This window comes from Coregonus clupeaformis, chromosome 32 (genome assembly GCF_020615455.1).
Source record: "Coregonus clupeaformis isolate EN_2021a chromosome 32, ASM2061545v1, whole genome shotgun sequence".
Lineage (NCBI taxonomy): Eukaryota > Metazoa > Chordata > Actinopteri > Salmoniformes > Salmonidae > Coregonus > Coregonus clupeaformis.
In genome coordinates this window covers 6,424,895-6,496,983 of record NC_059223.1, presented here as the reverse complement: position 1 = coordinate 6,496,983, position 72,089 = coordinate 6,424,895, and the positions used below count along the sequence as shown (strand labels likewise).

At 43.5% G+C, this 72,089-nt stretch overlaps 1 protein-coding gene and 1 long non-coding RNA gene across 2 annotated transcripts in view; one reads left to right on the top strand and one right to left on the bottom strand.

Annotated features, from left to right (window-relative positions):
• The window catches only part of LOC123482431, a 2,050-nt gene extending 1,645 nt beyond the window's left edge, over positions 1-405 (bottom strand). The window contains exon 1 of the long non-coding RNA XR_006657709.1: positions 1-405. This exon is cut by the window's left edge and continues 359 nt beyond it. This is a non-coding gene — a long non-coding RNA (uncharacterized LOC123482431).
• A 35,095-nt stretch (positions 406-35,500) lies between these two features.
• On the top strand, positions 35,501-68,702 carry minar1 (membrane integral NOTCH2 associated receptor 1). Its single transcript, XM_041859781.2, has 5 exons — positions 35,501-35,820; positions 36,444-37,451; positions 38,629-40,116; positions 57,842-58,108; positions 66,179-68,702. The coding sequence occupies exons 2-5, from the start codon at positions 36,591-36,593 to the stop codon at positions 66,374-66,376; spliced, it is 2,814 nt and encodes a 937-aa protein (XP_041715715.2). The 5' UTR covers positions 35,501-35,820; positions 36,444-36,590; the 3' UTR covers positions 66,377-68,702.
• Positions 68,703-72,089: the final 3,387 nt, after the last annotated feature.

Genomic DNA, 72,089 nt, shown 5'->3' with positions numbered 1-72,089 from the left:
TGCGTAATTGTTACAACCTGCTTCAACTGCTATGTTACTGATATAGTGCAAATATGCTTAAATATTCCTGTACTGTACGTTATTGTAGTTGCACATATGTTTGGTACATAAATTGCCACTACAAGTATTTTATGGTGCTGATTAAAATAAGTTTTGAACTGTTAATACTTAAATAAATGTGTTGTTTTACAGGGATTTAACCATTTTAGTTATTTTTGTTACTGTGCCTTATAGTCAGCCTATACTTGTACTGTTATACAGTGATACTCCAAGATTCACAGACAAATACAACCTTAACAGAAATCTGAGTACAAATCTGAATGATTGGAAATATATATATTTTTCAAGTCTACTGTAAGTTGATTCGTTTTATTTTTTACATAATAAAATGTGATTTTACATGGAGACTAATATGATGTTATGTTTCTGAAAATTATTTTCTTATCCTCTTTTCTTGTGTTGTTAAAACATCTGACTTTAGAAACAGTTAAAATGGGTTCATGCAGAACCAACATCGGACAGAAAAAGCTTCTGCAGAATTCTAGGCATGAAAGCTTCCGCAGAATTCAATGAGAGAGCGTTGGCTGAAGTCTTGAATGAGAAAGCTTCAGCAGAATTCTATGAGAGAACGTTGGCAGAAGTCTTTAATAAGAAAGGCAGCTTTAGCAGAATTCTATGAGAGAACTTTGGCTGAAGTCTTAAATGAGAAAGCTTCAGCAGAATTGTAGAACGAGAAAGCGTCAATCGAATTCTAGACATAAAATCTTCAGCAGAATCTATGAGAGAACATTGGAAGAATTCTTAAATGAGAAAGCTTCAACAGAATTCTAGATATGAAAGCTTCAGCAGAATTTGACTAGAATTATACGAGACAATGTTGGCAGAATTCCATAATGAGAAAGCTTCAACAGAATTGTAGACTTAAAAAGTTCAGCAAAATTCTGAGAGAACATTGGCAAAAAAATTTAACAAGAGAGCTTCAGCAGAATTGTAGAATGGGTACGCTTTAGCAGTAATCTACAATGAGAAACCATTGGCAGAATTGTAGAATGAAAAAGCAACAGCAGAGTTCTAAAACAAATAAGTTTTGGGAAAGGCACACCAGCAGACTTGTAGTATGTTCATGCCTTGGTGAGTCTGTTTTCATAGTCAGTATATTCAGATATTCACTCTGACAGTCATACATATCTACTGCTCACTTCAGCATCACCATGAATATATTCAGTAATAGTCAGCAGAACGGACAGAAAAAAATGGCTCTAAAATCCAAGGTATTTATCATAATCCAAAATGGCGTCACTATACAATCTGTCATTACATTGTGTAGAACACCGTGATATCTGATAGATGATGTGATGAGCAACAAATTGGGCTAACCATTTGTATTCCAAATTATACACCCAATATGTCTGCCAGTCCACCCAACACAGTTCATGTATAGCACTAAATGACAATGTCTGTTCTACTCATTCTAACTCTATACCAGGGCCACTTGCTGGGTTAGAGGATGACGAATGGCCATCTGGCTCGCTCTCGTTAACGGCTCCGAGTTGGTGGGAGAGGATAAAAGGGAAGGTTGCGTTCTCTCTCTCTTTCTCCCCCTCTCTGTGATGAGTGTGAGGTGCAATGTGATGATACATCTCAGGACACAGTAAAGGTTGAAGCGTGTTCCAGCCGCTTCCTGTGCACTTTGACCCCTCCCTCCATGAGGACCTGCTCCGCGGTTTTCAGATATTTTATCGTTCACTGGCTCATTCCACAGCCTCTCTCTATCTCTCTCTCTGTCAAGCAGGTTGAAAAGTGGTGATAAATGTTCTGCCTGTCAGACTTGGTCCCTCTCAGGAGTGGCTTTTCCAGAGGCTCAAGGATATGTCTGCTGTTTCAGAGAGACTCTCCTCGTTGGCAGATCGTACTGTTATTAACCATTACAGTAATCAGAGGCAGTTAGTTGTTAAAACATGGTGCTGTGGCCACAAATGGGTAGTTAAAAGAGGCAGTACGTGTGTGTGTGTGTGTGTGTGTTTGTTTCAGAGTGATCTGAGTGTGGTAGGCTGGTGGTAGTCTTGTGTGGTTATGAGGTGTAGATAGTATGGGAGGATAATAATAATAATATGCCGTTTAGCAGACGCTTTTATCCAAAGCGACTTACAGTCATGTGCGCATACATGTTTACGTATGGGTGGTCCTGGGGATCGAACCCACTACCTTGGCATTACAAGCGCCGTGCTCTACCAGCTGAGCTACAGAGGACCAGGATGGAAGGAGGGAGAGAGAGAGGGAGAACTGATGTGAAAGATGAGTGGGGCTGATTTGTCAGTTAAAAGACTGTATGATATACCAGTTCTGAAGGATCATGTCATGCAAAATCTCCTCAATTACCCTCTGGACACGCCCCCTCTCCTTCCAGCTCACCACACCTGAACTCACTCTGCTAATCTCAAGTCCTCTCCCATTCCTCTGGTAGAAAGCAGCTTGTGTTCTCCTTAGTGTTTGTGGTGGCATGGAGCGGCCCGAGTCCTTATTCCGGTTTCTTTGTTGTGTGTACCCGACTCCAAAATAAGTACCTTTTCTGTGTAGGGAGAATTGTATGTTTATTACCAATTAGACCATTTACACTGTCTACAAAACATTAGGAACTGCTCTTTCCATGACATAGACTACCAAGGTGAATCCAGGTGAAAGCTATGATCCCTTATTGATGTCACTTGTTAAACCCACTTCAATCAGTGTAGATGAAGGGGAGGAGACAGGTTAAAGAAGGATGTTTAAACCTTGAGACAATTGAGACATGGATTGTGTATGTGCCATTCAAAGGGTGAATGGGCAAGACAAAATAATTGAACAGGGTATGGTAGTAGGTGCAAGGCGCACCGGTTTGAGTGTGCCAAGAACTGCAACGCTGCTGGGTTTTTCACGCTCAACAGTTTCCCGTGTGTATCAAGAATGGTCCACCACCCAAAGGACATCCAGCCAACTTGACAACTGTGGGAAGCATTGGATTCAATGTGGGCCAGCTTCCCTGTGGAACGATTTCTATATCTTATAGAGTCCATGCCCCGATGAATTGAGGCTGTTCTGAGGGCAAAAGGGGGATTCAACACAATATTAGGAAGGTGTTCTTAATGTTTTGTACACTCAGTGTATATGATACTTAGAATACTTCCTTTGTTGTCTGAAATATCTATATCTCTATATACAGTGGGGAGAACAAGTATTTGATACAATGCCGATTTTGCAGGTTTTCCTACTTACAAAGCAGGTCTGTAATTTTTATCATAGGTACACTTCAACTGTGAGAGACGGAATCTAAAACAAAAATCCAGAAAATCACATTGTACGATTTTTAAGTAATTAATTTGCATTTTATTGCATGACATAATTATTTGATACATCAGAAAAGCAGAACTTAATATTTGGTACAGAAACCTTTGTTTGCAATTAGAGAGATCATATGTTTCCTGTAGGTCTTGACCAGGTTTGCACACACTGCAGTAGGGATTTTGGCCCACTCCTCCATACAGACCTTCTCCAGATCCTTCAGGTTTCGGGGCTGTCGCTGGGCAATACGGACTTTCAGCTCCCTCCAAAGATTTTCTATTGGGTTCAGGTCTGGAGACTGGCTAGGCCACTCCAGGACCTTGAGATGCTTCTTACGGAGCCACTCCTTAGTTGCCCTGGCTGTGTGTTTCGGGTCATTGTCATGCTGGAAGACCCAGCCACGACCCATCTTCAATGCTCTTACTGAGGGAAGGAGGTTGTTGGCCAAGATCTCACTATACATGGCCCCATCCATCCTCCCCTCAATACGGTGCAGTCGTCCTGTCCCCTTTGCAGAAAAGCATCCCCAAAGAATGATGTTTCCACCTCCATGCTTCACGGTTGGGATGGTGTTCTTGGGGTTTAGACCAAAAAGCTCTATTTTTGTCTCATCAGACCACATGACCTTCTCATTGACCAGGTCCTGCCGTGTAGTTCTGGGCTGATCCCTCACCTTCCTCATGATCATTGATGCCCCACGAGGTGAGATCTTGCATGGAGCCCCAGACCGAGGGTGATTGACCGTCATCTTGAACTTCTTCCATTTTCTAATAATTGCGCCAACAGTTGTTGCCTTCTCACCAAGCTGCTTGCCTATTGTCCTGTAGCCCATCCCAGCCTTGTGCAGGTCTACAATTTTATCCCTGATGTCCTTACACAGCTCTCTGGTCTTGGCCATTGTGGAGAGGTTGGAGTCTGTTTGATTGAGTGTGTGGACAGGTGTCTTTTATACAGATAACGAGTTCAAACAGGTGCAGTTAATACAGGTAATGAGTGGAGAACAGGAGGGCTTCTTAAAGAATAACTAACAGGTCTGTGAGAGCCGGAATTCTTACTGGTTGGTAGGTGATCAAATACTTATGTCATGCAATAAAACGCTAATTCATTACTTAAAAATCATACAATGTGATTTTCTGGATTTATGTTTTAGATTCCGTCTCTCACAGTTGAAGTGTACCTATGATAAAAAATTACAGACCTCTACATGCTTTGTAAGTAGGAAAACCTGCAAAATCGGCAGTGTATCAAATACTTGTTCTCCCCACTGTATATATATCTATCTCCTGAGTTCCATAGATATTGGTAATGTCCTTGTTTGGTTAGCATGTTTGTTATGCTTTATGTTTCTCCTTAGTTATGGCACTTTGTCTTGTATACTAATGTGTTGTAGCTATCTCCCCTTTGTATTTCCTTCAGACCACAACTTGTATCACAACCTTACCTGCCGGCCTTGTGAGCCATCAAATCTCCCTCCTATTCCCCATCAAGTCTCCCTCCTATTCCCCATCAAATCTCCATCAGATTCCCCATCAAATCTCCATCCTATTCACCATGTGCTCCTGTGTCCTAGTGTTGTGTCTTGTTCGTTTAGTACTAAAATAACCAAAACTGGAAACCTTGTCTTCAACCATAATTCATGCTTAAATAATAGTGGCAACATATAGTGGCAACATCACTCCTCAACCTAGCCTAAGATACAGTTCACCCTGGTCCATTCTTTATGGTCCTTTGAGATGGATTTGATGGCTGTTATGTGTCCGGAAGAAGACAATCTGGTCTATGGCTCACACAAGGAACAAAGAGTATGTGGACAGCTCCAACAGCTCATAGAACTGCTAGGCGCAACCCATCTGACTTCAGCATCCTGATGCACCTGGTTCAGCAGAAACCCCCTTCCAGAACCAGCAGTCCCTCCAAACCTTCTTACCGGCGCCCCCTCAACCTCCTACTGCCCAAGCAACGGCACCAGCCATCCGTGCCTCCACAGCAAACGACCTGAACAACTCCAAGGAGCCACCCTGGCTTCGCATCAAGGGGCCACCCTGGCTTCGCGTCCAGGGGCTAATCTGGATTCGCATCCAGGGGCCAATCTGGCTCCGCGTCCAGGGGCGAATCCGGCTCCGCAACCAGGAGCTGAGCCGGCTCCGATCCCTTCAAACCCCCTTCCTGTGGTTAACGTGCCAACCACTCCTCAACCCAGCCTAAGAAACAGTCTACCCTAGTCCTTTCTTTAACAGGCATTATGGGTTACACACACACACACACACACACACACACACACACACACACACACACACACACACACACACACACACACACACACACACACACACTCACACTCACACAGGGAGGATGGTAGCTATTCGTTTCTACAGTATATATCCCCAGTGGAGTAGATCTGTTAATGGACTCTTTCAGTTCTGTAACTGTTCTCCCAAGGGGCCCGACTGTGTCTGTGGCTGGTGGATGGAGATATCTGAGGAAGGGTTCTTTGTAATGTCTGGTATGGAATAAATGGAACGGTATCAAACACATAGAAATCCTGTTTCATACCTTTCCATCCATTCCAGCGATTACGATGAGCCTGTGCTCCTTGTGGACACAGTTAGCCTGGGTTCCCATGTGTTTCTGCTTTAAGGGCAGATCTGAAAATGTTGTTCCAGCAGCATTGTTTGCAACCGCTGTATCGGTGGTGTACCACAGAGGAAGCGCACTGCATTGATTTAAAACTAGATTCATTTATTGGAACTTTGAAATGTATTTTCATCATCAGCAGCATCATATTTATCTTAATATATACACTTTAGCAGAAGTTTTTATCCAAAGCTAGTGACAGTCATGCATGCATACATTTTCATATGGGTTTCCCCAGCGGGAATCAAACCCACAATCTTTGCTGAAGAATTTGAAACAAATGTGCAGAATCGGGGGAAATAAATAGTAAAGCAAAAAGTGACAGTGATTTAGTTATTCTAGAATGTCAATGTCTGCGTCGCAAATGGCACTCTACACAATTTTTTCACCAGAGGCCTATGGACCCTGCTCAAAAGTGGGGCACTATATATGGAATAGGGCGCCATTTCGGGTGCAGGCAATGGCTCCTGGTGGTGGTCTGTCTAATATAACTGGACAAGTATTGTAATAATGCTTGGTGGTATTGATAATCTCTCCATGTAGGTGGTGCTGATCAAAACTGTGGCTAGGGACTGGGGTGAGTTCCTGTCGCTCTCTACAGACTACTATGTGTATGCATGCGTGCCTGTTTGTGACAGATAGAAGCTGAATTGTATTCAGCATGGTGGAACTCTCCTGTCTACTTCCATTAATGTCCCTATCAGATTTAGATGCCCCCTTAACCCTTTCCTCACGACTGTTCCTGTTATTTTTTCACCAGTCTGGGGTGCAGTGCCTAGGTGCATATCTAGGATCAGCTTCCCCTCCACCAATCCTCACCTTAACCATTAAGAGGGGGAAATGCAAAACTGACCCAAGATCAAGTGTCTAGGGGCAACTTCACCCTACTCTTTTCTTCACCAGCATATTGTTCATAGTCCTCCTTCCTGAGTATCAGAATCCACCTAACTGTGTCTGGCTGAGTTTAAACAGGCAGCCCAATTCAGATCTTTTGCCAATTATTTGCATGTCTAATACCTACAGTACCAGTCAAAAGTTTGGACACACCTACTCATTCCAAGGTTTTTCTTTATTTTTTACTATTTTCTACATTGTAGAATAATAGTGAAGACATCAAAACTATGAAATAACACAGATGGAATCATGTAGTAACCAAAAAAGTGTTAAACAAATCGTAGCTGTCTATTTACCACCACAAACCGATGCTGGCATTAAGACCGCACTCAATGAACTGTGTACGGCCATTAGCAAACAGGAAAACGCTCATCCAGATGCCCAGTGATACGAGCCTACCAGACGAGCTAAACTACTTCTATGCTCGCTTCGAGGCAAGCAACACTGAAACAATCATGAGAACATCAGCTGTTCCGGACGACTGTGTGATCACGCTCTCCGTAGCCGATGTGAGTAAGACCTTTAAACAGGTCAACATTCACAAGGCCGCAGGGCCAGACGGATTACCAGGACGTGTACTCCGAGCATGCGCTGACCAACTGGCAAGTGTCTTCACTGACATTTTCATCCTCCCCCTGTCTGAGTCTGTAATACCAACATGTTTCAAGCAGACCACCATAATCCCTGTGCCCAAGAACACTAAGGTAACCTCCCTAAATGACTACCGACCCGTAGCACTCACGCCTGTAGCCATGAAGTGCTTTGAAAGGCTGGTCATGGCTCACATCAACACCATTATCCCAGAAACCCTAGACCCACTCCAATTTGCATACCGCCCCAACAGATCCACAGATGATACAATCTCTATTGCGCTCCACACTGCCCTTTCACACCTGGACAAAAGGAACACCAGTGTGAGAATGCTATTCATTGACTACAGCTCAGTGTTCAACACCATAGTGCCCTCAAAGCTCATCACTAAGCTAAGGACCCTGGGACTAAACACCTCCCTCTGCAACTGGATCCTGGACTTCCTGACGGGCCGCCCCCAGGTGGTAAGGGTAGGTAACAACACATCCGCCATGCTGATCCTCAACACGGGGGCCCCTCAGGGGTGCGTGCTCAGTCCCCTCCTGTACTCCCTGTTCACTCATGACTGCATGGCCAGGCACGACTCCAACACCATCATTAAGTTTGCCGATGACACAACAGTGGTAGGCCTGATCACCGACAACGATGACACAGCCTATAGGGAGGAGGTCAAAGACCTGGCCGTGTGGTGCCAGGACAACAACCTCTCCCTCAACGTGATCAAGACAAAGGAGATGATTGTGGACTACAGGAAAAATAAGAGGACCGAGCACACCCCCATTCTCATCGACGGGGCTGTAGTGGAACAGGTTGAGAGCTTCAAGGTCCTTGGTGTCCACATCACCAACAAACTAACATGGTCCAAGCATACCAAGACAGTTGTGAAGAGGGGACGACAAAACCTATTCCCCCTAAGGAGACTGAAAAGATTTGGCATGGGTCCTCAGATCCTCAAAAGGTTCTACAGCTGCACCATGGAGAGCATCCTGACTGGTTGCATCACTGCCTGGTATGGCAACTGCTTGGCTTCCGACCGCAAGGCACTACAGAGGGTAGTGTGTACGGCCCAGTACATCACTGGGGCCAAGCTTCCTGCCATTCAGGACCTCTATACCAGGAGGTGTCAGAGGAAGGCCCTGAAAATTGTTAAAGACTCCAGCCACCCTAGTCATAAACTGTTCTCTCTGCTACCGCACGGCAAGCGGTACCGGAGCGCCAAGTCTTGGTCCAAGAGGCTTCTAAACAGCTTCTACCCCCAAGTCATAAGATTCCTGAACATTTTTATTTTTACTGCTGCTCTTTAATTATTTGTTACTTTTATTTCGTATTATTTGATATTGTATTTTTTTGTGATTTTTTTTGGTATTCTTTCTTAAAACTGCATTGTTGGTTAAGGGATTGTAAGTAAGAATTTCACTGTAAGGTCTACACCTGTTGTATTCGGCGCATGTGACAAATAAAATTTGATTTGAAAATATATTTTATATTTGAGATTCTTCAAAATAGCCACCCTTTGCCTTGATGACAGCTTTGCACACTCTTTGCATTCTCTGAATCAGCTTCGTGAGGTAGTCACCTGGAATCCATTTCAATTAACAGGTGTGCCTTGTTAAAAGTTAATTTGTGGAATTTTTTTCCTTCTTAATGTGTTTGAACCAATCAGTTGTGTTGTGACAAGGTAGGGGGGTATACAGAAGATAGCCCTATTTGGTAAAAGACCAAGTCCATATTATGGCAAGAACAGCTCAAATAAGCAAAGTGAAACAGCAGTCCATCATTACTTTAAGAAATAAAGGTCAGTCAATAAGGAACATTTGTTTTGCTCAGAATTTTTAATTTTTTTTGGCACGATCTGCCATTGCCATGACAACCACCCCAAGTTAAGGAACAGTAAAAGTAAATGAGCATTGCATCTTTGTGCTACTTCAGAGGCTACATCAGTGTGAATGCGTACATCTGATATGGGTCACATGTAAAACTGTGTGTGTACAGTCAGAAAAAAAAGATCAGATTTGGGTCTCTGTCTGTGTCTGAAGGTGGGATAAAAGGTAAGGGAACTATTTTCCCACAGCTGCGAGGAGACATTTACCAACTAGCCCCTACACACACTGGTGAGGACACACACACACACAGGTCCTGGCAGGCAGCTTGGGATGGTCATATGCCATCATAATAAGTGTGGAAATTGGCCCTACATTAGTGAAGCTGACAGAGTTGCTGACACAGAGGGCGAGAAGAGAGACGCTGACGCACAAGGTCACTTAACTGGAATCCGCCTCACACAGCAGTGTGTGTGCGTGTGTGTGTGAGAGAGATTGGTAGTGTTTGTGTGTGAGAGAGATTGGAATTCTGTGTGTGTGTTTATTTATTTGTATTTTTAGTTTCTACATGTTCATTGCTTCTGCAGTGCTTGGTTTCCGGGGTTTAGGCCAGATATTTGTAACTACTGATTTTAAATACATTTGATTTTATCTATCTTTTCAAGCCTCTGAGCTAACTGACATTCTATCATTGAGCGGATTAATGAATCCATATATATTATTGTAACTGTAATACTGAGGTTCACATGCAACATCCCCTAAGCATAGGATTCATTATGTGCTTGTTGGTATGATGGACAGACAGACTGATGAAGGCTGATAGACAGACAGACAAAGGCTGACAGACTGACAGACAGACGCCATTCATTTACAGTACGCTGCTCTCTCACACACACACACACACACACACACACTTGTGTGCGTCAGCTGTCTTTTGATGTGTGAAGGAGGACGCGAGGGAGTCTAGGGTTTGGTGGCTTTTCAGAGAAGGTTGACAGTGAGCAGCAGGGGTTTCTCTCTCTCCCTCTCTCTCTATCTCTGTGTCTCTCTCTCTGTGTCTCTCTCTCTCTGCTCTCTCTCTCTCTCTCTCTCTCTCTCTCTCTCTCTCTCTCTCTCTCTCTCTCTCTCTCTCTCTCTCCACCCTCTCTCCCTCTCCCTTGTCATGTGTGCTTCATTTTCATGTCTCCACAATGTATGCTGTGCCGGCATGCCTGGCTCTGCTTAGTCTTACTTTAAAGTTGTATGTTAGACCTGACTGATTTCAAATAGAAATGTGGGTTCTTTCTCATTGAAAGCAGATCTGATAATCAGTAGATCATTTTTATGGGAGCCATTTTCCTGTTGCAAAGACACCTGCACTGTGTGCTAACATACTGTAGGTGAATTTATCATCTGTAGCACGATTTATGTAGTAACAAACAATTTCCATACATTTGGGAATTGTAGAATGTTAGAAACCATAGGAGGTTGTCAGTTAAGCACTGCACTGCCCTGTTCTGGCTGGACAGTCCTGTAACAGTATGTCATAGCTTCACTCCGTATAGCAATTAACACCTCCATTCTGTGGGGAGAGGGAGGAGGGAGGGAGGCATGGGCTGGTTGAGGGATGTGTTCCTTCTGTCCCTCCGCCTGCCTATCTGTGTGTGTATTTCAACATGAGGACACTAGCTGTACAGGAATGTCCACGCAGTACAGTGATATTGCAACTAACTGGGTGACTTTAATTCCTCCAATCCCACGCTGGTAATGAGGACCAGGTGCCCTGTGGAGGAGAGGAGATCGAAACCCAGCCAGCCGTGACTGTCAAAACACTCTGAGTGATGATATCACACACACACACACACACAGCCTGCAGATCTATTGCACCTCTTTCCACTCTCCTGACACGCCACTCAAATGACAAATAGCCCTTCAGACAGCTCTCTCTCTCTCACACACACACACACACACACACACACACACACACACACACACACACACACACACACACACACACACACACCCCTCAGGTGACAGACTGATGAATTAGCCCTCTCCTTCCCATGACAGAATCAGTTTTTTCTTTTCAGTGTTCATATACTGTAGAGGCAGATTCAAAGTTGAGATTCACGCACTTAAGACCCACCAGTTTGGAGAGGCTTTTAAAGTGAATACCTAAATCATGGCACGCTGCTGTACATGTCTGACCTGACTGTTGTCTTACCTGACTTATCTTACCTGACTGATGTACTTGTCTTACCTGACTGCTGTACTTATCTTACCTGACTGCTGTACTTATCTTACCTGACTGCTATACTTGTCTTACCTGACTGCTATACTTGTCTTACCTGACTGCTGTACATGTCTTACCTGACTGCTGTACATGTCTTACCTGACTGATGTACCTGTCTTACCTGACTGCTGTACATGTCTTACCTGACTGCTATACATGTCTTACCTGACTGATGTACCTGTCTTACCTGACTGCTTTACTTGTCTTACCTGACTGCTGTACATGTCTTACCTGACTGCTGTACATGTCTTACCTGACTGATGTACCTGTCTTACCTGACTGCTGTACTTGTCTTACCTGACTGCTGTACATGTCTTACCTGACTGCTGTACTTGTCTTACCTGACTGCTGTACATGTCTTACCTGACTGCTGTACATGTCTTACCTGACTGCTGTACATGTCTTACCTGACTGTGGTACTTGTCTTACCTGACTGCTGTACTTGTCTTACCTGACTGCTGTACATGTCTTAACTGACTGCTGTACTTGTCTTACCTGACTGTGGTACTTGTCTTACCTGACTGCTGTACTTGTCTTACCTGACTGTGGTACTTGTCTTACCTGACTGTGGTACTTGTCTTACCTGACTGCTGTACTTCTCTTACCTGACTGTGGTACGTGTCTTACCTGACTGTGGTACTTGTCTTACCTGACTGTGGTACTAGTCTTACTTGACTGCTGTACATGTCTTCGTAGACCTATGTCTTTATGTGTTTGTATTGATTTGATCTGAGGTTTGTGTCTGAGTTGTTTGTGGGTCGGAACAACACTAATACTGTGTTGTGTATGTGTGCTACTTCATCAGTTCCTCTTGGTTTGGCTGAACCTCTATTTATAATACACAGTTGTGACAGGCAGAGCAGGGGTAATGAATTGTTCCTTTTTCTTGATGCAGAAAATTGAAAGTGGAGTGTTCTCTAAGGGTGGGCACTATAAAGGGAATAGTGTGCCATTTGGGATGCAGCCTAAAAAAGTTTAATCAAAATATGACTAATAGTGTATTTGATGGAATCATTAGTTGTAAATCAGCAGTGTTTTACCCTCTCTTTCGACCAGCCCAGACCAGATATCCCACCGTCAACAATAAATATGTATTCCAACCGCAGTAGATTTATTATTTGCTTACTGAGGCCTCTGTAGGAGTGTTTGCAGAGCTTAATGATACCAGCGGGAATAGAAGAAAATAGCATGCTTCAAATATCCGGTAAGATAAATCTGTCTTACACACATTAACACACATTTTATTATTATATATCAGCATTTTGTGTTTTCTGAAGATGCAATCAGAAACTGGTATTTGTGCATGCTGTGTGGACAACTTTGTGGTTGTTTTTAAGTATGACCTTCCAGAGACCTTCCATTGTACATTTCCATTTCAGACAGTTGTTCAGCAGACCCCCTTGCCTAAAGAGACTTACTAAAGAGCATTAAAAATGGACGATGACTCAACCACATAATAACAAAGCCAATTAAGTGTTAGTAAAAATCACTAGAATAAAATAGACTTTGTTTATAGCTTGGGATTATGTCATGCAAACAGACTCATATAATATGTGTCTGGGTTGTTTGAAATGATGAGACAGAGCAGAATCAGATATTCTCATCAAAACACAAATCAGACTATTCTCATCAAAACACAATCAGATATTCTCATCAAAACACAATCAGACTATTCTCATCAAAACAGAAACAGACTATTATCAAAACAGAATCAGACTGTTATCATCAAAGCAGAATCAGACTATTATCATCAAAGCAGAATCGGACTATTATCATCAAAACAGAAGCAGATTATTATCATCATCAAAACAGAATCAGACTATTATCATCAAAGCATAATCAGACTATTATCATCAAAACAGAATCAGACTATTATCATCAAAACAGAATCAGACTATTATCATCAAAGCATAATCAGACTATTATCATCAAAGCATAATCAGACTATTATCATCAAAACAGAATCAGACTATTATCATCAAAACAGAATCGGACTATTATCATCATCAAAACAGAATCAGAGAGTCAGATGAAAACAAAGTGATATTCTAACCGACATATGATGAGTGAAAAAGAAAATCACCATGGTTACATCTCAAATGGCACCCTATTCCCTACATAGTGCACTACTTTTGACCAAAGCCATATGGTCAAAAGAAGTGCACTAAATAGGGAATAGGGTGGAATTTGGGACGTAGCCCATGTCTGTAGCCAGAACACAAACCAGAACAATAGTCATCAGTTCTCATCATTTACGTCTTACATCTATTTCAACCTCACAACAAAAATGTGCAAATGAACTGCACTACATGGGGAATATGTTGCCATGTGGGACACAGACAGATATAGATCAATAGAATAGAAGTGTGCTGTTTAGATAGCTGTTAGTGTTCATTACCTTTCTAACTGTGTGTATGTGTGTGCGTGCATGTTTACACAACTGTTCATTCTTTCTCAAAAAAGATTACAGATCCAAATTAGCCTTTTGGCTAAATAAAAAAATTTGCACACTTACAGAAATGTTGATTAATGTGCATTGTTGCTGCCCAATGACTGTAATAAAATGAAGTACAAACGTCGCTATTTGTTTTTCAGACGGTCATATTCATCAGCGCTCAATATCCAAGAAAAACAATCACAATCCTATAATATCTCCTTGTTGTTAAGATTTTAATCAGCCTCGATCTCAGTGTAAAACAGGATAAATGGATTGGTGTTGTGTGCAATTTGTTGTTTGAGATTTATAGTGTCTATCACAGGAAGTGGCAGCTGTGGCCTTTCGGGTGTTATGGCTAAATGTTATTCCCCGCCAATCTGGCTGCCATTCAGTGAGAGATAAGATGCCTGATCAACAATACATCAGGGTATTAGATGTTATATTGTCCGCTGGGGTGTTTCCTCACCTCTGGTGAACCCATCAAGATGTGGAGAAGAAGTTGCATTTCTACTTGATTTGATGGGGATACACTCTTTGAAAGAAAGGTGCTATCTAGAACCTAAAAGGGTTCTTCGGCTGTACCCTTTGAAGAACCCTTTTTGTTCCAGGTAGAACCCTTTTAGGTTCTATGTAAAGCCATATCCACAGAGGGTTCTAAATGGAACGGAAAAGGGTTCCACCTGTAAGCAAAAAGGTTATCCAATGGCGACAGCCGAAGAACCCTTTTGGAACCCTTTTTTCTAAGAGTGTAGCCTACCTTAAGAGCTGAAATGAACCTATCTCGCTCTCTCTCTCTCTTTTCTTCAGTCTGAGAGAGTAAAGAGATGTGTGTCATATTGCCTCTGGTGACAGGTAACATTTTTGAGTTAGCACTCGATGGTTGGGCTGCGGCCAAATCCACAGCCATCAATTTACATTTTAGTCATTTAGCAGATGCTCTTATCCAGAGCGACTTACAGTTAGTGCATTCATCTTAAGATAGCTAGGTGGGACAACCACATATCACAGTCATAGTAAGTACATTTTCCCTCAATAAAGTAGTTATCAGCAAAGTCAGAGCTAGTAAGGGGGAAAAAAGTAAAGTGTGAGTGTTGGTTCATGAAAGGGCCAAGAGACCAGAGGTGGCAGAACGGAGTGCGCGTGTTGGGGTGTAGGGTTTGAGCATAGCCTGAAGGTAGGGAGTTCCTCTTGCTGCTCCGTAGGCAAGTACAATCACACACAGACACACATTTATCACCGCAATAGCCAATGTAAGCATCCTGATACAAAAGGCCAGTAGTGCATCACACTTCTGATGATGTATCAGTTGAGTTACTCCAACACAATGACCTGTAAATACTAGGATGTAACTACTGAAATATACCACACCACTGATTTCTTCAGTCCTGAGTCGGACTAGGGCCAAGACTCAATCCGAGGCATAATGAAGAGCGCTGTCAACAATGTGACTTTTAAAGGCAATGTATCCGGGTTTGTAAAGATCACATTCATAATCGCTGCAGATGTCAGCTTAATTGAAAATGACCTTTTAAACGTAAAATGCTCTGCAACGCACCTCGGATTGAATTCTGGCCTAGGTTGTATATCTTAAGACACAACAGTTTTTTTCATGGGGTTTTGAATTATCTGATTAATTGGGACAGCTAAGCATCAAGAAAGAAAATGTAATTGAATGTATCATTCATCTTGGTGTGGGTGAAGCCTATTACACACTTCATCCCTTGTTTTTAAGAGGGTCATTTTTCAGAGGGAGCAGGCATCGTTTCCTAAATGTATAATACATTATCAGGCGACGAATAAGGATTGTTAAGTCTCTAACGGCTGCGTCACAAATGGCACCTTATTCTCTATATAGTATACTACTTTTGACCAGGGCTCATAGTGAATAGATGGAATAGAGTGTCATTTGGAACACAGGCTCTGTGTCTGAGAACATGAGCAGCCAATAGAACTAACACATTGCTCAATACGCAGTGGTGTGTGTGTCTGTGTGTGTGTGTGTGTGTGGAACTAACACACTGCTCGTTATAGCTTTATGAAGTGTGGGAGAGTGAGGGGAGTTTTTACAGTAATCTATTGAGGAGAATATGTATCATGATGACAGAGTGAGGGGAGTTTTTACAGTAATCTATCGATAAGAATATGTAATATGATGACAAACAAGCTATCAGAGCCCTGTTCTGACAATATTGAATTAGAGGCGGAGAGAGGGAACGAGAGTAGGAGGAAGAGAGAGAGCGGTGTGAAAGATTGTGTGTGTGTGTACGTGTGGTTCCACATCTCCAGCATCCATTCCTACTTTGAGACCTGTTTGGTTGTAATGCATTCAGCTAATGGCTATTTAGACAATATTGGTTCTTCATAGTGTCAGTGGTAGTGCTATGCTTCTCTAAATGAGTATATCCCACGACCTAGCAGGGGTACGGGAGACTTTGTGTGGGTCAGAAGTAGTGCACTACAAAGGGAATAGGGTGCCAGTTGGGACACAGCCTTAAAGCCTCACTGACTCAAGGTCCTGCTGCTGAACCTACAGAGTGATAAACGTGTGTGACTGTGTGACTGTGTGACTGTGTGTGTGACTGTGTGACTGTGTGTGTGAGTGTGTGACTGTGTGTGTGAGTGTGTGACTGTGTGTGTGAGTGTGTGACTGTGTGTGTGAGTGTGTGACTGTGTGTGTGAGTGTGTGACTGTGTGTGTGAGTGTGTGACTGTGTGTGTGAGTGTGTGACTGTGTGTGTGACTGTGTGACTGTGTGTGTGAGTGTGTGACTGTGTGTGTGAGTGTGTGACTGTGTGTGTGAGTGTGTGACTGTGTGTGTGAGTGTGTGACTGTGTGTGTGAGTGTGTGACTGTGTGTGTGAGTGTGTGACTGTGTGTGTGAGTGTGTGACTGTGTGTGTGAGTGCGTGACTGTGTGTGTGAGTGCGTGACTGTGTGTGTGAGTGCGTGACTGTGTGTGTGAGTGCGTGACTGTGTGTGTGAGTGCGTGACTGTGTGTGTATGCACATGTGTTTGTGTGTGAGCGAGAGAGAGTGAGCGTGCTTGCCTGTGTCGTGACAAACAATAGGACATTAAGCGTTATGGCTGTTTTATCTTGAACTTGTTTCATGTCACTATTGTGAAACACTCAGACAACCCATTCCATAGGGCAACGTCCCCAATGGCACCCTATTCCCTCTATAGTGCACTACTTTTGACCAGGGCCCATAGGATGTCCCTTTGGAACGCATCCTCAATACACTAGAGATGACAATAAGAGGTTTTGCAGGAAGATGAGATAGCAAAGACAAAGGGTTAGTGTATATAATAGAGACTCATCATCAGGATACAGTCCAGCTATGAAAACATCATAGGAGAGCACTAGAACCAGGAGAGAGCAACAATGGGGTGAAGGCACCCAGTGGGAGATAGCCGTGTGTGGGGGTGGGGTGTTTGTACAGGTGTGTGCGCAAATGTGTGTGTGCATGATGGCCTGTGGATTTTAATAATAAATCCCATCAGTAACCATGAAAATCCCAATTATAGGACTCAGCAGAAGAACACACACACTCTGGTGTGCCGAGATTTTCCCAAGGTGACTGCTAGTCCGAGCTGTCACCCGGGCGTGGGACCAGAGAGGACGTGGTGGGGCCTTCCCCTTTCAACATGCCCGATTATGAGGCTGATTGGTGGGGGAAGGAGAGTGGGACGGCAGGGGGGATGTGGAGGTCTCTAAAAATACCAGCTCATGAGGATCGTCTCCTGCTGGGTGTGAGGATGTAACAGAGGATGTAACAGAGAAGCCCAGACCCAGCAGTCTATACTCTGTCACATGCACCAGCATTAGCACTGTTCACTGCTGTAGGCCAACATCCAACCTAGAATTGTCTCTCTGGCAGGAAATGATTTAGCATTAGCACTGAGTGCTCTCGTTTGCTGTTAATGTCTGACTGAGTTTTAATCAAATCGATTTCCGGTATTGCAAGCAGCATTGACAAGGTTTTCCTTGACTTTCACTTTCACTGATTGAATACTTGAAAAGCTGCTTTGACTGTATAATAGTTTACACCTTTTACTTCTGCCAAAAATGTATCATAGTCCTGAATATTTGTATTCTGAGAACATTTTGAAATGTGTTTATTTGGTGCAGTCGTTAGAGGTACTGCCCAGGGCATACAGGGTATGTGTGTGTGTGTGTGTGTGTGTGTGTGTGTTTATTTGACCTTTATTTAAGCAGGGAGTCACCATTGAGACCAGGGTCTCTTTCACAAGGGAGCCCTGCATATACAATTTCATAAGACAAATCAAATACAATATAAAACAAGTAATTAAAATACAGCCCCACAAAAATATTAAAGAAAAACAATTACATTCCTCAATAACAAGGTCCCCAATCAATATTTTCAATTGCCCGAGCGGCACCAGAACATCCTATTGTAATATATTTTGTAGTTGGTTACAGCAATGAGGTGCTTTAAAACTAAAAGAGGATTTAACCTAGTTCGGTGGAGACCCGAGGAACCTCGAGAGTTAACCAACCCTGTGAACGGGGTCATCTCATGTTTGCATATTTTAACAGTGAAGTTAGGTAACTCAAGCTGGTGTGGTAGAGCTTTGTAGGGCGCTATGGAAGGGCGCTGTGGTAGGATGCTATGGTAGGGTGCAATCAAAGGGCAATATGGTAGGGTGCTATGGAAGAGCACTATGGTAGGGCACTATGGTAGGGTGCTATGGTAGGGTGCAATGGAAGGGTGCAATGGAAGGGCGCAATGGAAGGGCGCTATGGTAGGGTGCAATCAAAGGGCAATATGGTAGGGTGCTATGGAAGGGCACTATGGTAGGGTGCTATGGAAGGGCACTATGGTAGGGCACTATGGGAGGGTGCTATGGTAGGGTGCAATGGAAGGGTGCAATGGAAGGGCGCAATGGAAGGGCGCTATGGTAGGGTGCAATGGAAGGGCACTATGGTAGGGTGCAATGGAAGGGCGCTATAGTAGGGTGCTATGGTAGGGTGCAATGGAAGGGCACTATGGTAGGGTGCAATGGAAGGGCGCTATGGTAGGGTGCAATGGAAGGGCGCTATGGTAGGGTGCTATGGTAGGGTGTAATGGAAGGGCACTATGGTAGGGTGCATTGGAAGGGCACTATGGTAGGGTGCAATGGAAGGGCGCTATGGTAGGGTGCTATGGTAGAGCACTATGGTAGGGCACTATGGTAGAGCGCAATGGAAGGGTGCAATGGAAGGGCGCAATGGAAGGGCGCTATGGTAGGGTGCATTGGAAGGGCGCTACGGTATGAGTGTATGCTGAAGAAGGAGTAGATACAGTGAGGGAAAAAAGTATTTGATCCCCTGCTGATTTTGTACGTTTGCCCACTAACAAAGAAATGATCAGTCTATAATTTTAATGGAAGGTTTATTTGAACAGTGAGAGACAGAATAATAACAAAAAAATCCAGAAAGACGCATGTCAAAAATGTTATAAATGTATTTGCATTTTAATGAGGGAAATAAGTATTTGACCCCCTCTCAATCAGAAAGATTTCTGGCTCCCAGGTGTCTTTTATACAGGTAACGAGCTGAGATTAGGAGCACACTCTTAAAGGGAGTGCTCCTAATCTCAGCTTGTTACCTGTATAAAAGACACCTGTCCACAGCAATCAATCAATAATCAATCAGATTCTCCACCATGGCCAAGACCAAAGAGCTCTCCAAGGATGTCAGGGACAATATTGTAGACCTACACAAGGCTGGAATGGGCTACAAGACCATCACCAAGCAGCTTGGTGAGAAGGTGACAACAGTTGGTGCGATTATTCGCTAATGGAAGAAACACAAAAGTACTGTCAATCTCCCTCGGCCTAGGGCTCCATGCAAGATCTCACCTCGTGGAGTTGCAATGATCATGAGAACGGTGAGAAATCAGCCCAGAACTACACGGGAGGATCTTGTCAATGATCTCAAGGCAGCTGGGACCATAGTCACCAAGAAAACAATTGGTAACACACTACGCCGTGAAGGACTGAAATCCTGCAGCACCCGCAAGGTCCCCCTGCTCAAGAAAGCACATATACAGGCCCGTCTGAAGTTTGCCAATGAACATCTGAATGATTCAGAGGAGAACTGGGTGAAAGTGTTGTGGTCAGATGAGACCAAAATCGAGCTCTTTGGCATCAACTCAACTCGTCGTGTTTGGAGGAGGAGGAATGCTGCCTATGACCCCAAGAACACCATCCCCATCGTCAAACATGGAGGTGGAAACATTATGCTTTGGGGGTGTTTTTCTGCTAAGGGGACAGGACAACTTCACCGCATCAAAGGGACGATGGACGGGGCCATGTACCGTCAAATCTTGGGTGAGAACCTCCTTCCCTCAGCCAGGGCATTGAAAATGGGTCGTGATGGGTATTCCAGCATGACAATGACCCAAAACACACGGCCAAGGCAACAAAGGAGTGACTCAAGAAGAGGCACATTAAGGTCCTGGAGTGGCCTAGCCAGTCTCCAGACTTTAATCCCATAGAAAATCTGTGGAGGGAGCTGAAGGTTCGAGTTGCCAAACGTCAGCCTCGAAACCTTAATGACTTGGAGAAGATCCGCAAAGAGGAGTGGGACAAAATCCCTCCTGAGATGTGTGCAAACCTGGTGGCCAACTACAAGAAACGTCTGACCTCTGTGATTGCCAACAAGGGTTTTGCCACCAAATACTAAGTCATGTTTTGCAGAGGGGTCAAATACTTATTTCCCTAATTAAAATGCGAATCAATTTATAACATTTTTGACACGCGTTTTTCTGGATTTTTTTTTGTTATTCTGTCTCTCACTGTTCAAATAAACCTACCATTAAAATTATAGACTGATCATGTCTTTGTCAGTGGACAAACGTACAAAATCAGCAGGGGATCAAATACTTTTTTCCCTCACTGTATCAGACTCCTCTTGAGGACCGATGAAGCTGGCAGCGCTCCATAGATCCTGTGTGCGAGCATGCTTGTGCTTGTGTGAAGAAGTGTGTTGGTGTGTGAGGGGAATAAAATGTGTGGTTCCACCCTGCTTGGAGTAGAACTGCATCTTCCCAGCCACATAATTTACTGCATTGTCCCAACACAAGGGTCCGTCTCGTAGCGTACACCCTCCGATAGAACCGCTAATGAGCACAAACACACATATACACACATATATACACACACACACACACACAACACACACACACACACACACACACACACACACACACACACACACAGGGTCACTAATGAACCATAGCAGGACTACCAGACAGCCCAGCTATTGATACACAAGCTGCACACGGAGACAGCACTGGTCAGTCGCTGCATTCAGAAGGTGTACCACTCCGCTCCTGTATCAGAATCCTAATGAGGTACCAGGGATGAGTCCACAAATGGCACCCTATTCCCCATTTAGTGCACTACTTTTGATCAGAGCCTATTTGACCAGAGCCCAAGGCTCTAGTCAAAAGTAGTGCACTAAATAACTAAATATGGAATAGGGTGCCGTTTGGCATGCAGCCAAGGAGTCAAAACACAGGCAGCGGATTTCACAGTGTCTGGTCTGACCCTGGCTGAACTAAACCTATTGTCATGGAGTAGAAGGGAGACATACTGCCACTGCTTCATTTGTGATGTGCCGGAACATTGTTAACCTATAGGGTCCGGGAAAATGTGCCCTTCTATAAACACATTTTCATGCAATTCTACATCATTTTACAAGACTGGAGACTTAGCAGAATCTTTTTAATACTGCACAAAAGACCGAAATGACAGGCTACTTTGACAGAGACAAACTGAGAATCGGAGAACAATAAAAACATTTTTTGTCTTAAATCCATCAGTATCCTAGGCCTCAGTGTGTGAAGACACACATTGTACAATATGAGGAGGAAAGTATAGTCCTAAAAAAGCTCTCAAGTTTCACTGACTCACCTGTTTTGGCTGCATGCTGTTCACTGACAGATTAGCCGCGCGTTCCCGACACCTTGTGATTGGGATACACACAATTCACAGCTAGGCAATTTTTTAAAGGGAGTTATTGATCCTATGTGGCTAAATTATAGGCCTAATCCTGGTGTAGTATTCTGAATTAGTTAATCTATTTCTTAACGCACAGCAGTAGACCTAATTCAATAACTTTGGCAAATGTATTTCAATTTAACAGAGGTGCTGCAGCACAGATCCCACGGCTATGATTCTATAAGGAAATAAATGATGAAGTGCTACGCTGGAGAGATGACAGTTGCAGGCTCATGTCTATCAGAGCAGAGAGAGGGAGGGAGATCATAGAAAGTAAATCTCATTCTAGTTCTGTGAGAGATAGGCTACAGGCTCGCTTCTCTCTCTCTCTCACCACAGCAACGGCCACGCATTGGTCTCAAGACTACAATGTTGCGCAAACCATAAGCCCAGGCCGCCCAACCTAAATCAATTCTTATCAGGCGGGGGCTGAAAATCTACGTTTTCACATTATGTTTTTTAAGGCAGCAGGAGGCAACTCGAATTAACTTGTTTACATTGCAAACTGTAAAACCATTTATTCGTGCCACGAGTGTTACCGGATCCTGGCGAATAGGTTCCCGGAACAAAACAGTCCAAAACTAAGATGTGCCAGATCCTGTTCCGGCATGATCCGGCTCAAATTAAGCATTGCATACTGGCAGTGTAGTAGTCAGACACTAGCCATAGTGCAGAGATGTGGATCAGATCTCAACTAATGCGTGTTCAACTTAAAGCATCCTGTTAATTATGCATTGATGTCAATGGGTGATTTGTGAGAAAGTTTGAGTTGAGCAGAAGTAGCAATACCAGGGGTTGGAACCAACATTATTTTCCAATCGTTTCGTTGTGAACAGAACCACATAATTTTATTTTGATTCCAGTGTTCCGACCAGCATAATAAAGTTCTGAACCGGTTCGAAACAGAAAAAAGTACTGGTTTATATTGTTCCTTTCTGTTCCCTTTTTAACTTGTGAAATGGACAGAATTTTTACATTTAGCTCAATAAATAACTCCAGCAATCAGTACAGATACAGCAGCTTTCTATGGACCGGGAAAGCTAGTTGTTTACATGCTTGATGGGCAGACAAGTGTAGGGAGAGATGCAACTGACATTTTGTGGGGTGGGGAGAGAGCGAGGGAGGGAGAGGGGTGGATATGCAGGAGGCTTGAAGTGCTGGGCATCATGACATGACATGCATCATAATGTGTTTAGGAAATAAGTAGACCTATCATTACTTCACTGAATTACATAATTAAATGCTAGCTAGATACCTAGCTATGGAGGAACGGCTAATATGGAGGAACTTTGAACGTCAGAGAGTTGGCTCAATGCTGAGGCTAGCTCAATGCCCTGTACCAGCGCTAGCTAACAAGTTGTCTTACCTTTTTGTGTTTAAAAAAGTAATATTTGAAATGTGATAACTATAGTACCCTTAACAGTGGAGGCTGCTGAGGGGAGAACGGCTCATAATAATGGCTGGAATGGAGTAAATGGATTGGTATCAAAAACATTGTTTGATACCATTCCATTCCATTCCATCCCCATTAAACTCCATTCCAGGCATTATTATGAGCTGTTCTCCCCTCAGCAGCCTCCACTGATCCTTAACTAGCCTAGAAAACTATAGGTAGACACTGGAAGGAGAAGTTTCTGAGTGACAGAGTGAGTGCTTTGCATAGGTGCTTTGATGGCGTTTTTTGTGGGACTGATATTTTTTTTCCGGAATGTAAAATTATTTATTAACCGGTTCCCTTGCTTTTAAAATAATGGTTCTGTTCCAGAACACTAGAGATCACTTTCGTTCGTGGTTCTGTTTCCATTCCTCAAAATCGTTTGTTCTTTTATGGTTTTCAGTTCTGTTTCACTGAACCGGTTCCAACCTCTGAGCAATACTCTTGGAAAGTGGAGCTGTCACAAACCTCAATAATGTAAACAAAACTGGAGACACCTTTGTCAGTTTTGGAGACAGCCTTTTTTTGCAAGCAAAGAACGGTGTGCAGCTAATAATGGTAAAGCTAGCTAGCTACGGTTGTTTACAGTTAGTTAGCAATCACCCCTACACTCTGCAGCACTGTCAGGTCAAACACCTGTCTCCAAAAATGACGAGGTGTCTCCAGATGTGTTTACATTTAGCAATTGTGACGCACTTTCATGCATATTCACTTTCCATGCGTATAGGTATCTCAATAAATACCGTATTCACTTTCATAATGTTTTGCAGGGTTATGCACCTGCAGGCATGGGATCCGGTCCCAAAATATTTCTGGTTTTCTTTTCCCTGATAGTTCATTGATTGATTCACGCCACTGATTGGCCAGAGTTACTCACCCGGTGTCAGGTCTGAATCAGTCCCTGATTTAGAAGGAGAGAATGAAAACCAGATACGTTCCCGCCATCCAGGACCGAAGTCGAATAGCCTTGATGTACTAGACTGTTACATAACCTAATGACTACTCTGTCCTGTGGAAGTCATTGATACTCCATCACTCATTACATTACAAACTACCATTTCCATTACATTTACATTTACATTTACGTCATTTAGCAGACGCTCTTATCCAGAGCGACTTACAAATTGGTGCATTCACCCTATAGCCAGTGGGATAACCACTTTACAATTTTTTTTATTTTATTTTTTTGGGGGGGGTAGAAGGATTACTTTATCCTATCCCAGGTATTCCTTAAAGAGGTGGGGTTTCAAATGTCTCCGGAAGGTGGTGAGTGACTCCGCTGTCCTGGCGTCGTGAGGGAGCTTGTTCCACCATTGGGGTGCCAGAGCAGCGAACAGTTTTGACTGGGCTGAGCGGGAACTATGCTTCCGCAGAGGAAGGGGAGCCAGCAGGCCAGAGGTGGATGAACGCAATGCCCTCGTTTGGGTGTAGGGACTGATCAGAGCCTGAAGGTACGGAGTAGTCTTACTACGTAGTATTCATGCCTTTGAAAAAGCAATCTCATCAGGCTGTCAGGCATGCTGGGATCAGTTTCCACTCCCCCATTCATAACCTTAACCATTAGTGGAGACAATGCAAAACTGACCCAAGATCAGTGTCTAGAGGCAACTTCACCCTATTACGCTAAATTGTACTACTTTGTAAATGGACCATTTAAAGACAAAGCCTGGGCGTCATGGGAACCCCAGTCCCCAGCAAAGAGCACACTGACCTTTTCCAGCCTGCAGTGGAACAGAGAAAGAGAGCAAGGGAGAGAGGGAGAGAGGGAGAGACGGGGAGGGAGAGAGAAAGAGATGGTAAGAGAGGGAGAGGGTGGGAAATGGCGAGGGAGTGGAGCTTTTTCAATTCCACCCCTCTAATACACTCTTATAAAAAAGGGTTCCAAAAGGATAACCCTTTTGGGTTCCATGTAAAACCCTCTGGGGAAAGGGTTCTACATGGAACCCAATAGGGTTCCAACTGGAACCAAAATGGTTCTATCTGGAACCAAAAATGGTTCTTCAAAGGGTTCTCCTATGGGGACAGCCGAAGAACCCTTTTAGGTTCTAGATAGCACCTTTTTTTTCTAAGAGTGTAGGATAAAAAATTCCTAATTTCTTTTCAACTATGTTTTGGATTTATCCGTCATCTGAAGCTTGTACTTTCTAGTAATGCTGTTTGGTGTGTTATGGGTTGGTGGTTCAATACCTAGTTGCTCAGTTTGGAAGGGGGATGTTTTGGTAAACCATAACAGTTTTAGACTAACAAGTGACTTGAATTTAGCCCCAATCTTTTAGTCCCAACATGTCCATTGTCTTTTAACCAGTACAACTGAGCATTATATTTATTTCATAATACCTGTACCTGATACCTTATTGACTGTTTAAAGTATTTTGAGATGTATTCGTAGAAAATGAAATGTGGAACAAAACTGAACAAAGTGGGTAATAGGATCATTAGAAATGGCAATAGGACATTTTCACAGCTCACTTCTTTATCATTAAGGTGAACTTTGTTACATTTTCACAGCTCACTTCTTTATCATTAAGGTGAACTTTGTTACATTTTCACGGCTCACTTCTTTATCATTAAGGTGAACTTTGTTACATTTTCACTGCTCACTTCTTTAACATTAAGGTGAACTTTGTTACATTTTCACGGCTCACTTCTTTATCATTAAGGTGAACTTTGTTACATTTTCACGGCTCACTTCTTTATCATTAAGGTGAACTTTGTTACATTTTCATGGCTGATGTCCGAATCCTTAATCTTCAGCTCAGACTTATTGAGAGAAAGACCATTAATCTTGCCCAGCTGAGCACTGTTTAACCCTGAGCTCTGTGCCCATAGAGATTTGTGGACGTTATTTAAACCCACGACATTGTGATAAGTCACCTGAATTTAAAGCACATGGATAGGGGGGAGAAAAAGAGGGGTAGAGTAGGGAGAGGGTGGGGAGTGTATAGAGCAAGAGAGAGAGAGACTGAGTGGGGAGAGGACTTGGAGTATATGGGCGGCATGTAGCCGAGAGGTTAGGAGCATTGGGCCAGTAACCGAAAGGTCTCTGGTTCGAATCCCCAAGCCAACTAGGTGAAAAATCTGTCTGTGCCCTTGAGCAAGGCATTTAACCCTAATTGCTCCTTTTAGTCGCTCTGGATAAGAACATCTGCTAAATTACATAAATGTAAAACGAGTAGAGACAGAGAGTGTGAGGAATACTGGGAGAGGCACAGATGAAGCAAGTGAGAGTGATGGGGGGACATAGAAAGGATAAAGTGAGTGAGAAAGACAGAGGAGGGGAGGGCAACACATCAACGCTGCTTTTACACACCTCGCACTATACAATCAGGTGATTGTGGCACTGCGACAAGTGAGCTTAGCTTACTGTATAACATTAGTGCCTATGCTGTAGCGATGCAAGCACTGATAAGGGAATAAGAGTGCCGTGGGGGTCGTGGAATAATTGATTTATCCAATAGAACTTCTAAAAGCTCTCTCTATCTGAGCCTAATGAGCAGAAACATCTATTTGGGGCAGAGAGACTGTGTGTGTGTGCATGTCTGTACACGTCTCCACACACAGAAATGCATACAAGGCCCTCTCTCAGCCTCTCTTTGGCAAATCAGACCATAACTCTATCCTCCTGCTTCCTGCATACAAGCAAAAACTCAAAGAGGAAGTACTAGTGACACACTCAATACGGAAGTTGTCCGATGAAGCGGATGCTAAGCTACAGCACTGTTTCGCTAGCACAGACTGGAATATGTTCCGGGATTCATCCGATAACATTGAGGAGTTTACCACATCAGTCGACGACGTCATCCCCACAGTGACCGTACGTACATAACCCAACCAGAAGCCATGGATTACAGGCAACATCCGTACTGAGCTAAAGGCTAGAGCTGCCGCTTTCAAGGAGCGAGACACTAATCCGGACCCTTATAAGAAATCCCGCAACGACCTCCGAGCCATCAAACAGGCAAAGCGTTTAATAGGGCTAAGGACTAAGATCAAATCCTACTACGCCAGCTCTGATGCTCAACGGATGTGGCAGGGCTTGCAAACTATCATGGATTATAAAGTGAAACCCAGCCGTGAGCTGCCCAGCGACGCGATCTTACCAGATTAGCTAAATGCCTTCAATGTTTGCTTCGAGGCAAGCAACACTGAACCATGCATGAGAGCACCAGCTTTTCCGGATGACTGTATGATCTTGCTCTCCGTAGCCGATGTGAGTAAGACCTTTAAACAAGCTAACATTCGCAAGGTCTCGGGGCCAGACGGAATACCAGGACGTGTACACAGAGCATGCGCCGACCAGCTGCCAAGTGTCTTCACTTATATTTTCAACCTATCCCTGACCCGGTCTGTAATGCCAACTTGCTTCAAGCAGACCCCCATAGTCCCCATGCCCAAGAAAGCCAAGATAACCTGCCTAAATGACTATCGCCCCATAGCACTCACATCTATAGCCATGAAATGCCTTGAAAGGCTGGTCATGGCTCACATCAACAACATCATCCCAGACTCCCTGGACCCACTCCAATTCAGATACCGCCCCAAAAGATACACAGATGAGGCAATCTCTATTGCACTCCACATTGCTCTCACCCACCTGGACAAAAGGAACACCTATAACAATGCTGTTCATTGACTAAAGCTCAGCATTCAACACCATAGTCCCCTCCAAGCTCATCACCAAGCTCAGGAACTGAATCCTGGACTTCCTGGCTGGCGGACCCTAGTCTGTGAGGGTAGGCAACAACACATCTGCCACGCTGACCATCAACACGGGGGCCCCTCAGGGGTTTGTGCTTAGGCCCCTCCTGTACTCCCTGATCATCATGTTTTCTGACGACATGACGGTGGTAGGACTGATCACCTACGATTATGAGACAGCCTATAGGGAGGAGGTCAGAGACCTGGCAGTGTTATGCCAGGACAACGACATCTCCCTCACCGTCAAAAAGACGAAGGAGCTGTTCGTGGACTACAGGAAATGAAGGGGCGAGCACGCCTCCATCCACATCGACGGGGCTGTAGTGAAGCGGGTCAAGAGCTTCAAATTCCTTGGTGTCCACATCACTAAGGAATTAACATGGTCCACACACACCTACACAGTTGTGAATAGGGCACGACAGCACGTCTTCCCCCTCAGAAGGCAGAATATTTGGCATGGGCTCTCAGATCCTCAAAAAGTTGATGCTTACGCCCATCCGACTTGGGAGTATTGACCTGTTGTCATTGACTGGGATGCGGAAGGAAGACATTGTGTGTGTGTGTGTGTGTGTGTGTGTGTGTGTGTGTGCAAACTGTGTGTATGCGCTGTGGGTGTGTGTGTGCAGTGGGTCGCTTTCACATGAAGAATACACTGTCATCGTCTGACCGTCAATTCGATCTATGAAACAGTCTTAAGCGATTGTAAAAAACAAATCAGAACAAAACAAAGGTTACATTACCATGGCAATAGCAACATGGATTGTACATAGAACACACAGAAGGCACACATGACTTACCTTCTACAGTAGATACAACAGTCATGACAATCTCTGAAAGATGCTATTAGGCAAACTGGGGAAGGTCATCCATACCCAAAGTATATTGCAGCAGAAAGGCTGGCAGTCCCATCTGAAAGGTAAAGAGGAAGAACAAAAACCCAAACCACTTTAATGCAGAGCGCTCTGGGTACAAGCAATCACATCAGAATGCAAAGGCTATTACAAAGTGAAACTTCCTCCAGCTCTGGGTTATATACATTGAGTTAATTTAAGTATGCTTTCATCACTTCAGTGTCACAATTATGTAAATGATTGTGGGAAGTGTGTGGTTAGCTTCAGGGTTGGGTAGTAACGGATTACCTGTAACGGGGATTACATAAACCAGGTATGCAGGTCTGTACCTCCATTTGCTACATTGGTGTCAGAAGTGAGATGGCGGCCATGTGGCCATCAGAACGCACAGCCGGATGTGCCTTCCCATTCAGAGGGGGCAGTGTAGCGATTCTCGCTTTAACTATTGTAGGATCGCTAGCTAGCCCATTATAAGGTTGCTAGCTAAAGCCTATTGTAGGGTTGCTAGCTAGCCTATTGCAGTGTCTCTATCTAAAGATAAACATTTTTTGATTAATCAAACAATTTTTTCTTTCTATGTCCTTCTATGTCCTCAGAACAAAGGGTGTTTAAAATAATAACTATGAACTATCGTTCATGCCTCTTTCTTCTAACAATTGCCTCTTCAGAAAGAATTGTAATCACCAGAATCTCCAAATCGTTCGTTCAAAATTACAGCTCTCCGCGTATGACTGTGAACATTTTAAAGACTAGATGGGACATTCATATTATTATTAAAATTATATTCAGGTTTTTTGTGTAGGTTATTTATTTTCCCTAGTGCTAAACTGATGGGATCTCATCAGACATAAAACTGTAATTGCACCTTTACTGAAATTAAAAGTTAAAAAAATCTGATTAAAAAACCCAGCACTAGTGAAAAGAGGGAGAAATTACTGAGACAACTATTCTCCAACACACACACACACACACACACACACACTGAACCGAGCAGTCTGAAAAAGCCCCATTCATTAGCAGTCTGTCTGTCTGCTAAAGTGATTCAACTCTACCTTGGGAACCTTCATTATTAAAGTCACCTGAGTCTGTCTGCTAAAATGATTCCAGGCAGATCATTCATGATGCTTAGCTGACGGATTCATAATCAGTTAGAAGTATGTTTCAATCGACCCCAGAACAAACCACCTGAGATTGGATTTGAAAGCAGGTAATTGTTCTCTTTTAATTATGAGTTCTTCACAGATTCATCTGTTCATCAAGGAATGGGGCTCTGAGGAGTTAGCAGGAGGAGATCATCTTCTATCTCAACCTTTCAATCTCCTTGCTAGAGCTTTCAGGAGTTTAGGCCCATGTTGTTGTTAAAAGCACTTTGTGAAAAACAGAGAGAGATTTCCCCCAGAGACACACTCCGGTCAGTGTGGATCCAACCTTATTGACTGGCATTGTGCTGATGTTGACCACTAAACTATAGGGAAACTAATGGCCTGTCAATAGTAATTAACTCTCTCTAAATGTTGAATGCTTCAAAATGTCGCTCCGGTTTACAGTATTGATTGGATAGGATTTGATTACAGTACTAGGCAACACTTCAAAGTCATAACATCAATACCATCGGAAGGCAATTGCCACCCATATATGACATTTCTAGTGTCAAACAGTTGTGTAAACATATAGAATATGCACACAGAAGACGTGGATATGGTGTACAACTACTAGACAGACTGTGGATATGGTGTACAACTACTAGACAGACTGTGGATATGGTGTACAACTACTAGACAGACTGTGGATATGGTGTACAACTACTAGACCGACTGTGGATATAGTGTACAACTACTAGACCGACTGTGGATATAGTGTACAACTACTAGACAGACTGTGGATGACAGTCTATTCTTCTTGAGCACCACACCACTGCTGGAAGAAGAGAGACAAAGAACCTGTAACCCAGGTCTCCCCCTCGCCAAGCCAACATCTTAACCATCTTAAACTGAGAGTCAGTGATATGACGTTACCACGAGCAGCACCGCAGATGTTGCAGGTGAGCGCGATGCAAGATGATGCACTCCCAGAATATCTGTTCATGGTCACAGGTGCGTTTCAGTCTGCTCCACCGTCATAGCTGCAGGACCAAATCAGCAGAGAAGTTTAGCCTCAAACTTCAATGCTCTTCGTTGTTGCAGGAAATCGGCCCGATTTTGCTGTTTACTTCGTGCATTGTTAACTCTACCTTTAACCAAGAGGGCATCCTCAAGGCCTGAGGTTGACCTTCAACCATCCCAGCCTAACATGGCCTACAACCTAGCACATCATAACGCAGCCTATTAGCTCAGCCTAACAGCCTGTAGCACAGCGTAACACAGGTAACACAGCATATAGCACAGCCGATAGCACAGCCCAGAACACTGATTGGGCCCCCTCTCAATGAACTTATTTCCTGCCTGCCTGGCCCAATTAAAACATGCCCAGTCAGCCAGAAAATGAAGAACTCCAACCAGGGTTCAGCCTTTTTAGTTGAATTTTGTTTTAATATGACTTTGGTTATTTGCAAATACGCATAGCTGTCTGGTGGAACTCTCACCACTGTCTGGTGGAACTCTCACCACTGTCTGGTGGAACTCCCACCACTGTCCCTCACCTAACAGCAGTCCCTCACCTAACAGCAGTCCCTCACCTTACAGCAGTCCCTCACCTAACAGCAGTCCCTCACCTTACAGCAGTCCCTCACCTAACTTCAGTCCCTCACATAACTTCAGTCCCTCACCTAACATCAGTCCCTCACCTAACTTCAGTCCCTCACCTAACTGCAGTCCCTCACCTTACATAAGTCCCTCACCTTACATCAGTCCCTCACCTAACTGCAGTCCCTCACCTTACATAAGTCCCTCACCTAACAGCAGTCCCTCACCTAACAGCAGTCTCTCACCTAACAGCAGTCCCTCACCTTACAGCAGTCCCTCACCTAACTTCAGTCCCTCACATAACTTCAGTCCCTCACCTAACATCAGTCCCTCACCTAACTTCAGTCCCTCACCTAACTGCAGTCCCTCACCTTACATAAGTCCCTCACCTTACATCAGTCCCTCACCTAACTGCAGTCCCTCACCTTACATAAGTCCCTCACCTTACATCAGTCCCTCACCTAACTGCAGTCCCTCACCTTACAGCAGTCCCTCACCTTACATCAGTCCCTCACCTAACTTCAGTCCCTCACATAACTTCAGTCCCTCACCTAACATCAGTCCCTCACCTAACTTCAGTCCCTCACCTAACTGCAGTCCCTCACCTTACATAAGTCCCTCACCTTACATCAGTCCCTCACCTAACTGCAGTCCCTCACCTTACATAAGTCCCTCACCTTACATCAGTCCCTCACCTAACTGCAGTCCCTCACCTAACTGCAGTCCCTCACCTAACTGCAGTCCCTCACCTAACAGAAGTCCCACTATTGTAAGCTTACTAATGTTTTCTTTGATGCAGGTATATGAGAGCAGAATTGACATTGATACACTTTGCATTTGGGGATAATAATGGTAGAGACCTGAATAGGTTTTGTATTTGATTTCTTGAAGCAAATTATTAGAATGTCTGTATTGTGCAATGTCCATGATGACACATACAGTACAGTTCACCTTGAATGCATGATTGGCTTTAAGCAAATTCGCCTGTTAATAACTATAGCACGGACAAGACTATGTGAGTTTGTGCATTTGGGGTCTCGACCGACGAGCTATATCACTATTTTGTATTGGAGGAAATAAGAAAAGCAGAGAGGGGGTTGCCATTGGGTTAGGGTTACGGATGTTGCCATTGGCCATAGAATGTCAGCAATGCATAACTGGATTGGAACAGAGCTTGACATCAGACTAATGAAGGAGAGTTGTTTTCTAGCATTGGATTCACTCTTCCTTCTCCACCTTATGACAGGTCAGTATCGGTGCTTGGGTAAAATCACTGAGGAAGCCAGCCAGTAAAAAAGCCACATTACAACCTATGTTGTGATGTTTGCTCTATAACCCTTTCGTTCATACGTCGCCATGAAATACAATAAGGCCGTGACAACAAAAAGACAACAGTCACACAGTGGCGGAATAAATTCAACTACACATATGTTTGTAAAAAACATGTAACAAACAGTTATATCACCTGCAGCATGGTCAAGCAAGTTAATGTTTAAGACAGTTTACTAAATCAACAACTACTGCTTTAGAACCAGGAAGTTACCGCAAGTCAGCACAAAGACAACAGGAGCACTGCCTCTGCTATTCCAGCACCATTTCAACTTAAACATTTAAACATCATCAAATCAACAAGGCTATATATGCTTAGTTTAATACACTGAAAACAAACTTAAAGATACCCAATACAATTTAGTCTGTAGTGTCGAGTAAATGTTGCAAATTATGCCGTATCAAAGGAGTCCGCTTATACTGAACTTTGATCATAAGTTTTATTCATATCACAAGATTTCAGCATAAGTTTACAGATGTCATGATCACCCGGAGAGCAGTGTCCCAAAATAATATGTCTGCTCTAATGTTCTTTGTTCAAACCCAGTACTTATAATATTCCCCAAAATATGGGTGGCTCCCTCTACTGTCCAATCCCCTGTCTACAACACACACTCCCTCTCTTCTATGGGGCGTCACCCTAAAACAACTCCCTCTGAAACTAAATAAACATCCTCTCAGGTTCCACTTGAAAACATTAGCAAAGTCATAATCTTAATACACTACAAGTCCAATCAATGTTGCTAAATATAATGTGGCTGTCGATGGTACTGATTTGTGTGTGTGTGCATGTTTGTGCGCTCGCGCAAGTAAAACAAAACATGTTGACTCACCCTACTTGTAGACTAGACTCTCTTTCATGTTGGCAAAATGGTCTTTGCTCTGTCATACAGTACACTTTTAGTTTTTGTTGTCATCGGCTACCTAGCTAAAATGCTTGCTAGCCTGACTTCCTAGCATGAGCAACAATGAACCAGCTAAGTTAGCTAGCTAGCTAGTTAACGTGAGCCTACTAGGCTACATCTAGGCTACATATTGAACTTCATTAGTTTCAGGCCAGTGACACAACATATTAATTTATGGTTAGATCAGAATCGCCGTCATAATCATTGGCCTGTTCAGAGAATGAAGTCAAACCCACAGGTCTAAATTCCCATCTCCATCCATGGCTTAGGAAAAGGCTGATTTAGCAAGCTAGCTACTGCAGGACACAAGCAGACCAGAAACAGAAACGTTTTTCTGAAAATGAAGTTTTGCTTAAGAAGTGTTTTTATCCAATTAGTATTTACAGTCTTGTCCCATCACTGCAACTCCCGTACAGACTCGGAAGAGGCAAAGGTCGAGAGCCATGCGTCCTCTGAAACACGACACTGCCAAGCCGCACTGCTTGCTTAACCCGGAAGCCAGCTGCACCAATGTGTCAGAGGAAACACCGTACAACCGAAGTCAGCTTGCAGGCACCCAGCCCGACACAAGGAGTCACTAGAGCTCGATGGGACAAGGACATCCCGGCCAGCCAAAACCCTCCCCTAACCCGGACGACGCTGGGCCAATTGTGCGCCGCCTCATGGGGGTCTCCCGGTCAGGACTGGCTGTGACACAGCCCGGGATTGAACCCGGGTCTGTAGTGATGCCTCAAGCACTGCGATGCAGTGCCTTAGACTGCTGCGTCACTCGGGAGGCCCTTTAGGAAGTGATTTGATTGGTCTGAAGCCAAATCCAAACTGGCCTCCCTTGGGGGGCCTTTTTCTGAACCAGGACAACCCACAGTTGAGCTATTTTATTTTTTAAATGATCAAGGGAGGCCAAATGCTTGCTGGCATCAATCAATCAAATGCTAAGGCAGCAACGTGTTATTCTCTTTTGGTCCAGAGCATCAGATACATGGGCTACATATACTGAGACAGAGGGGCGCTGTTTCCCTCTGATGATTTATCCGGTGAGATTCAGCCACTTGCGAATTTACCCAAAATTATGAAAACACAGAGAGAGACGAAAGATACATTATTTTATCATTTTTATTGGTGAAATATTTGGGAAATCCTGGCTTACCTTGGCATCCATGAATACACCCCACTGTGGCAGGTGCGCAAATATAAAATCACACCAATGCACAGTTAACCCTATATTTGGGGAGTTTCTCCCATGTGGTCCTCTGTCTTGGTAACCTATCACCAATCTTTCTCGCTTTGGATAATTGCTAACTATATCCTACTTTGTGTTGTATGATTTATATACATTAAAATGTTTCCCCTCGCATTGAACCGAGAGAAAAAATACACTTCCTCAATGACAAGTGAATAAAGAAACCTATTGTACGTTTTAATATATACACATAACGCTAACCACATAGGAATTGACTATGTTGTACAGTAGCCTATAACACGCAATGTGCTGAATAATGTACAGGACAATAATCAATATAAATATATAGTCTCCATCGCTGTGCTTGCCTTGCAGTTGGTGCTAAGGTGTAATTACGTCATTCTAGGTGGAAACAAAGCCGACTGGGTGCTTTTTCAGCACCGCGCGCGCGTGAGCGCGGACAGCTCGATTCCAACAGCTCCAGCAGACCCGGTCCCGGAGTGAAGACATAACCTGCACTATTGGAATAAAATACAAAAGATGATAAAGGAAGGATTTATCCGAACGGGAGTGAATGGGGATCGAATCGGATCTTTTGGGTGATTATTTACCCCGGTGTCCGACTGGAATGTATATTATGGTTTATGGTTCAATTTACGAATGAATGTTGTGCGTCAACTTCGCATTGCTGCCGCCTTGTTTTGGTGACTTTGAGGAATCTATAGCTTTTGAATGCTCACTCGGAGGAGAGCAAATGGAATCGTGCGTTAGGTGAGTTTATTTGTCCCTATGTACTGTATGAGCGCGCTCGCGCCAGTGAAGAGCTATAATATTGATTTTATTCTCACTCGCTCTCTCTCTCTCTGTTTCGAAGTACTCAGTGTTGAATGTGAGGGTATGCAAATGTGATTGAATTATGACCGTGTGGATATCCATTTCTTTTTGAGGAATGACACTGTTCAGAGTTCTTGAACTGAATCTAGTGGGTATGCAATGACAAAAACGTAGCCTACTCTATATTCCTGAAAATGTTATCAATTTAATAGCAGCTGCATGATAATATATATTTTGGAATTATTTTCATATGAAAACCAATCTTTACTGATCCCTATCTAAACAGTGAAGCCCTCTCCAAACTATTACCCCATTTAATTTATATTTTATTCACAATAACACAAATAGAAGTGATCACTGCTTTGGGATAATAACATGGGATGTAACACCTTATATTCATGATTATGTACACTACATTATGCAATGTCTGGCTATGTTTTGATTGTAGTATGTGATTGTCCAATAATCAATCAATCAATCAATCAGTCTCTCTCTCTCTCTCTCTCTCTCTCTCTCTCTCTCTCTCTCTCTCTCTCTCTCTCTCTCTCTCTCTCTCTCAGGGTCATCCTCCTATCTCTCTCATAAGGGGTACAGGTCTCCCTTGTATTTGAGACATTCCATCTCAATGGCATCCCCTGTACAGTATACTTAAAGAATAGGAGACTAACAAGGATATCAACATCTAGCTCCATCCCACACCACCAGCCATGGATCCCCTACCGGAGTACTCCCTGTTCCTAGTCCGGATCCTGGAGGAACTAGACACTAAACACAGCAGTGTGTCCTACCAGGACCTGTGTAAATCCCTGTGTGCCCGCTTTGACCTGGTCCACTTGTCCAAGCTACGGAGCCTTCTGTTCTACACAGCCTGCCTGGACCCAGCCTTCCCTGCCACTCTCTTCAAAGACAAGATGAGATGTACCGTCGAGGACCAGCAGTCTAAGAAACTCATGGTGGCAGCAGATATTGTCACTATGTTTAACCTAATCCAAATGAACGGGGGGATCGCCAAAGATAAGCTACCGATGGCACCACCCAGGCCCAAGTTCCATAAGAACCAGTCGTTTGAGTCGTGTAGGTCCGACACAGATGTTTATAAGTACCAGGACTATGAGAGGGGCGGCGGTTATGACCTCATGGATCAACCCTCCAGGGCGGGTCACCACCCCCACCATCGCCCCATGTCTCAAAACAACTCCTCCCACCCCCGTCCACACCCCCATCCCCACTCTGCCAGCTCGAAATCCAACTGCACCAACTGCAGCCCGCAGTTCATCCCGACCTCAGACCCTAACTTCCTATTGGGCGTCAACAAGGATCTAAAATGTCGAGCAGCATCGCTAGATAAGCTGCAGCACCTGCCCCAGTACTCGAGCTGCAGTCCTCCCTCGCCGCCCTGCGAGATGCAGAGCACCTACTTTCCTATGGACATTGACAGTGAGTCCACCACGGACCAGGAGTCCCTGCAACACATCAACCACACTGAGCCCTTCTCTGTCCACTCCTGTGTCCAGAAGAGAAACATCTTCAAGGAGGATTTTCACAACCTGCTAGCGTTCTCCCCTCAGGTCTGTGTCTCTGGTCTCTAATTTTATATTATTTATTTATTTTTACTAAGCATTTTTATTTATTTTTTTACATACCATTCATTATGCAATAATAATTCTAATGACATATTTGTTAGGAAGTACCCCAAATAAGTTTGAGTTTTAATGTTGTCCCATTACTACACTGAAACAACAATACATGAAAAAACAAACATTGAAGATAAAGTCAGACTGATTTCCATTGCAGCCTACTCCTCTTTTAACCATCTGTTATCACTGTTTTCTGTCGTCTAATTTTCACTGCTATATGTGGTGGCTACTTTCCTACTAAATGGTGCTAGCTGTAAGTATTTGTGCCATTGTTTGCTAATCTAACCATCTAAATGTCAAAGAAAAGCACACAAAACCCAAAGGAGAAAATAAAAGTGATAAAACAGTACCCCCCACTTCCTGAAGCTGGTCCATAGATCTACAGATGTAGGATCTTAATTTGACCTGTATTGTTGCAGCAAAATAATCCTGCAACAACAGGATTTTAACGTTTAGTCCATAATGTTGCTTGATCGGTGGTTAGGCTATTAGCTGGTCAAAATGCGGCTACATGAAAAGTGGAATACTGTTAATAGAACCGTTAGTGCGGGTTTTCAATGAATATATGTCGATCATGAAGGTCATCTGCATTTCCTGTGGCGCAGGAAAATTCTCAGCAACAAAAGAGTGATCAAATGAAGATCCTACATCTATATAGCCTATGTCACATAGAATGGAAATGTCTCAACGGACATAGCTCTCTGTGAGAGTAACCAATCTATAAAACGTATTTCTTTCTAGAAAAGCTTGGTCTGAGCCTAATGTTACATCCAGCACCTTTATGCTTAGTTTGACTCTTTCTTTGTTTGATTTGATAATGCAGGGTGTTTTGACTGATGTTAACACAACAGTGTATTAACATGTTATTGTTGTAAAAGCGAATTACTCTGTAACAATTTTTAATTTTTTCACTTGTGTAATGACTCAAAACAATTACAAAACAATTACCACATTTCTATGAAACTGTTACATTTAGGTTTTAGTCATTTAAAAGACGCTCTTAGCAGCGTGACTTAGAGCTAAACAATACAATGTTACAATACTATTACAGTGTCACTACACAGGTTTAAGAGCAGCTTAATGAAGTGTTACGCCATTGTCGTTATAGGTCATCACGTCAGAGTGCAAGCCAAACATCAGGGCAACTGGAGGCTACCACCGGAGGGAGCTCCACAAACCTGCTACGTTCTTCAACCACAGCTTTGAGCTGCCCTACAGTAACCCCTACTTTGAGCCTTCTATGAACTCGCCCATTCAGGAGAAACGGCGAGCGAAGCACGAGAGTCTGGACGACCTTCAGGCGTCTACGTATTTCGGCCCAACAACAGTGACGGAGTGCGTGAACACACGGAGGAGTACGTCTAAGCCGGGGAAGCAGCCATCTTGGCCTGTGAAAAGCCTGAGCCTGAACGCAGAAGAAGGGCCACCGGATTTCGAGAGGTCGTTTCTGAACGGGAAACCTCTGAAAGACAACCATCGCCACAATGTTGTCAATAAAGAGAATGAGCAGCACTTCCAGTGCGCCAAAGAGAAAGTGACAGCCTCCCCTTCAGGGTTCGCAAAGAAAACCAATGGGTTGAAAACAAAGGATATGTCTTCAATGGCGTGCGGTCCCGGGATCGGTGTCGACAAAAGAGAGATTGGGAAAAGATTTAAAGAGAAAGGCATCAACAGTACGTCTTTTCAGGGAGGTAACATAGACAACTCGTCCAGCGTGGGGACCCAAACAGAGCAGGCCGAACAGAGGAAGTTAAAAGACTACGCAGCCGCTCACGCGAAATACGTCGAGAGAGAGAGGCACTCTTTCAAACACTCGGAAGAGGACTCTGAGATCATCAGCGACGACATCAGTGACATCTTCCGCTTCCTTGACGACATGAGCGTGTGCGACTCGCTGGGCGTCATCCAATCGTCGTGCTACAACAGCATCGGATCTCTTTCTCAGGTGACCATGAAGTCTGACGGCGACAGCTCGCCCGAACGCAACACGATCAAACTGGCCAAGTCCAAGCTGGACTGCCTCTTTCACTCCCTGGAGAACACGGATGATGAGCTCAAATCAAGCGTGTGCAAGCTTGTGATGAGGATAGGTGAGATCGAGAAGAAGCTGGAGTCTCTGTCCGGTGTCCGAGGGGAGATCTCGCAGGTGCTCTCCAAGCTCACCAAACTCGATGAGAAGATCCAGGAACCTGAAACCAACGGGAGACCGGGTGAAAACGCTTCAGCCACCGCCTCCACCCCAGATCACCTCCACCCGAACCCCCTCCCTGACCCCAACCTCTCGCCCCATGTCTTTCAGTGCCACACGACAGGCCACAACATCAAAGTGGACAACGGGTCAGCAGAGTGGGGCTGCTCAGACAGCGAGAGTCTGAGGATCAAGGCAGTTAAGAAAAGTATGTTCTTGCGGAGGTCGTCACGCTCGCTCAATGAGGAGAACAGTGCCACGGAGTCAAAGGTGGCGAGCATCACCAACTCACCACGGGACTGGAGGACGGTGTCGTATTCCTCGCACCATGGGGACGAGGTCAAAGACAAGGACAGGGACAGAGACAGAGAAAGGGACACCAAGGACAGACACAGGAAAGCCAAAGAGGTAAGAACAACGGTTTACATTTATAGAACACTTTTCACATTACACTTACCTTGCCCACCACCAACATTAGATATTCTCTTTGTATTATTTTTTAGCTGTTTTGATGTACTATGAGAGCATATTTTCTATCACAAGAAAGCGTCTTTGGGAGAAAAGCGCTATTAAAATCCTATGTATTATTATTATTATTATTTTATTTTTTATCACAGAAACATGACAAGAGTAATGTCAACGAGGTAAGAACAATGGAATACATTTATATAAGGCCTTTGTAAGTGCTGGACCACACTGTACGTTGTTCAAGAACAGACACAGAAATTATGTGTTACAAAATGGGGTTAAAATGGATTTTAATTGTAGTTTTTTGTCTACAATCTACAAATTTTTTACATTAAAAAAACAAATGAAAAATAAAACACTAATATATCTTGATTAGATAGATATTCAACCCCCTAGTCAATACATGTTAGAAAAACCTTTGGCAGCGATTACAGTAAGTCAGCGAGTCTTTTTGGCTAAGTCTCTAAGAGCTTTGCACACCTGGATTGTGCAATATTTGCCCATTATTCTTTATAAAATTATTCAAGCGCTGTCAAGTTGGTTGTTGATCATTGCTAGACAGCCGTTTTCAAGTCTTGCCATAGATTTTCAAGCATATTTAAGTCAAAACTGTAAGTAGGACACTCAGGAACATTCAATGTCGTCTTGTAGATTTGGCCTTGTGTTTTAGGGTTATTGTCCTGCTGAAAGGTGAATTTGTCTCTGTGTCTGTTGGAAAGCAGACTGAATCAGGTTTATCTCTAGGATTTTGCCTGTGCTTGGCTACATTCCATTAATTTTTATCCTGAAAGACTCCCCAGTCCTTGCTGACGACAAGCATACCCATAACATGATGCAGCCACCACCATGCTTGAAAATATGGAAAGTGGTACCCAGTGATGTGTTATGTTGGATTTACCCCAAATATAACACTTGTATTCAGGACAAAAAGTTAATTCCTTTGCCACATTTTTTACAGTATTACTTTAGTGCATTGTTCTGTACAGGCTTCCTTCTTTTCACTCTTTCATTTAGGTTAGTATTTTGGGTAACTACAATGTTGTTGATCCATCCTCAGTTATCTCCTATCACAGCTATTAAACTCTGTAACTGTTTTAAAATCACCATTAGCCTTATGGTGAAATCCCTGACTGGTTTTCTTTCTCTCGGGCTACTCGGTTTGGAAGGACGTCTGTAACTTCGTAGTGACTGGGTGTATTGATACACCATCCAAAGCCAAATTAACAGCTTTACCATGCGCAAAGGATATTCAGTGTCTGCTTTTTTAATTTTACCAATCTACCAATCAGTGCCCTTGTTTGTGAGGCATTGTAAAACTTCCCTGGTCTTTGTGGTTGGACCTTACAGATAATTGTATGTGTGGGGTACAGAGATGGGGTAGTCATGAGTCCCTGCAACTTATTATGTCATTTGAATACTTTTTGACTCAAGACATTTCAGCTTTTTATTTCTAATGAATTTGAAAAAAAAGATGAAAACTAAATTCCACTTTGACATTATGGGGTATTATGTGTAGATCAGTGACACAAAATCTAAATGTAATCAATTTTATATTCAGGCTGTCACAACAAAATCTGGAAAAAGTCAAGGGGTGTGAATACTTTCTGAAGGCACTGTATTCAACTGATTATTCTGACTCTACATTTTAGTCATTTAGCAGACGCACTTATCCAGAGCGACTGACAGTAAATGAGTGGAGGCTGCTGAGGGGAGGATGGCTCATAATAATGGCTGGAGTGGCGCAAATGGAATGGCATCAAACACATGGAAACATTGGCTGTACATGTCTCACACTGTATAATCACATGGCATTTTGAGGACATTGCATTCCTGAAAACCCGAGGACTATGACAACCAAGCCATACAAACATAAACTGTAAAACTTCAATTAAGTCTCAAATAGCCGCCTGTCCCTTTTAATAGCCTGGCATCAGCACACATTTCAAATCAAATCAAAGTTTATTGGTCGCGAACACAGTTTAGCAGATGTTATAGCGGGTGCAGCGAAATGCTTATGTTTGTAGCTCCTAACAATGTAGTAAAATGTCAAACAAGTACACAAATGATAATAAAAAAATAAAAACAACAAGAAATCAAGAAATGTCGGAACAAATCCAATTAATAATAATAAGAATATAATTAACAACCCAAATAGCACTGTAACAGTAATTCAAATGCAATCTACTATATATTTCAGAAAATAAACACCTGTTTCTAATAAATGCCAGGTTTAAGTGAATTGTTTATGAGTAAACTTCAGTGAGTACTGTAAAGACTATGCTCAAGAAGATAAAGGAGAGCAACATCATTGCCATCATTGTCTTTTCAACATTTTATTGAGCAAAAGCTGTGTGCATTGAGGAAATAGAAGCCTGGCTCAAATAGAAGCCTGGCTCAAATAGAAGCCTGTCTCTAATAAGCGCCAGTGATTGAAGCAAATAAACGCCCGTGGCTATTAATTAAGTTTTACGGTATATAAAGTATATAAGGAATTATCTCCTATTTACATGTAGACAGAGACGGGATGTCATAGAAGTACTGTCACAAATGTCTAGAGATTCAACAGTGTTAATTAAACAGTTGCTATGAAAAGGATATCATTTCCCTTGCTTCCCTTCCTCAAATCTCACATGCACGCACACACGCACGCATGCATGCATGCATGCACATACACACACACACACACACACACACACACACACACACACACACACACACGAAGGAGACAGGCAATTGGCTTGACGGCAGGATTTGATGCTATAGTTGGGTCACAGACGTCAGTGGAGCTAAATTATTCCAAACCCATATCCCCCTTCCGTCTCACAGAAGGAAATGAGACGCGTTCTACCAATCTCTCCAATGAGAGGAGAGATTAATACTGTCATATTAGGAACACAAGAGGCAAGGGATTGGGGGCTGAATCTTTCTCCTTGGGGGCGTTTATGAACTCTCAGGTTAGCACTCTCACCATTCATCACTCGTCAAGGGGGAGGGACCAGAGCCATATCAGGCTTAGCAGAAAAACTGCTGGCATCCAAATATAGAGCAGGAGGTAACATGCTAACAAGGAAGTCTGTAAAGGAGTCTGTTGTGAGATTTACAGGGATCAGAGTGCCATAATGTAGGTCTACTGCTGTTATACAGACAGAGGTAATAGGGTCTGTTTGTGAACGATTATCCGTTTTTAAATGAATGTTCTGTGATTATTGTTGTTTTTTATCTAATGGGGACTAATTCTCGGGCACGTGAATTACAATAGATTCCTTTCCTGAGTATTTCTTCAAAACCCTCCCACCCCCTTCCCATGGGAGAAGGAATTCACTTGTCCATAGACTCTGATTTAAAGTCAGATTTACATTCCCCCCTTCATGGTTAAGGTTAAGTTTAGGTGAGGGTTACGCGGAACCTAGATCTGTGCCTATGGGCACCCTCTTCTACCCCCTCCTTTCCTGTCCCTGGGGTTAATGGGCTTTTAAACAGCATGTTGAAATGTCGGTCTCAGTTTGCAGGTGTAACACTGACTAGTCATTCTCAGTGACCTTTCCCTGCGAAGCCAAATGGAGTGGATGTTAATTGAAATGGGTCTCGACCTCGAGCTGTCATTCTACAAGCCCTGTGCTGTGTAAGCATATTTTTGATCACTGAGTGGATAACTGCCTAGCATGCATGCCCTCTCCATCTAGATGAGTGGCATATGTCTCTCTCTCTCTCTCTCTTGCTCTCTCTCTCCTCATCTTTCTCTTTTCTCTTTTCTCTCTCTCTCTCTCTCTCTCTCTCTCTCTCTCTCTCTCTCTCTCTCTCTATCTGTCTCTCTCTATCTGTCTCTGTCTCTCTCTCTCTCATAGCATTTTCTTAATTGCGTAGGCAGGTAGCCTAGTGAAACAATCCCTAGAGGCGATCCAGCAGCCGGAGGGTTGCCAGTTTGTATCCCATATCCGATGGGAAAAGTCTGTCAGGAAGTGAGCTGGCAACCGGAGGGTTGCTGGTATCTAAACCTAGATACCATTGCCTGCCGTTGTGCCCTTGAGCAAGGCACTTAACCCCCCCAAAACAATTAGCTCCCTGATCAAATCCCTCCTAACCTTGTTAGTTAGTTCCTCTGTCTGACCACATTCCAAACCCAGGGACATGTGATGAAATATTTCACTTCCCAAAGTAGAGTCTGAAAGAGCAAATTCCTCAGTCAGTTACCATGTGTTGGGACTTAACACGTACCCCATTGTCTTACTTCAGGAAGCAAAATGGCTGTCGGTACTCATCTGTCTGATGACTCGTGAACCCTTATGGAATAGATCAAAAGTCATTTGGCTACAATATGCTGTCATTACATTCCAATAATACCTAGGTGACTGTCAATATCAGCTCTTTTTCATCCTCAAAGAATCTGAATTAATCTTAATTAAACCCTACTGGAAGTTTCACACAAGATTAACACATTGTGTTTGCAATAACATAAACATGAAGTGATTTGATAACCTGTTTCTAATATGAAAAAGAGCGCCACCAACTGGTGGTGGTCTCCGAAAGAGATGCTGGTTAAATATAGATCCAATCGTCCCGGCGTCTCTATTAGAAGGCTTGGTAATGACCAGTAGGAGACAGATGTACAGAACACACTTTATTGCACACAAACCAACGTAGCAAGAGGGGACTAGTACAAGTGGTTTCTATGAAAGAAGGACACAAGTAACATATTACACAGCGGTAATAAGGTGATAGCAATGTGCTATATTAACTGTAATGTAGCAGTAGTGTGTATATACAGTAGATGACAATGGCCTATATACTGTACATACAGAGCTAGGGGAAATCATCAACATGCTAGCAAGCTAAATATAGCACACAGTGAAGATCAAATATACAATAGCTTAGACAGTAGCTATATATTAGCAATGGGCTAGCATGCTAGGTAGCTAAGCTAGCATGCTAGGTAGCTAAGCTAGCATCACTGGTTTACCGGACACAGCTCTGGGGGCCCATGCGCCTGTCATCGATGTTTAATAATAAAAAAATGATATAAATCATTTTGACAATAACCCTTCAAAAAGTCATTCATAAAACATTTTTATTTCCATATGTACTAGGAAGTTAAGTGTTTGTTTCTTGGACTGACTGAAAGTACAGGGGGATATCGGTGAACAAATGCCATGGTCAAGGCTACGACGGCTCCAATGAAATGAGCGGAGCTTACTCAGGTGTTCAAAAGTGCATGTCAGACCGAGAGCTTAATGCTTCTTAGATAGTTCTTTATGAGTTTTAGTTTAGAAATAGATCTCTCCACAGAAGCGACAGTTACAGGGATGGTAAAAACAGCTTGATTGCCGTAGCAACATCAGGGAAACTGGGCAGACGGGAGTGGTGCTTCAAATACAGCAGTTCTGCATAATGAAACAATCCCTAGTAAGCTAGTGTTTTGAGGGTGGACTGACTTATTTGGCATTAATAGACTGGTTTTACGCACAACTTTCTATCCAAGTTGGGAGAGAGCGCGAGGACGGCTCATGTCATGCAGGTTCAGGGATTATTTAAGATACTCTTTGAAGAGGTAGGGTTTCAGATGTTTTCGGAAGATGAGCAGGGACTCTGCTGTCCTAGCTTCAGGGGGAGGCTGGTTCCACCATTGGGGTGCCAGGACAGAGAAGAGCTTGGACTGGGCTGAGCGGGAGCCACCCTCCCATACGGGTGGGAGGGCAAAGAGACCAGAGGTGGCAGAATGGAGTGCTTGGGTGGAAGGTTAGAAGTTCAGAGTTAGGTCAGAGTTTGTGAGCCTGTGTCCCAGGGCCGTAGAGAGTGACTGTGAAGGGTTTTCTACTTGCCTGACACTCAAACTGAATTATTCCGCTGCTCTATCATTCACTACATACTTCAGTCTGAGACTGCCATCACTGAAGGCATTTGTGGTGACGTCAAAATGAGGGGGTTTTGTACAAAACAAAGTCATCAGCGATTGGATCATCTCTAACCAATCAGAGTATCAAAGCAAATTACGAATTTTCAAAATGCCGCTTTAGCCACGCGTGTTCTGGCTCTGGCCCAACCCATCGGTTTCTGCGACCAATCGGGCTGAATGGATTTCCATTCTAGAAATCGTCAGGAAGTACTCAGATCCCGACTCATTACGTGGGCGTGGCGTAGCGTTTGACTGCAGCAAAGAGTTTGGGTAACCAGGCAAGTCTTCTACATAACACATTTGAAATGTATTTAGGAGCTACACATGCACTCCAAGCTAGTCCAACCAACTGTAAAAACTTCGATACAAATACACAGGGATCAATGGAGGGAAGTGAAACAGCGGGGGGAGGGGGTCTTTGGAGACTGGAAGTAAAACTGAGTCGTCTTGAGGTGATGGAATGCTTCTGAATTTCATGGTAATAAATGCTGGAGGGAGAGTCACACAACCTGTGACTCTGTTGTCTTCTGATGATTGTCTAAGAAGTATATACTCAGAGGACAGTCCATTGGTGGAACATAATAAGCTTGAGAAGAAATTGGACCAAACTTTGTGTTAATTGGAGTCAAATAAATGACATTTGCCACCTCTTCCTCCAAAAATGAACTAACACTTTATTGAACCTTTATTTAAATACGAAAGGACCATTGAGATTAGAAACACCATTTTGCGAGGGGGACCTGGCATCAAGAGCCTCTTGATGAATATTACATTTACATTTTACATTTTAGTCATTTAGCAGACGCTCTTATCCAGAGCGACTTACAGGAGCAATTAGGGTTAAGTGCCTTGCTTAAGGGCACATCGACATATTTTTCACCTAGTCGGCTCTGGGATTAGAACCAGCAACCTTTCGGTTACTGGCACAACGCTCTTACCCACTAAGCTACCTGCCGCCCTGGAAATGCCAGAAATACGCAATGGGACTACATATTCACAACCGAGTATTTGTCTGCGCTCTCTTCTATGTTGCTGGATCCTTGTAAATCCAGTAAGGGGCTATTCATTGAAAAAGTGCACAGTCCGTGAATCTCTCAATGATACCAACATGAAAGTAATCTGTGGAAAGAAGAACCTCCAAGCCATAGCAGAAGACATTCCATGAAAAGTAAGATTTTTAGACCTTTCCATCAACAACATTGTGATTAACAGAAAATGTGATTTCAAAGATCTCTCAGCCCTCAAATCTTTAAATACGTCCAGCAACCGGATCTCTCATGTGGACGATGGGGCTTTTTCAGACCTGGTCGCTCTTCAGGAGCTGAATCTAGCCAATAACAGACTCAACACCCTCTCAGACCACCTGTTTCAGGGCCTAGGCAACCTCTCCGTGCTTCGACTAGACCACAACCACATCAAAATCATTTCATCCTCTACCTTTCAAAATCTCTCCAGCTTAAATGTACTAAACTTAACTGGCAACCAACTTTATCTTCTAAAGAAGCTTCAGACGATTTTGCCGTTCACACACCTGCAGGAGTTGTACATTGGGAGGAACGGATTTACCTCTTTCCAGCCACAGGACATATCAAATAAGTCCATAGGACTGAGAGTGCTGGATTTATCCCAGAATCCAATGAGAATCTTCAGGATTACAGCTGATGTTCTTCCTGAACTCCACTATGTAAACCTCTCTGACTCCGGTCAAAATGGAAGCATGACATGGGATGCACCAGACAGGTATTTTCTGAGTAAAATGAAAAGTCTCAATTTGAGCTGTGTCCACGTCTTTGAAGGAAGTTAACATTAGGGCCACTATGTTCAGAGGACTGACAGCCTTAGAAAAACTCGATTTGAGTTGGAATCATATTAAATATCTACATTATGGTGAACTTAAATAAATATGGTGAACTTATATAAATATTAAATATGGTGAACTTAAATAAATATGGTGAACTTAAATAAATATGGTGAACTTATATAAATATTAAATATGGTGAACTTAAATAAATATGGTGAACTTATATAAATATTACATATGGTGAACTTAAATAAATATGGTGAACTTAAATAAATATGATGAACTTATATAAATATTAAATATGGTGAACTGAAATAAATATGGTGAACTGAAATAAATATGGTGAACTTAAATAAATATGGTGAACTTAAATAAATATGGTGAGCTTATATAATATTAAATATGGTGAACTTAAATAAATATGGTGAACTTAAATAAATATGGTGAACTTAAATAAATACGGTGAACTTAAATAAATATGGAGAACTTAAATAAATATGGTGAACTTAAATAAATATGGAGAACTTAAATAAATATGGTGAACTTAAATAAATATGGAAAACTTAAATAAATATGGTGAACTTAAATAAATACGGTGAACTTAAATAAATATGGAGAACTTAAATAAATATGGTGAACTTAAATAAATATGGAGAACTTAAATAAATATGGTGAACTTAAATAAATATGGAGAACTTAAATAAATATGGTGAACTTGAATCCCCACCCTTTTTCTCTTCTGCCATCTCTCAAGATCCTGGTCATCTCCACTCATTCCTTTTGGAATGTTGAATATACCCAGGGGCGCAACCTTGGTTTTAGAAGTGGGGGGTGACGACATAATATTATTATATATTTTGTATTTTTTTATCCAGTCAGATAAACACTCCAAACAGCCTACCCGACTGCTCGGAGGCGTCCGCATGGTCCTAAAGCACACCCTTGCTTCATTTGTATCACATTCCAATGGGGGACAACAATGCAATTTCAGAATGTGGGGGGAATTTATTGGCATTCAACGCAAGGAGTCTTAACATTTTAAGTCCTTTCACCCAGACACATTCATCCACACACCACAGTTGTGGTCCCTTGACATCAGCCTGAATGAGTTCACAGCCCTGAGCACGGAGTTGTTTCACCCAATCCCACGACTCAACAAACTATACCTGTCTAAAGTCCAACTTCAGTCTTTAGATTTCATCATAGGAGCCAACCTCACTCAACTCAGTTACTTGCAGGTGAGAAAGAATTACTTTACAGTGGTCAGTGAGACAATTATTCATTCTTTGCCTGCTTTAGCTTACTTTGACCTGCAAGACAAGACTTTCACCTGTGACTGTAGCAATGCTTGGTTTATCCAGTGGGCGACAACAGAAAACCAAACGCAGGTTATTGATGCCTTTGACTTTACCTGCAACTATCCGGTCAATCTAGGTGGTACCAAACTGTTGGACCTTGACACCCACTACTGTTCAGTAGATATAGGATTTTTTCTACTTCATCTCCACCCCTTCTCTGGTCCTCCTAACCTTGCTGGGGTCCTTTATCTACCATCTCCTGAGATGACAGGTGGTCTACGCCTACTATCTCTCCCAGGCTTATCTCTATGACACAAAGCGAAGGAACGTCCGTGTGATTCATCAGTAGGATGCCTTCGTCTCCTACAACGGCCACGACGAGCCCTGGGTCCTGAGGGAACTTCTGCCAGAGCCGGAGGGAAACCAAGGCTGGAAGCTGTGTCTGCATCCCCTGACTTCCAGCCAGACAAACCCATCATTGACAACATCACGGACGCCGTCTACGGGAGCCGCAAGACCGTCTGCGTGATCAGCAGCCGCTACCTGGAGAGTGGTGCTCCCGGGAGATCCAAGTGGCCAGCTTCCGTCTGTTTGATGAGCAGAAGGACGTTCTGATCCTGGTGTTTCTGGAGGAGGTCCCAGACCAGTAGCTCTCCCCCTACCACCAGATGAGAAAGCTGGTGAAGAGACGCACCTACCTGAGCTGGCCCAGAGCTTGGCTCTGGAGACCAGGGACTGCCTTGCTGAGGAGAACCCCATCCTGTCCAGGGTGGATAGAAAATGATACTCATTCAGGCTGATGTCAAGGCATTCAACGCAAGGAGTCTTAACATTTTAAGTCCTTTCACCCAGACACATTCATCCACACACCACAGTTGTGGTCCCTTGACATCAGCCTGAATGAGTTCACAGCCCTGAGCACGGAGTTGTTTCACCCAATCCCACGACTCAACAAACTATACCTGTCTAAAGTCCAACTTCAGTCTTTAGATTTCATCATAGGAGCCAACCTCACTCAACTCAGTTACTTGCAGGTGAGAAAGAATTACTTTACAGTGGTCAGTGAGACAATTATTCATTCTTTGCCTGCTTTAGCTTACTTTGACCTGCAAGACAAGACTTTCACCTGTGACTGTAGCAATGCTTGGTTTATCCAGTGGGCGACAACAGAAAACCAAACGCAGGTTATTGATGCCTTTGACTTTACCTGCAACTATCCGGTCAATCTAGGTGGTACCAAACTGTTGGACCTTGACACCCACTACTGTTCAGTAGATATAGGATTTTTCTACTTCATCTCCACCCCTTCTCTGGTCCTCCTAACCTTGCTGGGGTCCTTTATCTACCATCTCCTGAGATGACAGGTGGTCTACGCCTACTATCTCTCCCAGGCTTATCTCTATGACACAAAGCGAAGGAACGTCCGTGTGATTCATCAGTAGGATGCCTTCGTCTCCTACAACGGCCACGACGAGCCCTGGGTCCTGAGGGAACTTCTGCCAGAGCCGGAGGGAAACCAAGGCTGGAAGCTGTGTCTGCATCCCCTGACTTCCAGCCAGACAAACCCATCATTGACAACATCACGGACGCCGTCTACGGGAGCCGCAAGACCGTCTGCGTGATCAGCAGCCGCTACCTGGAGAGTGGTGCTCCCGGGAGATCCAAGTGGCCAGCTTCCGTCTGTTTGATGAGCAGAAGGACGTTCTGATCCTGGTGTTTCTGGAGGAGGTCCCAGACCAGTAGCTCTCCCCCTACCACCAGATGAGAAAGCTGGTGAAGAGACGCACCTACCTGAGCTGGCCCAGAGCTTGGCTCTGGAGACCAGGGACTGCCTTGCTGAGGAGAACCCCATCCTGTCCAGGGTGGATAGAAAATGATACTCATTCAGGCTGATGTCAAGGCATTCAACGCAAGGAGTCTTAACATTTTAAGTCCTTTCACCCAGACACATTCATCCACACACCACAGTTGTGGTCCCTTGACATCAGCCTGAATGAGTTCACAGCCCTGAGCACGGAGTTGTTTCACCCAATCCCACGACTCAACAAACTATACCTGTCTAAAGTCCAACTTCAGTCTTTAGATTTCATCATAGGAGCCAACCTCACTCAACTCAGTTACTTGCAGGTGAGAAAGAATTACTTTACAGTGGTCAGTGAGACAATTATTCATTCTTTGCCTGCTTTAGCTTACTTTGACCTGCAAGACAAGACTTTCACCTGTGACTGTAGCAATGCTTGGTTTATCCAGTGGGCGACAACAGAAAACCAAACGCAGGTTATTGATGCCTTTGACTTTACCTGCAACTATCCGGTCAATCTAGGTGGTACCAAACTGTTGGACCTTGACACCCACTACTGTTCAGTAGATATAGGATTTTTCTACTTCATCTCCACCCCTTCTCTGGTCCTCCTAACCTTGCTGGGGTCCTTTATCTACCATCTCCTGAGATGACAGGTGGTCTACGCCTACTATCTCTCCCAGGCTTATCTCTATGACACAAAGCGAAGGAACGTCCGTGTGATTCATCAGTAGGATGCCTTCGTCTCCTACAACGGCCACGACGAGCCCTGGGTCCTGAGGGAACTTCTGCCAGAGCCGGAGGGAAACCAAGGCTGGAAGCTGTGTCTGCATCCCCTGACTTCCAGCCAGACAAACCCATCATTGACAACATCACGGACGCCGTCTCACGGGAGCCGCAAGACCGTCTGCGTGATCAGCAGCCGCTACCTGGAGAGTGGTGCTCCCGGGAGATCCAAGTGGCCAGCTTCCGTCTGTTTGATGAGCAGAAGGACGTTCTGATCCTGGTGTTTCTGGAGGAGGTCCCAGACCAGTAGCTCTCCCCCTACCACCAGATGAGAAAGCTGGTGAAGAGACGCACCTACCTGAGCTGGCCCAGAGCTTGGCTCTGGAGACCAGGGACTGCCTTGCTGAGGAGAACCCCATCCTGTCCAGGGTGGATAGAAAATGATAGTGACACACTAAATGTAACGTTTCTAAATGAAAATGAGTTATTTCATCCAAACATGGCAGCAAGACAAAGAAAAATAGTTTTAAAAAACAATTATAAAAAGATACCAGTCAGGCTTTGTTCTAGATTTACCCTATTGAATATAATTGACAAATGGCAATGTTTGAAATCAGAAATTTAGTTTATGCAAATCTACAATAAACTATGATGAAAAGTAAAATGAAATGTATTATAAAATATATGATGTGTGATATTTGATAATGAATTTATGATGAAATGTTTGACTTACTTACTTGTTACGTTCTCTTAGTTCTCTAGCTTTCTGGAACTTTTAAATGTTAAGTTTTAGGTGTAAGAGTGAAGATTCTTGAAATTGTTAAGTGTAAGCGAAAACCACTTTTTGATTCTTTATGATGAAAAACGCTTTGAAAATGAAAATGTCAAATACATTTGTCATCTTGCTCTTTAGACAAACTTTGTTTTTGACCAGCTATGAACTTTTACTCCTTCAGCTCCTTATTACATCATTAACATGAATCACTGTCAATCGTATCCATTTCCAAATGCCACAGATAAATCATCACCCAAAAATATTAATATTTCACTCTCTGTCTTTTCATCTCTTCTTCCTCTGTTGGCATATTGCCCAGATGGAGGGTAGCCAGTTCTTTCTGACACTCTGAATCAGCTCAGACTCACTTGGGGAATCTAGTGTACCTGTACACTGCTGCCATACAACCAAGCCAAGCCCACAACTTTGACTTTCTCTTGAATTCTCCACACTGCAGTTACTGCTGTGGAATCTACTCCAGTAGCCTCCATACAGTAATAAAACTATGTTAAATGACTTTAGGTATATTGAGTTATTATATATTTACCAGACTTATAGTATTGGGGGTAGACCATTGCAGGGCTGCTCACGGGTGATAGGCAACAAATCAGCATCATGTTATTGTCCTGCTCACAATTTGTGTGTAATTCTAGACCTGGGTATTGATTGTAATATAGTCTAAATGAGCAGTTCCTTTCAGATCTGTTATTGTTTACAAAGTCATACAGTCATACATTCATCCACAGCAATGTGAATACATTTATTTTACATGATAGTTCCACTTCCCAAATCTTAATTTACCTGATTATATGAAAATAGTTCCACTTCCCCCCAAAATTTAAAAAGTTCAAGATGCAGTTGAAACCTTCATTTTGCAAAAATGATCAGTTGCTTACAGGCCCATTAATGTTTTCAAAGTAATAGTATTCTTAATTCACAGTATTACATATCATTACACATTCATATTGTTTAGATACTGTATCTAACATTCCAGAGGATACGTTGGTATATTAATATTTAATGTTAGAAGAGGCTTTGTTTTTTGCAGTACTGCTGTGTCCCTGTGAACAGAGAGAGGGTTGTGAGAGAGAGGTCAGATGCAGACCCGTAGTAAAGGTTAGTCCATCTGATCAGTGGCCTTTGAAGCCCAGACATGCCCCCTCTGTCTTATCAGCAGTCCCCTGTTCCTATACCTCCTCTCCCTCCCTCACTCTCCCATTCCTCTCTACTCTAACTCCCCTCTGTTCTCTTCTCTCCTCCATCCTCTCCCCTCCATATCTACTCTCTCTATCCTTTCTCCTCTCATCCTGGCCCTCTCTACTTCATCTTCCCTCCCTCCCCTCTCCTCTTTTCACCCTCTATTCTCTCTTCTCTGTACCTTTTGACTCCCTCTCCTCTCCTCTCCTCTCCTCTCCTCTCCTCTCCTCTCCTCTCCTCTCCTCTCCTCTCCTCTCCTCTCCTCTCCTCTCCTCTCCTCTCCTCTCCTCTCCTCTCCTCTCCTCTCCTCTCCTCTCCTCTCCTCTCCTCTCCTCTCCTGTCTATTTTCCCTCTCCTTTCTTTCCTTCTTCATCCTCTCTTCTCTCTGCTCCACAACCCCCCCTCTCTCTTTTTCCTCCCTCTGTTCTTCTCTCTCAATCTCACCTTCCTCTCCTCCTCGGTCTCCTCTCTCCTCCCTCCCTCTCCACTGCCTCACCGTCTCTTTCAACCAAGCGGTACCCTGATCCTCCCTCTCCTCTCCCCTCCCATTCAGCTCAGAAATCTCCTGCACCTCCCTCTCTACTCACTCACTCTCTTTCCCTCTCCCCTCCCACCTCCCTCCTCTCCCCTCCCACCTCCCTCCTCTCCTCTCCCCTCCCACCTCCCTCCCTCCTCTCCCCTCCCACCTCCCTCCTCTCCCCTCTCCCCTCCCTCCTCTCCCCTCCCACCTCCCTCCCTCCTCTGCCCTCCCACCTCCCTCCTCTCCCCTCCCACCTCCCTCCTCTCCCCTCTCCCCTCCCTCCTCTCCCCTCCCACCTCCCTCCTCTCCCCTCCCACCTTCCTCCTCTCCCCTCCCTGTCACCAGAGCCTCTGCAAGACTCGTATAACTCCTGACTTAATAAGGATGTCAGGTAAGAGTGCCAAAACAACATTGGGAGAAGTGTGATCACGGTGTTGAAGCTTTCATCTCGCTTGTCACTCTCATTAGGTAGGTAGGCAGGCAGGCAGGCAGGCAGGCAGGCAGGCAGGCAGGCAGGCAGGCAGGCAGGCAGGCAGGCAGGCAGGTAGGTATGCAGGCAGACAGACAGACAGACAGACAGGCAGACAGGCAGACAGACAGACAGACAGACAGACAGACAGGCAGGCAGGCAGGCAGGCAGACAGGCAGGCAGACAGACAGGCAGACAGACAGGCAGGCAGGCAGGCAGGCAGGCAGGCAGGCAGGCAGGCAGGCAGGCAGGCAGGCAGGTAGGTAGGTAGGTAGATACGTAGGCAGAAAGGCAGGCAGGTAGGTAGGTAGGTAGGTAGGTAGGTAGGTAGGTAGGTAGGTAGGTAGGTAGGTAGGTAGGTAGGTAGGTAGGTAGGTAGGTAGGTAGGTAGGTAGGTAGGTAGGCAGGCAGGCAGGCAGGCAGGCACAGCCTACAGTGTGTTCACAACATTCTCCACTCTCTGGAATGATTCCATAAACATGCCCATCATCTCCAACTGCCTAGATGATACAGCTAGCTACTAAACTCAACTGAGAGAACATCCTCTAACTAGGACTACCACACAGATAGATAAGCCTGATTGACAAAGACCCTGGGTGATCTGGAGCTGAGAGCAGATTTACTTGGCAAAACAAACCACACACACACATCGATCTGCCTGCGAATGAACATTCGTGAATCCAGACATGCACTCTGCTGTTCTCCTCCTACAACTCGGTATTCATCAACTTCCAATTAACATTGAATGCAGATTGTCTCTTCAAAGCGACTGCAGCTCTCCAGATGGCTGGAGAGACGTCCATTTGGAACGTACAGTAGCAGCCTATACATTCAGAGACAGAGGCACATTGTCAATGTATATATGAGCAATTAACCAGAGACAGGAATAGATTTGTGTCACTTCTATGACTCTGATAGCTGGCGTTACCCATTGTTGTTAACATTGACGCAGACGGACTGGCCATAGGGCAATTCTGGTAAATGCCAGATGGGTTGGTCTGGGGTGTCACGACTTCCTCCGAAGCTGCCTCCTCTCCTTTTTCGGGCAGGCTTCGGTGTTCGTCGTCACCGGCCTTCTAGCCACTGCCGCTCCTCATCTCATCATTCCATTTGTTTTGTCTTGTTTATTACACACACCTGGTTCATATCCGCTCATCAGTACCTGTATAAGTGTTCCCTCTGCCCCCCCTGTCTTTGTGTGATTGTCTATTGTGGAGGTCACTATAGCTCGGTGGAGCTATATTGTATTGTGTATCCCCGGGATATTCACCCGTGTGCCTTGTTTTCTCCAGTGCGCCGTATTTACCGCACTGGAGTGTTTTTTTACGCATTGCTGCGTACTGCTGTACTGCCGAATAAAGCATTTATTCTGTGATTTACCCTCCAACGCCTGACTCCGTCCAAATCACCCGCTACATGGGGCTTTGAGCTAAATGCTCATTATTTGGCTAATAATGGTGGCCTTGTGGGAAAAAATGGGTCGGTGTCAGGACTCAAGGAAAAAAATGGTCCGGTGTGTTAGAAATGCCCGGGCAGATTTCTGGTCCCAGTCCGTCCCTGCGTTGACGTGTACACTGAGAGGTGGAAAGAGCCTAAAAACACTCATGAAGAATTTAGTATTTGTGCTAATTAGGTGTTTTTGTACTGGCCCAGAGATGTAACCAATATATTGCACTGTAGAGTAATGTGTTCTTCACGTTGTTTATCTTGGTCAGTGGAGGGGAGAATCATTCATGTGAGGGAATTGTAGACATAAAAAATGTAAGACTTAAAGGAGATGTTTTGGGGAAATACTGTTTTTTTTTGTCATGGATGTGTGTGTTAGAATGAAGAGAGAAGGTCCTCCATTAATCAATAACATTTATGGATTTTTATCTGCCCAATAGAAACATGCTGTACTTGTTTTGATTGACTGGTTTGGCCGTTTGAAGGGTTCATATTGACTGTAGACTCGAATGAACTTAAAGGCTTACACTACTAAGTCAATTTCCAAATGATGACTTTCATTGTGTTAGCAAAGACTGATTTCTACGCTTATCCCACGATAGTCCAATATGCACTTCAAATGGCAAGTACAGAGAGCAATTTGTTTTTGTTCCTTTTGGAAAAATGGCCAACTCTCCAAATCTGTACAGTAGCATTTCCTTTGCTTCCCCCAGGGCAGAAATCAGATGCTGACTCGCAGATATTAAAAACAAATATTGTGCTTCATAATACGGCACTGTGTTTACGGATTACTTTTTTATTGTGTTGAAAAGAGAGTGGATACCTGAGTCTGTATCACAGTGTTATGTTCAGGGCTTCTAGCTGTCTGTAGCACAGTGTTATGTTCAGGGCTTCTAGCTGTCTGTAGCACAGTGTTATGTTCAGGGCTTCTAGCTGTCTGTAGCACAGTGTTATGTTCAGGGCTTCTAGCTGTCTGTAGCACAGTGTTATGTTCAGGGCTTCTAGCTGTCTGTAGCACAGTGTTATGTTCAGGGCTTCTAGCTGTCTGTAGCACAGTGTTATGTTCAGGGCTTCTAGCTGTCTGTAGCACAGTGTAATGTTCAGGGCTTCTAGCTGTCTGTAGCACAGTGTTATGTTCAGGGCTTCTAGCTGTCTGTAGCACAGTGTTATGTTCAGGGCTTCTAGCTGTCTGTAGCACAGTGTTATGTTCAGGGCTTCTAGCTGTCTGTAGCACAGTGTTATGTTCAGGGCTTCTAGCTGTCTGTAGCACAGTGTTATGTTCAGGGCTTCTAGCTGTCTGTAGCACAGTGTTATGTTCAGTGCTTCTAGGCTGACTATCTCTCAGCTGACTACAGTAGCATTTCTCTTATGTCTCTGGGAACTGGAGTATTCAACCAAACTTGTTTCCAGATTTCCGAGGGTAAGGCAAAACAGCACACTTCCCAAGCTGCAGGAGAGTGTGTATTGTATACATTGATACATTGGTATAGTATCTTTATTGGGTCACAAAGTCACTCAATGAAAACATTGGTTGAATACAGAAATACTGGGTTGTTTTTGTCTTACCTCAACAATGTGCGTGTGACAGTTTTTATATGATAACATATACAGTATTTCTCCCTCAGAGCTGCTTCAGGTTTCTCTCACTCTCTCGCTCTCTCGCTCTCTTTCACTGGCCATTTACCCCACCTTTCAACTTTAACCTCTGACCCCCACCCCCCCTCCCTCCCTCCCCACTACAGTCAGAGCGCCAGTACGAGATCGCCCCCCAGCCTCACCGCTCCTCTAAGCCCCCCAAGGACTCCTACCTGGTGGAGCAGGTCTTCTCACCACACCCCTTCCCCCCCTCCATCAAGTCCCACATGAAGGGCAGCCCCCTGTACACGGACCTCAGGCTCACAGGCCCGTCGGGTGACGGCAAACGAGGTCAGCCCTCCTGGACCATCGAGGAGTACAAGCGCAATGCGGGTGGTGAGAAGGGCAAGCAGCTGACTGCCCTGGACCTGCAGGTAAGGACTGATAGGAGGGGGGATATTACAGTAGATAGGGTGGATATTATAGTAGACAGGGTGGATGTTACAGTAGATAGGGTGGATATTACAGTAGACAGGATGGACATTACAATAGACAGGGTGGATATTACAGTTGACAGGATGGACCTTACAATAGACAGGGTGGATATTACAGTTGACAGGATGGACATTACAATAGACAGGGTGGATATTACAGTTGACAGGATGGACCTTACAATAGACAGGGTGGATATTACAGTTGACAGGATGGACATTACAGTAGATAGGGTGGATATTACAGTAGACAGGGTGGATATTACAGTTGACAGGATGGACATTACAGTAGACAGGGTGGATATTACAGTTGACAGGATGGACCTTACAATAGACAGGGTGGATATTACAGTTGACAGGATGGACATTACAATAGACAGGGTGGATATTACAGTTGACAGGATGGACATTACAGTTGACAGGGTGGATATTACAGTAGGCAGGGTGGATATTACAGTTGACAGGATGGACATTACAGTTGACAGGGTGGATATTACAGTAGACAGGGTGGATATTACAGTTGACAGGATGGACCTTACAATAGACAGGGTGGATTTTACAGTAGGCAGGGTGGATATTACAGTAGATAGGGTGGACCTTACGGTAGACAGGGTGGATATTACAGTAGGCAGGGTGGATATTACAGTAGATAGGGTGGACCTTACAGTAGACAGGGTGGATATTACAGTAGGCAGGGTGGATATTACAGTTGACAGGGTGGATATTACGGTAGACAGGGTGGATATTACAGAAGACAGGGTGGATATTACAGTAGGCAGGGTGGATATTACAGTAGACAGGGTGGATATTACAGTAGACAAGGTGGACCTTACGGTAGACAGGGTGGATATTACGGTAGACAGGGTGGATATTACAGTAGGCAGGGTGGATATTACAGTAGACAGGGTGGACCTTACGGTAGACAGGGTGGATATTACAGTAGACAGGGTGGACCTTACGGTAGACAGGGTGGATATTACAGTAGACAGGGTGGACCTTACGGTAGACAGGGTGGATATTACAGTAGACAGGGTGGACCTTACGGTAGACAGGGTGGATATTACAGTAGGCAGGGTGGATATTACGGTAGACAGGGTGGACCTTACAGTAGACAGTAGACAGGGTGGACCTTACAGTAGACAGTAGACAGGGTGGACCTTACAGTAGACAGTAGATAGGGTGGACCTTACGGTAGACAGGGTGGATATTACAGTAGGCAGGGTGGATATTACAGTAGACAGGGTGGATATTACGGTAGACAGGGTGGATATTACAGTAGACAGTAGACAGGGTGGATATTACAGTAGACAGTAGACAGGGTGGACCTTACAGTAGACAGTAGATAGGGTGGACCTTACAGTAGACAGGGTGGATATTACAGTAGACAGGGAGGACCTTACAGTAGACAGTAGATAGGGTGGACCTTACAGTAGACAGTAGATAGGGTGGACCTTACAGTAGACAGTAGATAGGGTGGACCTTACAGTAGGCAGGGTGGATATTACAGTAGACAGTAGATAGGGTGGACCTTACAGTAGGCAGGGTGGATATTACAGTAGACAGTAGATAGGGTGGACCTTACAGTAGGCAGGGTGGATATTACAGTAGACAGTAGATAGGGTGGACCTTACAGTAGGCAGGGTGGATATTACAGTAGACAGTAGATAGGGTGGACCCCACTACAGTAGTAGGATCATCCTTCCATTGCTGTTTCCATTACTTAGGCAGGGTGAACCCCACTACCTATTTCTGTTGTCCCCTACCTTAATGATGTTTTGGATTGAATTGGTTTCTATAGAAAATGTTAGCTTTGGTAGATCCTGGAATGCTGATCCTGGATGTTGATTCAAAGGGCCTCTTTGACCTGAAGAAAGCACCCAGGGGAAGCGGATGACTAGAGAACCGCTGACAAAACTCTTTCTCACCTCCCTCGTCGATTTTTACTGATCTGAGAGGTGTGTGTATGTGTGCGTGCTCGTGTGTGGTTGTTCATGTGCTGCGTGTGTGTACTGTACGTGTGTGTGTGTACTGTACATGTGTGTGTGCGTGCGTGTATTTATGTGTGTGAGTCAGGGGACTGATTCGATCCTACTGTGTAGTGACATGTGAAGATGCGGAGCCACATTGATATCACCGGTGACCTTGTTAATCTTTCAAGAGTGTCACAACTCACTACAGATGGGTGGACTCCATTATAATGGTAATTTCTTGTTATTTATTTGATCTAGATGATGTATTCTAGGGCCAGAGCAGCTGTATTAAGGTAACTAACCATCTTGGATAGTTTGCACTATAGTCTAAATAATATCACAAGAAACCTATATAAAGAAGACTACAGTGTTTTCTACCTGGTACCATTGGCTGTACTGTACTCCATCATTTTAGGCTGGATGATTTTTCCCTAACTCTGATATCCTTCTATTGTTTTGTAAGGTGCTTCACTCACCATCATGAATAATGGTGATGTCATAATGTAGGCCATTTAGCAGAAGCTTTTATCAAAAGCGACTTACAGTCATGCATGCATACATGTTTCATATGGGTGGCCCCAATATGAGTCAAACCCATGATCCTGGAGTTGCAAGCACCATGCTCTACCAACTGAACCACAGAGGACCCCACCATACAGTAACATACTGATTTTCTCTGTGAGATGAGTCACATTTTCCTGGAGTGAAAGAAGTGTATATAAGTGGGTGATTGTGTGAGATGAAAAGGTTGCCTGAGATTTCACAGGATTGCGAGTGTGTGTACTCAGACAATTTATTTACCGGGGTATCCTTGGGAGACCAGCAGCTATCTGTCAATAATCCAACAGTAAGCAAGGAGACAAAGATGGAGAGAGTTAAAGAGGTAGATGGAGATAGAGGCCACAATGAGTTAGAGAGAGAGAGAGAGACAGAGAGAGATGGAGAGAGAGAATAGAGAAAGAGAGAGAGAGAGAGAGAGAGCGAGAGAGAGAGAGAGAGAGAGAGAGAGAGAGAATAGAGAAAGAGAGAGAGAGAGAGAGCGAGAGAGAGAGAGAGAATAGAGAGAGAGAGAGAGAGAGAGAGAGAGAGAGAGAGAGAGAGAGAGAGAGAGAGAGAGAGAGAGAGAGAGAGAGAGAGAGAGAGAGAGAGAGAGAGAGAGAGAGAGAGAGAGAGAGAGAGAGAGAACACAGAAGTCATAAAGTCAGCTTGCATCACCAGTGAACCGTTAATTGCCCTGCAATGCAATTACACTCCCAGTCCCAGTTCAAAATAATACAACAACTCTACAGGGAAAAATGGTCTCTTTAGTGATAATGGGGTGTTTCTGTGCAGAGTGGTAATTATATATAATGAAGAACTGTGATGTGCTGCGATGCATTGGTGGAATGGCTGTTGTGCCCCAAATCGCACCCTAATCCTTAGATAGTGCACTACTTTGCTCTGGTCAAAAGTAGTGAACTATATAGGGAATACAGTGTCATTTGGGACGTAGACGTTTTCTTCTAAACCTGCATTCAGTCGATTGGTCGGTGTGTCTGACTGAACATCTGCAGTGATTACCCATTTACTTACACTGAAGCGTCTGTTGACGGAGGATAATTAGTCTGTAAGCCAGTGATTATTTTCAGCCAAAACAAATGGGTTGAGGAGCCCGACACAATTTGCAATGGTAAGTCAGTCCACTTTGTATCTCATTGATTAGGAATGACAGGACTCCTAGCCTTCATTGCCCTCTAAAAATTGCCCTCTATTGGTTTGGAATTGGGTCAATGACGGACAGACGGACGGACGGACAGACAGAGACAGACAGACAGAGAGAGAGACAGAGACAGACAGAGAGATAGTCAGAGAAACAGACAGAGAGATAGTCAGAGAAACAGACAGAGAGACAGACAGAGAAACAGACAGAGAGATAGTCAGAGAAACAGACAGAGATAGTCAGAGAAACAGACAGAGATAGTCAGAGAAACAGACAGAGAAACAGACAGAGAGATAGTTAGAGAAATAGACCAAACTTTGCAGTAACAAAAAAATAAAAACCAGGCTGGTCACCCAAAGCATTGATTTCTAATTTCATCATGATCAATTGGGACAGTTTTGCAAAGAAGATGGCAATAGGATTAACCTTGGTGCCTTAGAGGGTTGCAGAGACACACAGGATGACCTAATAATCCTCAACAGACTATTCCCTATATAGTGCAAAAGAAAAGAGGAAGGACAATGTTTCAGGCATTGAGTTGCTGCTGTGTCTCTGCCCTTTGGACTCTGAGAGAGAGACAGAGAGAGAGAGAGAGAGAGAGAGAGAGAGAGAGAGAGAGAGAGAGAGAGAGAGAGAGAGAGAGAGAGAGAGAGAGAGAGAGAGAGAGAGAGAGAGAGAGAGAGAGAGAGAGAGAGAGAGAGAGATTTAATGTATTGTTATTCTCATTAATATTGTTGTTGTAGTTGCTGTTAATGGTAATCCCATTTCCACTACAACTATTATTATTGCTGTTGGTCCCACCATTTTTGTTATAAGTATACTTTGACAATGTAAGTAATTTAACTTGCAATGTCAATAAAGTCTATTGAATTGAATTGAGAGAGAGAGAGAGAGAGAGACAGAGAGCGAGCGAGAGAGAGACACATAGAGAGACAGAGGGAGAGAGAGGGAGAGAGACAGACAGAGACAGAGACGCAGAGAGAGAGAGGCAGGCATAATATTGAGGGATTTGGATAAACCCTATACCCAAGAACTGCAGATGTAGGTTGTGAATCTTAATGAGGGGAAAGAATACTCAGAGGAGGATCCGGATGTATTTTAAAGCAGTGTGAGTATGACTATGGGAGAGAGAGAGAAAATGATTTTTTAAAAAGTAACCATTGCATTGACACACTGCATAGTAGATAGAAAACCATGGTTTTGGTGATATGTGGATCAGAAAATCACCAAGATTTTCTGATTCAAAGTTGAACTATAGTGAATGAGGCCAGTAGTATTTTGTTGAGCGAGATAATCAACTCTGCAGTGAATTAGTTATTATCTTATCTCCAATTATTAACGGCTAGACATTTAGCTTCTTACAGTACATTTGCTTTTCTTTCTTTCTGTCTGTCTGTCTGTCTCTCGTCTCTCTCTCTCTCTCTCACTCTCTCTCTCTTTCTCTTCCTATTGCCCTCTCTCTCTCGTCCTCTCTCTCTCGCTCTCTCTCCGACGCTCTCTCTCTGACGCTCTCTCTCTCTCTCCGACGCTCTCTCTCTCTCTCCGACGCTCTCTCTCGCTGCCGGCACAAGAACATTAAAACCCCCAGCATTAATGCTCAAAGACGAACTTTTGTACCAATCAATGAAGCAACCCTCTCCCTGCAGTGCACCTCCACTATATTAGCCTGCTAGACAGGGAAGAGACAAAGAGGCAATCTGGGATTCAAACAGCAACAAAGCCCTCACCCTGCCACTTCTTTGGTAAACAGCTGAGGAATACGGCTGGAGAAATGTAACCACTCTCAAATTCATAGACAGAGCTATGGATGCAAGGACTGACCATCCATGAGATCAAAATGATAGTTTTAATCATGTTTTTAAGGTATACAGTGTTTGATTACAATTACATTGGGTGGCAGGTAGCCTAGCGTTTAAGAGTGTTGGACCAGTAACCGAAAGGTCGCTGGTTCGAATCCTGAGCCGGTGAGAACTCTGTCAATGTGCCCTTGAGCAAGGCACTTAACCATAATTGCTCCTCTTAAGTCGCTCTGTATAAGTGTGTCTACTTAAATGTAAAACATTGTTTACAACAAATGGAGTAAAACAAGCTCATATTTTGGGTTCTGATGTGGTACGACAGTTGAACTAAACTCATAAGGCATAATGGACCCTGTGATAAACATGAGCGGTGATTGGCGAGAATCGATGGCTGCCGACTGTAATCCGTGTCCTTGTGAATGTTTGTTTCCCACTGACTCCCTGGGAGACATGGGAAGGAGAGACAAGCTGTAACATTCTATCATATTTATATTCTTAAAAATAATATATTATGTAATTGATTTCAAAGTAAAAAAATGTATGTACCAATCGCAGATTGCAAAGTAGTAAAGCTAGCTGTCCAGAATGTTACAGCTTGTCTCTCCTTCCCATGTCTCCCAGGGAGTCAGAGGGAAACAAACATTCACAAGGACACGGATTACAGTCGGCAGCCATTGATTCTCGCCAACCACCGCTCATGTTTATCACAGGGACCATTTAGGCAATAACACTGAAGGGGGGTGAGGCTAGCCAAGAGAGAGTTGTCAGAAAAACAAGCAGATGGGAGATATGGGAAGGCTGTAGTGTCAGAGATAGAAGTCTCCCAGGATCTCTCTCAGGCACAAATGTAGGATCATTTTACACCCCCCGAATCCTAACCTTAACCGTTATGGGGGATATGCAAAACTGACCTAAAATCAGTGTCAAGGGGCGTTTCTTCCGAAAAAATTGTCAGGACCCAGAGGAAACAAGGGATGCCAAATGGCACCCTCTTCCCTTTGTAGTTCACTACTTTTGACCAGAGCTCTATGGGTTGTAGCCTGCCAAGCTATACTGAACCCCCCTGGTTATTGCTGCGTCTTGGATGCTGAGAGGAGAGCCACAGAGGACAAATCCATGCAGCGCAGTGGAAAATGAAGGAGTCTAGAAGTTGCTGGCTCCCACTGAGTCTTGCTGTTTGTCTTATTCTCTCTCCTGTTCTCTCTCTCTCTCTCTCTCTTCTGATCTCTCTCTCCTGTTTTGTCCCCCCCCCCCTCTCTCTCTCTCTTTCTCGCTCTCTCTTTCAATCTCTCTTTGAAATGTGACAGTCAATTAAAATATCAATGTGCTGTTTGCTAGAAATCCAATCTTGGAAGAATTATTTTTGCCTCCCATAGTATACTCACACAAACCATATGAGACATGGGACAAGAAGGGAATTCAATCTGTTTGCCTGTCATCCTATTTCAACCAGAATGTCGCCCTCCTCAATAATCAATGCATTCTTCATAAAATGTACTCTCACGTCTCTGTCTTTTTCACCTACATGAACTCTCTCCCACCGTCCTGTTAAAGTCAGTGTGGTGCTAAATCCTTGACAATGTAACTTGGCCCTAGTATACTGTACAGAGAGGAAGTATTCTTGCAGAAACACATTTGTGCATGTCACAATAACATTTGAATGAAATCATTTGAATACTGCTGTCCCTACTCACTCTGTCATCAGATAGACTCAGATAAGCTCTCTCTTTCGGTCTCCTTCATTAGCTGTCTTCTTTTCCTTCTTCTTCTTCTTTTCCTTCTTCTTCTTCTTTTCCTTCTTCTTCTTCTTTTCCTTCTTCTTCTTCTTTTCCTTCTTCTTCTTCTTTTCCTTCTTCTTCTTCTTCTTCTTCTTCTTCTTCTTCTTCTTCTTCTTCTTCTTCTTCTTCTTCTTCTTCTTCTTCTTCTTCTTCTTCTTCTTCTTCTTCTTCTTCTTCTTCTTCTTCTTCTTCTTCTTCTTCTTCTTCTTCTTCTTTTACCCTCTCTCTCTCCCTCTTTGTCTTTCAGATCCACAAAATCCATCTCCCTCTTTCTCTCCTGCTTTCTCATTGGCTGAGTCCCAATTCTCCACCCCTTTCCCAAAGTGTGCACTTGCACACTTTCCATAATGCATTTCACAATAGTGAAAACTCCCTCTGGCTGATGTTTAAACAAATGAAATTATTTTAAATCCATGACCAGAGGTGTGCAAGTGTGCACTTTGCGAGAAGAGTGCAAAATTGTGACGTAGCCTTTCTATCTAAAATCTAGGGTTGGGCTCAATTTGAATTGAAGTCACTCAATTCAGGCAGTGATTAGAATAAAACTTTTTACATAAATACCTTTCTTTTTCAGTTTATTGAGAAGTCATTGAAAAGAGAATGCCTTTTTTCAATTATTGAATTTGAAATTCAGTTTACTGTCTGAATTGACTGGCTTGCAAATCGAATTGTCCCCAAACCTGCTAGAATCACTTCCCAGTGGGCATAACTGATTGACATGAACTCCAAATGGCCTTTCCACCCCAAACCCCCTCTTTCCTTTTCAGACGCAGGAGTCATTGAACCCCAATAACCTGGAGTACTGGATGGAGGATATCTACACGCCGGGTTACGATTCGCTGCTGAAGAGGAAGGAGGCGGAGTTTCGGAGAGCCAAGATGTGCAAGATTGGAGCGCTGATTGCCGCCGCTGCCTGCACTGTGATCCTGGTCATCGTCGTGCCCATATGCACTATGAAGTCATGAAGTGCTCCATGTCATGCTCTACGAAGTGCTCAAAGTCGCAACACTTTCCTTCTGCCCTTGTTTATTCTGGCTAAATGTTAAAGGACTGAATACGTGTGAGCAATATGTTATCAGCCCCAATTACAGGAGCAGCCCTCTGATTGGCTATGTGGACGTTTGAAGAGTGAGGTACATGTATTTTTTAATGTGAATCTGGCCTATGTTTGTGGTATTGGAATCAAGTCTATGTTATTTTCTACATGATTTAGTTGTTATGCCACGGGATAGGGCATTGGTATTAGGGAATCATCAGTACACATTCAAAATGACTTTGTTCAGAGGGGAATGTCTCAAGTTTGATCTTTTCTATTTATTGTTGCCTATATTAACTTATTGACATGATGTATTTATGATCAAAGACAGAATGGAACTGGCACATACACAATGTCTAGATCTGTTACATTTACATTTCTATTGTACTGGTGGACGATGTTTATTACCATGTTAAATATTTATTTCACTTTTTCTCTTTGTTAAAGGGGCAATCTGAAGTTCAATCAAAAACAACAAAGCGGCTACCCCGCCACTGTTTTTGTTAACTGAAACAGATTATCTGTACAGTATACAGTCGACAGCTGGATTTGTTTTTGTAGACAGCGTCTGATATTTTTATTTTAGTATAATTGCTGTATAATGTATTTTAATGAGAGTTATTTTTGATGAATTATCTGGTAGAATGTGATGAGGTGCACCAGATATGATTTATCTTTATCAATAATAATAATAATAACCAGAGTTTTAATTCATGGGATTTGTGCAATGCCTTTTCTAAATAGACATATACAGTATATTGAAGTACTGTAGTTGAAATAGACAAATAACAAACAGTACATATAAAACAACATAAAACACTACAGAGCTAACCTGGATGTATTGAATGTAGCATTACTCACAGAGAGCAAAACACACCTATTATTTCTCATCATCACTTGAGCAGAATTGAGTTGAATGTTGCTCTCCTTTCCTTGCTTTAGATAGTTTAACTACTAGCCAAGAGCACATAGCTGCAGTAGGGAGCTCTGAAGTAGGGAGTTATTCTTTGCCTTGTGAGAGTGTTTATATAGTAAATACTTGACGTTTCCACTGTCGACTAACTGAGCACCTCTGGGAGAGAGACTTGTATTAGTTCAGTCAGCGGTATCGACTGCACCAGTCTCCCAGGCTGGCAGAAACCAACAGATACACTAACACTAGCAGAAGCTTCTTATGAAGTGCCGTGTCACCTTATGAACATTCATAGCACCTTGTGCAGTTCTATAGAGCGTTATGACATGTTGTATTAATTAAGCAATAAGACACACTAGGTTATGATGTATCGTGGATATATTAAAGCTTAGCAGCCTCATGCCTCGTTGCTTTTACAGTTTCGTAACGGTCCATGACTGCATTACAATGTGGTTTGAATGTGCTACGAATGTTTATAAGGCATTGTAACACTTTGTAAGAAGCTGATTCAAGTAAATAAAATAGTCCCTCCTCTCAAGCCCAGCTTACAGATCTAGTCTCCTAAGAGGCCTTAGAACCACTGAATGCAAACTGCCTGCCGTTAAGGTTGTGTCCCAATAGTTTAGAAGAACGTCCTTGTCTCATCATCAACTGTAGCGGTGGTGATGAAAGGAAGGAGACGAGGAGGGGAAGCCATTTCACAGTTCTGGGACACAACGTGAGAGTCACATCTCCACTCATGAACCTGAGCTCAGAGACACTACGCAAACCAAGATGGCCGATCGCACAGATGTCACCCAGATAAATGTAAACCAAGGGATGCTCAACTCCAGTCATCCTTGGTTTCCCTCTCAAGTTAGTTAAGGTAGGCCGCGTTCCAGGCTGACTACATTGCAGACTCCTGGCAGATATCAAAGCACCTGGATAGATGTTTAAGACATCAGCTAACCACATCCTATGATATAGCAATCTGATGCACGACTGTGCAGTCGATAACGTGGCAAGCAACCATTGGTTGATGCAGTGCAATGTCTGTAATGTAGTAGGCTTGGAACGCAACCTTTAGGCTAGTGATTTATGGGAGAGAATGTTGTCATACTGCCAAAATGAACATGAGGAAGTACGTACTTCAGGTTGTACACATTAGAAGTTTGATATACGTTCAAAAGTAGACACTGTAACCTGTTAATTGCGCACTGGAACAGTCAGTTTCATGTCAGGTTTGCTTGTTAGGAGAGCACTGGAGTTGAGCCCTCCCACCTAATGGGTGTAGGGTGAAGTTGATGTTTATTGTCACAAGTCTTGTCCTGGAGGCAGAACTGAGCGATTTCCCCTTAGATAGGCCAGCTGCAAAGTCAAAATTGGCTATATTGTAAACATAAATGTAATGTTAGGGTTAGGCATTAGGGTTAGCAGTGTGGTTAAGGTTAGGGTTAGGCATTAGGGTTAGCAGTGTGGCTAAGGTTAGGGTTAGGTTTAGGTTTAGCTAGTGACCACTCTGCAGAGCTGCCTCCAGAACAAGATTCAGGACGAAAAACACTAACCTGCAAAGTTGACCCTAGATGCTGATCCTGGGTCAGTTTTGCATTTTCCCCACCGATGGATTGGGGGAGGGGAAGCTGATCCTAGATCTGTACCTTGGGGAAACTTTACCTCTGAGCGGTGTAATGATTACCCAGTGGATTTGCCTTCAACACAGGAACTGTGAGCCGCAGCACACTGTAGTAGTCTGTAAATAGTTAGATGCACACATCATGTCAACAGGTGTAAACTGGAATATATCACAATAAAAGAGAACTGTTCTGACTGTTACTGTGTCAACTTTTGTTTTTAGCTGTCCTTTGAAATGAATATTGGCTGTGTAAAGTGGTTGTCATACTTACACTTTCTTGTTTTGTGATATTTTTCTATCATTTATCTTTTTGTCTTCAGATCGAAGAAGAGGTTCAGTGGAGACATGACAGAATATTGCTCAGCATAACAAAGCCTGCGGTTTTCTGAGGGTTCTTATTGTGTTTTTATCTGGTTGTTCACTTCTCATTAATGGGATTATTTGTATTATTCTTTAGTTGATCTTTTGCATAATACTCCGGTTAGACTAATACAATAGGATTTGTGAAAATTTCAGGGGCCGTATCTATCAATCAAGCATCTCAGAGTAGAAGTGCTGATCTAGGATCAGGTCCCCTTTCTTATTCATTATAAATAAAAAGCAAAACTGGTCCAGCCCTGAGGCGTTTAATGAACATGGGTCCAGATCACTGGTATACAAAGCACTTAGATCATGTATACCTTACGTACCTACGTACCAGTGGAGGCTCCTCAGATGAGGAAGGGGAGGACCATCATAAAAAAAAAGAATTTCATAAAAATAAAATGTTTAAAACATTTTAAAAGTTAGCCTTTTTAGATAAAACTATACTAAATATAATCACGTCACCAAATAATTGATTAAAACACTATTTTGCAAAGAAGGTCTACAGTAGCCTCAACAGCACTCTGTAGGGTAGCACCATGGTGTAGCTGGAGGACAGCTAGCTTCCGTCCTCCTCTGGGTACATTGACTTCAATACAAAACCTAGGAGGCTCATGGTTCTCATCCCCTTCCATAGACTTATACAGTCATTATGACAACTTCCGGAGGATGTCCTCCAACCTATCAGAGCTCTTGCAGCATGAACTGACATGTTGTCCACCCAATCAAAGTATCAGAGAATTAATCTAGTACTGAAAGCATAAGCTACAGCTAGCTAGCACTGCAGTGCATCAAACGTGTTGAGTAGTTGACTCAAAGAGAGAGAAAGAAAATAGTTGAACAGCTTTGAACAAATTAATTTCTTCCTAAATGAAGGAGAAGCAAGAGAGAAATAGAGAGAGAGAGATTGTCATTTTTTTCTCTCACTTTTACTTACTTAGCTAGCAAATGCAGCTAGCTAGTTTAGCCTACTGAAACATCCTGCTCAAACAGAGGGATGCTATGTTAGCTAGCTGGCTATGACTATCCAACACAACACTGGAACTCTTCCAAGTCAAGGTAAGCTTTAGGTTTTAGATAAAGGCGAAAGAAACGCACACCTATTTAGGCGAGGTGCTGGCTGACGGCGTAAAACACTTCAAAAAGAAAAGGAAAGCCGCACACTCTAGGAGCTCAGATGCAATAATTTAATATCTTAATAACCAACGTTTATACCCTGATGAAGACAGCTTGTCTGTCGAAACGTTGGTTATTAAGATATTAAATTATTGCATCTGAGCTCCTAGAGTGTGCGGCTTTCCTTTTCTTTTTGAAAAGCTTTAGGTTTTACCCATTTATTGCCACTGGGGCCCGCCGGTGTAACTGCTTACTGACTGTACACTGTAACGTTACTGCATGATTGTAGGGGGTTTACTAATTCATTAGTTCTATTAGCTATGCTGACTATGATGTTACTCTAGCTAATATGGTGACAACGATGTAGGCTGTGTGTAGCGGTTTGGCTTCAAAAGTTTTTTTTCGAATGGTCACATACAGTTGATGTGTTGTGCATTGAAGTCCACAAGCGTAGATGCGAGAAGGAATACAATGTGGCTGTTATGAAACTGTGAACTGTGTTTACGTGTTTTCAGGGGTGTATTCATTCCGCCGATTCTGTTAAAAAACGTTTCTTAAACAGAAGCAAACGGAACAAAACGGGGATAAACATACCTGTATTTGTCCAATAGAAACTCTCGTTTGCAACTGTTGGACTAATAATTACACCCAATATTAGCTAGATTCAGGCAAGAGTGTGCAAGGCGGTATTGAATGCCACTGTCTGTCCATGTGTCACTGTCTGTCACATCAAATGTGTCTCTCGACCTGTGTGTACCTACATTGTAAACTTTCATTCATATGCTAGGTTGTAGCAGCCTCATGATGGGTATAGGGACAATTAGAGTATGATGTAGTAGCCTAAACCTATCGCTGTTCCATTTAACTGGGTGAATGGAATATGAATGACAGTCATCCAATATGCTGTAATAGAAATAAGGCCATGCTCATGGAAAAATGAATGTGTCCTCCCTCATCTGAAATGGGACTGACCGCCACTGATACATACGCAACACAAGAACACAATTAGCTACGTAAAATGGTGATCATGCGTACTTGGGTCGAGTTACAAATTGAGGGCCTGCACACACAGGATCACCATTTTGCTTAGCTAATTATAGTTCTTGCATCCGTACGTATGTAGGTTATAAATTAGGCATTAGAGGAGTTTCTAACTGAGCCAAGTCCACATTGAGTCTGCTATACATCCCCAGTGAGAACTGTCTGATGTTCTTCATAGACAACTCTAAATGGGCCAACCACTTTGATGGAGAGAGGAAATGGAGGATGACAGTGACAAGGAACCTAGCCCAGGGGGATTGTTGGTACTGGAGTCCAGGATTTGGCCTAGAATACTGGACTACAACTGCACTGATAACACTGTTGGGGTGTCAAACAAATACTGTAAAACTCATTATAATCTGGCAATGTGATTTAATTTGATACTTCTTCAGCAATGTGCAATATAAAAAGGCCACTATTTATGCATTTCTCAGTTGACTTTAGTTCAATAATCACCTTTTTATTTATTTTTTTTGTTTTATTTTTTTATTTCACCTTTATTTAACCAGGTAAACCAGTTGAGAACAAGTTCTCATTTACAACTGCGACCTGGCCAAGATAAAGCAAAGCAGTGCGATAAAAACAACAACACAGAGT

Bases quoted from the DNA above. Each gene is read 5' to 3' on its own strand.
- minar1 (XM_041859781.2), top strand. From the start codon at position 36,591: ATGGATCCCCTACCGGAGTACTCCCTGTTCCTAGTCCGGATCCTGGAG. The intron at 37,452-38,628 runs GTCTGTGTCTCT...TTGTCGTTATAG, and splicing joins TGCTAGCGTTCTCCCCTCAG to GTCATCACGTCAGAGTGCAA. The intron at 40,117-57,841 runs GTAAGAACAACG...TCCCCACTACAG, and splicing joins GACACAGGAAAGCCAAAGAG to TCAGAGCGCCAGTACGAGAT.